Source organism: Lathyrus oleraceus, chromosome 5 (genome assembly GCF_024323335.1).
Source record: "Lathyrus oleraceus cultivar Zhongwan6 chromosome 5, CAAS_Psat_ZW6_1.0, whole genome shotgun sequence".
Classification (NCBI taxonomy): domain Eukaryota; kingdom Viridiplantae; phylum Streptophyta; class Magnoliopsida; order Fabales; family Fabaceae; genus Lathyrus; species Lathyrus oleraceus.
In genome coordinates, this window is record NC_066583.1 from 5,569,915 (window position 1) to 5,642,003 (window position 72,089).

The 72,089-nt window shown below is 37.2% G+C and overlaps 2 protein-coding genes and 3 long non-coding RNA genes across 5 annotated transcripts in view; 4 read left to right on the top strand and 1 right to left on the bottom strand.

The window, feature by feature from the left end:
* LOC127083758 (auxin-responsive protein SAUR50) overlaps positions 1-663 on the top strand; it is an 816-nt gene extending 153 nt beyond the window's left edge. The window contains exon 1 of the mRNA XM_051024091.1: positions 1-663. This exon is cut by the window's left edge and continues 153 nt beyond it. Coding sequence (XP_050880048.1) covers positions 1-327 — 327 coding nt within the window. The 3' untranslated portion in view covers positions 328-663.
* An 8,693-nt stretch (positions 664-9,356) lies between these two features.
* LOC127086784 (uncharacterized) lies at positions 9,357-11,214 on the bottom strand. The gene is made up of 4 exons (XR_007789634.1): positions 11,019-11,214; positions 10,778-10,860; positions 9,887-9,991; positions 9,357-9,438 (listed from the first exon to the last, which is right to left on the bottom strand). It is a non-coding gene; the product is annotated as an uncharacterized LOC127086784 (long non-coding RNA).
* Positions 11,215-23,190: 11,976 nt separating this feature from the next.
* On the top strand, positions 23,191-24,795 carry LOC127084780 (probable ribosome-binding factor A, chloroplastic). The gene is made up of 4 exons (XM_051025301.1): positions 23,191-23,661; positions 23,852-24,025; positions 24,217-24,420; positions 24,545-24,795. Exons 1-3 carry the CDS (start codon positions 23,311-23,313, stop codon positions 24,394-24,396), a joined length of 705 nt encoding a protein of 234 aa, XP_050881258.1. The 5' UTR covers positions 23,191-23,310; the 3' UTR covers positions 24,397-24,420; positions 24,545-24,795.
* A 26,675-nt stretch (positions 24,796-51,470) lies between these two features.
* On the top strand, positions 51,471-53,088 carry LOC127087243 (uncharacterized). The gene is made up of 2 exons (XR_007789815.1): positions 51,471-51,635; positions 52,798-53,088. It is a non-coding gene; the product is annotated as an uncharacterized LOC127087243 (long non-coding RNA).
* A 3,669-nt stretch (positions 53,089-56,757) lies between these two features.
* On the top strand, positions 56,758-58,343 carry LOC127087244 (uncharacterized). Its single transcript, XR_007789816.1, has 2 exons — positions 56,758-56,895; positions 58,058-58,343. It is a non-coding gene; the product is annotated as an uncharacterized LOC127087244 (long non-coding RNA).
* Positions 58,344-72,089: the final 13,746 nt, after the last annotated feature.

The following is a 72,089-nucleotide window of genomic DNA, read 5'->3' on the forward strand; positions in this document are numbered from 1 at the left end:
AAACCAAGCAAACTCTCTCAAAAAACAGTTCTCAAACAAATCCTAAGAAGATGTTCAAGCTTAACCAAGAAAAACGGCTATGATAATCAAGATGAAGATGATACTCAAGATCTTCCTCTTGATGTACCAAAAGGTCATTTCGCAGTTTATGTTGGAGAAAACAGAAGCAGATACATTGTGCCAATCTCATTCCTAACTCACCCTCAGTTTCAATCCCTCCTTCGACAAGCCGAAGAAGAATTCGGCTTCGATCATCACACGGGTCTCACAATTCCTTGCCATGAACTTGTTTTTCGCTCCTTAACATCAATTATGCTCAGATCATAAACACAAACAAACCTTGTTTCATTACATTGCCTCTACTAGAAGAAAAGGTGATCAAAGATGAAGCTGCATCTAGCTTTTGCTTCTCTTTTTTTTAACATCTTTTTTCAATGTAGTCATTGAATTAGTTTGCCTCCATTTGCAATCTAGTTTTTTTTCTTAATGTTAGTAAGTTCGTGGTTATGTTAGTTTTCGCGATCGAATCTGAAATCTACCCTTATATATTTGGGGTGATGGATCATAGTTTAATTTTGGTGAGCAATGTGATTGTAACTTTTGTCACCAGGAGCATTTCTTGGGGAAAATTTTGTATAAAATGTTTCAGATTTATTTTCCTCATGATTTGAAATCTGCAAGTTTTTAGCTATTTGCACCTCTCAGTAGTCTTTTTACACCCCACCTGCCACGTGAAATTAAGATTTTATGCTGAGACAGAAACTGGCAATGTAAGATTAATTTTTTAATATTAAATTCAATAATAGGATGCAAAAAAATTATTAAAATAAAGAGAGCAAAACATAACATGCATGGCTTGTCTGACAAATGTGTTTGTACTTAAGTGTACGGATCATCTGGGAAATACTATGTATGCTTTTTTAATTGAAGAAAGAATATGCTACAAACATTGATCCTAAGAAGGCTATATTAGGGAAGAGAATCAAAATAATATTAATAGATCATAATTTTTTATTAAATGATAAAAAGTAGAGCATGTTTGGAATTTTTTTTTAAATAACCATTTTTAAAAAAAAATCGAAAATAATTTTAATAATTCAAAAAAATATTAAAATAATCACTTTTAGAAGAGAATGTGTCAGATGAATTGGCGCATCCCCTAGGCAACCAAAGGAGACTCCAATAGCAATGGTTCTCATGAGGAGGCGTCAATGCTATTGGCGCATGCATTGGCCCTCATGAGGAGGCGTCAATGCTCCTGGCGCCTTAGTGTTTCATGGTGTATGCGTCAATTCATCTGGCGCATACACCCCTCTTGTATTTTATTTTTTTTTAATTTTTTTAATTTTGTTTATTTAATAAATAAAAAAGAATATTGGAAAAAAAAATTATTGATGTTCTAATAATTGGTTATATTGGACTGGCAATAAACTAATGACCGATCCGATTATAACATCCACATGTTCCACATCCAGGTGCGTTAGTTTGTCTCTGAGGTCTCCCACGATTTTCTTGAGGTGTTTGAGGTCTTTGTGTGCTGACCAGATCGAGCGATGGCTGGTGGGAAGGTTCGGCGGAAGTTCTAGTGGTATTTGAGAGATGTGTCATCATTTGTTCCCAATATCCGGAGGGGCTCTGGCCAACAGCGCTTCTGTAATGGAGTTCGATGCCCATGTCATCGTAGTTAGGTCGTTGGGGTTGGGTGGATTGGGGACGGTATAGTTGCCCAAATTGGACCATTGAGTCGTTTTGGAAACGAAGCAATGGTTCCTGGGGCGTACTATAGTTAAATAATGGTTGGGTGTTATATTGATGGGATGTTTGGGTGGTCATTGATGGGGGGCTACGATGAAGTGACCCATATGAATCATCTGGCATATAGACGATTGTGGTTGCGAGGTTTGATTCTTGGTTTTGTGTTTGGGTGGGTGGTATGAATGGATTGCGACGTTGGATGGTTGGTTGTTGGGTAGATGGCATGAAAGGGTTGCGAGGTTGGATGTTTGTTTGTTGTGTGTATGTGGTAGGTTGATGTTGTAAGGTTGGTTGTTCATTTTGGGTGGTTTGACATTGGTGTTGGGTGGAGAATTATTGTGGGGCGTACGATGACGAAGCAAGTTGGCGTGGATCCATCAAATACTACGGCTCAGATACAAATTGTTTAGTTGCTACCGACCTAAACCATGCCATATATTATTGAGTCGGTCTTGCACCATGGATGATTGGTTCGTTTAAGATGTGTTGTCGTCGATTCCTCCATTGACGATACATCTCTTTTGCAAAGTCTCTCCAGTCAGAATAATCTCATTGTGCATCAATCATTTTTTGATGTCAATTCCCCAAACACATCGGAGGTTCTGGAATTTGTTGTAGCATGCCGAACTGCAGTTTGACCCGGTCACTCTGGTGCATTTCCACCGTAGTGAATCGAATAATCGGTCTCTTCGTTGTCCAAAGTGCAACAACATCATGGTTCACATCATGATCAAGACCCAGATATGGCCTTCAGATAAACTGTAAAACAATACGAAACGATTAGATGAAAAATAATTTGATAAGTATTTTTAAATTAAAATATAGTTGTGTAGGAGTATTACATCGTCATGTCCAATGTGGTCCAATAGATTGCGATAAACTACAATAGCGTGCTTCAGACACCTATAGTAGTTCATCCCCCTTACTGACCACCTTAGATAAAAAAAGTGAAAATATTATTTACTATTAATTATAATATAAAATATAATTAACTAAATGGTAAAGTGTTAGACTTACTTAGTTGCAAACGGGAACACAAATGGGTTCTCGTTTATCGGGGCGAGCAACGGCATTCTTGACCAACCCCAAGCTTGTAGCAAATATGCACATGAAAAAAAAAGTACAGATATTCTTTTTTGCAGTTTTACACATTGCACTATATTGATGGGCCAACACATCTGAACCCCAACTATATGTGTTTACCTTATTAATGTTGCATAACAAAGGTAAATACATAATATTTACTGAATTACCTGTACTTTCTGGAAACAAAAAATTACCAAATAAAATCATAATATAACACAGAGCTTTAATTATTTTCTCGTACTCGATTGAATCTTCGGACAATACTGTACTGACATAATATTTTTTAAGGTATTTTAAATTTATACCTTGCCCCCTTGCTTGGCAGGATGTCTTTCCCTCAGTTTCGTCGTCTAACAAAGGGGCACCCAATAATTCATTGCAGATAGAGTTGTCTTGGTTATTTTTTAAAAAAATCAAGATAACCAGTTTTTTTAAATAAAAAACTTCGAAAATAACAAATAATTCAAAAAAAAATACCAAAATAACCACTTTTAGAAGAGGATGCGCCAGATGAACTGGCGCACCCCCTAAGCATGAAGAGGGGCGCTAATAGCATTGGCGCATGCATTGGACTCCTCGTGAGGAGACGCCAATGCTCCTAGCGCCTTAGTGTTATTTGTGGTGTGGGCGCCAATCCCTCTAGCGCTTGCATATCATGTCATGTGGACGCCAGCACTCTTGGCGCATATATTTTATGTTCACTCTATATAAATGTCACGCCTTGGATGCAATATTTTTCACACAAAATCATCTCCGAATAACATATTTTCTCTAGTTCAAAATCGACATATGCAGACCAACTTCATGTGATTTTAATACTGCACATTTCATGATGGATCCATGTCATTTAGTTGTGTCACTATTAGTGGTCATTGAAGGGTTTAATTATGATTAATAACGAAAATTACTTTGATTTTGTATACTGACATGACTAATGGACGAGATACTTTAGATATACTTAAAGAATATAATGACAAAATTTGAGCTCATAAAGTCTAACACATGTGTAAAGTTACATATGTGACAAGTGGGAGATTGTTAAAATTTTGGATCACAAATGTAATATTGCATGTGTTAGGGCCACTATTTTATTATTCAAAACTGTAGTGGTCTAATCAATATTAAGGTTGTGGATAAAAGCATAAATATCATGAAAAATATGTTATTCGGAGATGATTTTGTGTGAAAAATATTACATCCAAGGCGTGGCATTTATACATAGTGAACATAAAATGTATGCACCAAGAGTGTTGGCGCCCACATGACATGACATGCAGGCTCCAGATGAATTGGCGCCCACACCACAAATAGCACTAAAGTGTCAAGAGCATTGGCGCCTCCTCATGAGGGTCAATGCATGCGCCAATAGCATTGGCGCCTCCTCGTGAGGAGCCCAATGCATGCGTCATTGCTATTGGCGCCTCCTTTGGTTGCCTAAGGGATACGTCAATTCATCTGGCGCATCCTCTTCTAAAAGTGGTTATTTTTGTTTTTTTTAAATTATTGGTTTTTTCGATTTTTTTTGAAAAAAATGGTTATTTTAAAAAAAATCTTCGGATCTTATGTTAATTTTGTATGAATCATGAGTTAAGATAGAGAAAAAGAAAATTTATATTATTAAATTTGGTTGGATTTGGTATGGGATAAAGTACAATAGTTAAGAGAGAGAAAATTTATTGACATAGGCTGAATTTGATAAAACTAACTAATATTCCTTCCATTTCTTTTTAAATGTCATTTTCTTAAAAAAAGATATTTAATTGTCCCTTGTAAATTTCAATATTGTATTACTTGCACTTTTACCCCTAAATAATTATTATAGAGAGAGAAAAAAAAATGAATTTAATGAATAATTAAGGATAGTATAAGTAAAAGAATAATTATTGTTTGAAAAGTAACAATAATGATTAACTTTCTTGGTATGCGTAAAAAGTCAAAAAATGACACTTAAAAAGGAACGGAGGAAGTAGTTAATAACTGATTACTGATAGCTGGTAGTTGATGGTTGATAGTTGGTACCTAATTGTTGATAGTTGATAAGTTAATTTGAGTATTTAGTAAATTAGCTGTTACACTAGTTGATAGATACAAAATGATATTTTTAATTAAAAATTGGTGGTTTATTATTTTATTATATTATTAAACTAATTTTTATTTGATAGAAATAAATATATTAATAAAAATATGAACACAATTTTAATATATATGAAAAATTTAAGATAGCATCCAAATATATAAAATTTGTATATAAATTTTATAATGATATTTAACGAGATATAGAAATTAATACTATTGTAATTTTGAATTCGGTTAAATTAATCTAAAATAATAATAAAAATAAGTTTATTGTTTAATATTCTACAATGAAACTGCAATGATATCCTGAATTTTTTCGTCTGGATTGATCTCATCGATTCTCTTATGGCGTTCACTAACTTTAGAATTCTCAACACTATTTCAAAATTTATTATATAATTTAGATGTTACTTAAAAGCATTAAACATTGCATCATCTTTCATCTTGTAAATTGACGTGAATATATATATATATATATATATATATATAATATATATATATATATATATATATATATATATATATATATATATATATATATATATATATATATATATATAAAAAAGATAGTACATTGAAGAGTAAGAATAATTCTTTTTTAAATAATAAAGTCATAAATGAAAGAAAAAGTCACAATCTAAAAGCTATAAGTTCAAAAGCTACCTCAAATAGCTTTTGAGAAAAAAAAACTAAAAGCTAGTAAAAAAACTACAAACTAAAAGCTAAAAGTGCTGAAAAGTTAAAAGCTAAAAGCTCTTTTTTGGGGCTTACCAAACATACCCGTTAGAGATCCTTGTTGAAGAATAAAATTAAGTGTTTTGTGTATTGTATCATAGAAATTAGTGTGACATCTGTTTAACAATCTTATGGTTTTAAGAAAAATTATTTGAAAGATGTTTGTTTATAAAACTAAAGTAGAATGATGCTAAATGAAAATAAGTTTAATTGATAAGATGAGATTGTTGGGGTTATGTTTCTTTATCCTACTTTAATGTACCATCATGGTCAATTATACATATTCTAGTTAACATTTAATATCAATCATCTATTGAGCTTAATTGATAAGATGAGATTGTTGGAATTATGGTTCTTTAACCTATGTTTCTTTATGTTTAAACAATGTGATATCAATCATATTGCTTAACTGACAATTTTTTAGTCGTTTAAACAATACAATAACATTAAATGTCGATAGTGTATGTGAATGTTAAACCTAAAACCATCAATTGAGTTTAGTGTTTAACAAATGAAAATCATGTATCTAATCATGAAAAGAAATTCTCAAAAGCATTTCAAAACTATATATTAAGTTATAGTTAGTATGTTACAATAGACGTTAAAAATGAGGCTAACCGACAATACTAATGAATAACTAAAATATAGATAATGTCATGATCAAAATAGACACATGAGTGTTGGAATAAAAACATCTAACCCTAACAAAAGTGAATTTATATAATCTTACTCATAGTAGTCGTACATAAATGATAAAGAAAGAGATAAAAAAAGTATCAGCAATCAATCTCTCTAACCAGATGAAATATCCACCTATGATCTTTAATTCCTCCTTTGATTTCTCTCTCTCTCTCTCTCTCTCTCTCTCTCTCTCTCTCTCTCTCTCTCTCTCTCTCTCTCTCTCTCTCTCTCTCTCTCTCTCTCTCTCTCTCTCTCTCTATCTCTTCTCTCTCTCTCTCTTCTCTCTCTCTCTTCTCTCTCTCTCTCTCTCTCTCTCTCTCTCTCTCTCTCTCTCTCTCTCTCTTTCTCTCTCTCTCTCTCTCTCTCTCTCTCTCTCTCTCTCTCTCTCTCTCTCTCTCTCTCTCTCTCTCTCTCTCTCTCTCTCTCTCTCTCTCTCTCTCTCTCTCTCTTATATATGTTTTCTACTCTATCAAGTGTGAAATGAATAAAATTATAGAGGAATGTTGTGACCTCTATTTAGAGAGGTCTTTCGCGGCATTTTTGCCTAACGAGCATACCTTACACCAACAATAAGTTTTTGTCTAACTCATTCAAATGGGTTCTGAACCTCCTAAAATTTGCCCCATCGAGCTTGTATTTTCACCCAATGATAATGTGTTTGCTTCACGATGAAGTAATTTGGTCATGTGGGCTTTGAATGGTCTGAATTTTTCCTAGCGAGCATGCATCTTCGCCCAACAAGAATGTGTTTGCTTAACCATAAAGTAACTTAGCTAAGTGGTGCTTCTGAACCGCCTTCTTTCAAACAACGACATAGTAACCTCTCCCAACAAACAATTTATTTCTTCATCAAGAATTAATTTCCTAACTTTACCTAACGACCCAATAAACTCGTCCATCAAGCCTTCTTCTATTCAGCATCTCTGATTGTATACATAATTATAGTGTTCACAAAGATACTAACTTTCCAATTTATCCATTATTTAGACTGAATTGGGGGGTTTTCATAAACTTACTTGTTAGATAAGTTAATAAGTGCCCTTAAATGTATATGTAAACATATGTAATTTTGACATTTATCAACTCTCCCCAACTTAACATTTAGTTTTCCCTCAAACAAAAGTCATATAAAAATCAAACGATCATATATAATAAGTTCAACCATGCATAATTATTTCAAGATTTATAATCAATCAAAAACTTTGGAATAAATCATTTCAAGTTTTCATGATTCATGAAATGCAAAGTTAAAATTAACTTCACAATCATCCATAAATCAAAGTATCAAGGCCGACCCAATCAACCCGAAGGCCCCGTTATAATTGAAAAAATGAGCCCAATTTTTTTTAAAATGCAATTATAATCATTAAAAATGACACATCAAAAATATAATTATATATTAATAAAATATCAATTTAATTATAATTATTTTGAGTTTTCATCAATCTCATTTTTTTATGTATTGGATTTTTACCATAGCATTATTTTAAATAAATTGTTATTATAATATTTTTATGTCTATTAACATTACTAGAAAAAAATTAGACTTTTCAAATTTTGGGGCCTCACAAAATTTGGGGCCCTGTGTTATAGAGCTTGTTGCTCTTGCACAAGGTCGGCCCTGCAAAGTATGAATGTGAAAATATTACTTACTCAGAGTATGATTTCAATACAACTTTATATCAAACATTGTTTTTATTGGAAAAGGGTTATAACATGTAAGCTTAATTTGACCAAGTAGTTATCACTCAAAAAGAAGCATGACCATGATCATTTACATGAATTCATACATATTAAGTAATAGTAAGATTTATCAACACAGTTATATACATGTCTACTCTCAATATATGTAAAATATGGGTTTACACACAACTAATCAACTAGGCCGATAGTGATTATGATTTAAGTAACATGTTTTCAAAGAACAAGTGAAATCTAACTTTGTTCAAGCAATAATTTCATTTTCATGCTATCATTTATAAATAATCACAAAATGTAACTTTATTTAATAAAATAACCTTTCATCATGCAATTGAAAATGATTCATCACAAACCCGAATTTTCAAACCATATGCACGTGATTATTCAACCATTTAATCATTTGAGTCTTATTTGTATTTCCTCAGCTACTAGCACATGTTTTTGACCAAAATCACCAATTTAGAATTTATCCAATAAAAATGCTCATATATTCAAACTTGAACATGTTCAAGTTCATTTCACAAAATACAATATACACTTAAATGTTATGATAAAACATAATTAAAATAAAATGGATGAAAGTAATAAATAAGATCAAATTCACAAGTTTTGGCATGCTTTAGTCTTCATCTTCTTCACTCAAACATCACCACTCCCCCTTAGAGAATATGTCATGTCCATAGGCTACCGAATTTGGAAAATAAATCCCTCTTATGTAGACATCATGTGCATGCAACAACCCAAAACCGTGGCCAATATATAAAAACCATAGCAGTAGATGTTAGGCTACGGCTATCTAGGCATGGAATATGCCGCTGTTGCCTCTTCCCATAGACTACAGTTTTTATGCTTTCGCCATGAAAGTTAAAACGTGTCGCCTAAAGTATGTTAATAGGCGACGGTTTCTATACTAGTTTTAGACCGTGGTTTATATTAGAGCACACTATAAAACCGAGGTTTATTCAATAGACCACAGTTTTAAAACCGTAGTCTATTCAATTTCAAAAAACAAATTTTAGTTCATGTTTTCCGTTTAGCCTAGACATTATGTTCAAATATTGACAATTCAAATTTACAAATATTCTAAAATGCAAATACAAATTTTGACAATTGACATTCTAAAAGCATTTAGAATTTATTAAAAGCAATTACAAATTTATTAAAAGCAATTATGTTAAAGTAATAAGATTCAATTTTTCTATTTACAATAGAATTTGATTACAAATAATATTGTATATAAAACTAAAATCTATTTAAAATTAAATATACAATCATAAAATTCTAACAAAGTCTTTTTGCCAAAACTTCGTTATATTCTCTATTCCCATATACTTATAGATGCATTCCTCCAATATCATTTCTTCATTATTCCATTTTAAATTAAAAGTAATTCACATGCCCGTCCTGAAAATTTAAATCAAACACATAATATTAGAGTCAAAACAATGTGTAGTGAAAAAAAACTATGATATGTAATAAGACAACAAAAACATCATCTACACATCAATCAGAATGCAACAGTCAGAAGGTAATATTTTAAATAAATATCATTTAAAACAAAGAATCTAAATAGAGATGAATTAACTCAAAATAAAGATGAATTAGCATTGACTTGAATATTAGAAACAAAGTTATATATATATATATATATATATATATATATATATATATATATATATATATATATATATATATATATATTAACTTTTGTGCTCATTTGGGGATTTCCACTATATGTTAGGATTGGGTAGTATCCCTTTGCCTCTAATATATGTACAACCACAATATAGTATTGTAATCCAATGATAAACTTTTTTTCAAATATTACAAATTGAGATAACTAATCAAGTACCTTGGTTAGAACCTCCAATCAAAAAGGTCTTTCATGCTATAATTGGCTTTGTACCATCCATGGTCATAATCTCATTCATTAGAAGCATTTCCTCCCAATGAGACCCTAAAGTCATTTACAAAACTCAGATCGACCATATTTAGAGTCACTTAGAGCAATAATTGTCATTAATTTAATTTAATTATTTTAATTACTAAAACAAAAATGTAATCAAATAGATAGAAAGATGACAAAACTAATTTAATTTTACACATAAAAAGCTTATACTATTAAACTCACTTCATTTGAGCATATTTTTTTAAACAAGAATAAGTAATGTTACTACAAATATAGATGAATGAATAAGTAGTGACAATGTTACTACAAACAAGAGTGACAGCATACTAAAGATACAAAATCTAAATGTGTCACGTCCTCCCTCATATTCCGGTTTTACAGCAATAAAATTTCTAAAGAACGACTACCCAAAAAGTCACCAATTAGTAATTTGTTTAACTTTCTAAAGGGCTATGAAAGTATAAACATAGTAAACATAAAATTGAGAGTATGATGCATGTATTTTAAATACAAAACAAAGAAATTAAAGAGAAATAACATTCACTAGAGCAATTAAATATTAGTATCCAGCAATAGAATCTAGAATGTATAATTCCACCACTAAAGATAAAATTAATCATGTATCTCCTCCAAACAATTCATGTTTCATTCTAACGTATAAGAATAATCCAATGCACATATACACTAATTAAATTCATTGTACAAAGGACCACAAAAAAATAAATTCATCTAACCAAAATCCAAATTAAGGCATTGATAAGTAACAAGAACACAGTGAAATCGCAATAAAAAAAACTATCACAGTTGAAATTTTACTGTTGAGATTTTACAGACCTTGTATTCATAGAGGGAGATCCAAATATATTTCACTGACTGCAACATAGGTCGCCAAAGTTTGATATCACAATTAAGTAGGACTGTTTTAACATATAAAAGAAAATCACACCCCTATTCAGTAACAACTTCAAATATTAAACAACTTCAAAGAAATCTTGTCTATGAAATCAAAAACTAGAACAACTCAAAGGTTCTGAAACAAATAGTGTGAAAACAATGAAAGAATGTCATAACATACCTTTTGGTTTAGACTCGAGACAACAATGGAAATCGGTTGAGAAGAATGGAAAAACATTGTTGGCGGGGACTAAAGATGGCACGGCGAAAGAAAGAGAACTAGGGCATGCGAGATTGGGAGCGAAATGATTTTCTACGAGTTTTCTTTCTTCTAATTGGGATATGCAAGTGGACTCATACGGTGAGCTCATACTCGTTCAAATCATCAAATGGGCTCATACACGTTTCATTTTTTTTACAAGCTATCTTATTTTATATAACAAAATTAATTTAATTATATATTTAACATATTTGTATATTTAATATAACTAAAAGAGGGAGTGCAATGAACTAATTTTTTTAAAAAAAACTTTAACTATCTCATGTTGGGGGACTAGCTTTCGTTATCACACCACTTATTCGGTTTCCATTGTAGTGGAATCATCAAGTATATAAGTTATATTCTATGTTAAAGACAATGAAAGACTGTCATACTACGATGACCACTCAGTGACAGTGTAATCAAACCTCCCATGTATACATAAATGATTAATAGTTTTGTCAAATAATAATTGGTTGAAAAAACACTTGAACACAATTCAAAATAATCATAAATATAACTTTATCTACACTATTTAGAACATGTCTACCCATTTTCCTTATAGTGGGTGTATGTTTGTAAAGGGCATGGATTCTCGCCTCTAGTGTTTTAAGTGAAATCCTTATCACTAAAAATCAAATGATTGGATTTTTAAATATTGAAAAATGTAAGGCAAAGTATTTAGATGGCTAGAATTTCACTGGATAAAAAACTAGTGAAATCTTCAATGGAGAGAATCCAAATTCAAATTCGTTTATGAACCATATTAATTCATAGATTGCTGCTTAGACAATGTTTACCATTGAAATTCGATTTCGAAAATTATATCGTTAAATTAAGTTCATTAATTAAATAAATCAAATATGAGTAAAAAAATTAAGTTCGTTCATTAAATGTGTTGAACTTGAACTATACTTGAACTATACATAGTTCGACTCGTTTAGGTTTATGAGTCAATTGATTATATGTGAGAATAATTATATTATCTTTAAAAAATATATTTAAAGATGTACTCCAAATTTTAACCTTATATTTTCTTTTAATCTAACAGTTTTAATTGATAATTTATATTATCAAATGAGCAAAATATTTCTAAAAATAATTATGCAAATAAAATCAACATCATATAAAGTGTGCTTTTTAAAAAAAAAATCAACATATATTTTCTAGTTTAAAAATATCTGCTAAATTTTTTTAAAATTTTAGAAAATCAAATATATATTATATATTTCTTTTAATTTAAACAATATCATCTAAGAAAAATTTTCCATCATATAAAAAAATCTTTAAATTAAAGAAAAAATATATATCTTTAATTTATTTTAAACTATCTTTAAGAAAATAATGCTTTTAAAAAATTTGTAGCATATACCTTTTATATTATTTTTAGGATTTATTTTAATGAATTTAGATTCAATGATTTAAAATACAATATTTACTAATCTTATAAATTTTATTTTATTTCAATATTTTCTTTTTAAAAAAATATTAATTTAAAATATTAAATATAAATAAAAAATAGACTTTTAAAAAATGTCTTAAGTCCGTGAGACAAGCGAGATGAACCTAATGAGTTGAACTGAATTATTCGTGAACTTATAACAAGTCGAGTTTGAGCTTAAAAAAAGTTTGTGTCGAACTCGAACCGAGATTTGAGTTGAACCAATTCTTAACTAGCCGAGTCGAGCTGAGGCGAGTTCGACTCGACTCGACTCATTTTCAGCATTAAGTGTAGACAAAACCTTTTATGTGTAAGATACATCCCTTCATAAATGCAAGGTCAATCAATGCAATAATTTCCAAAACATTTAAGTCTATGTAAGTGTCTCCCACAGGGTGTTCAACTTTGTGTTGATATCAACAAATGACTTGTCCAACTGACTGTAGGGGTCAAACATCATATTCTTTTGTTGGGACATCATGAGGAACATTCACATTGGGTCGAGAGAAACACACAAGTGAGAGAGACACCACATATTCATCCAAAATCTTAAGTTGATAGGTGTATGAGTCCTCTCACGTATAAAGTGTCCAACCTCGACTTTTTAAGCAATGTGAGACTTCCAACTTACACTTGTACACAACAATCTCCCCTCAAATATGAGTCAGTCCACTATGTTCATCCTCAAGCAGAAGCTCTTTCATCCACATACAACTGTACCACCGCTGCATGCACTATAATGGAACACACTCCTGACCACTATATTGTCAGGAAAACTTTTGATATAAGGTGTATGAGTCCTCTCACGTATAAAGTGCTCAACCTCGACTTTCTAAGCAATGTGAGACTTCCAACTTACACTTGTACACAACAATCTCCCCTCAAATATGAGTCAGTCCACTATGTTCATCCTCAAGCAGAAGCTTTTTCATCCACATACAACTGTACCACCGCTGCATGCACTATAATGGAACACACTCCTGACCACTATATTGTCAGGAAAACTTTTGATATAAGGTGTATGAGTCCTCTCACGTATAAAGTGCTCAACCTCGACTTTCTAAGCAATGTGAGACTTCCAACTTACACTTGTACACAACAATCTCCCCTCAAATATGAGTCAATCCACTATGCTCATCCTCAAGCAGAAGCTCTTTCATCCACATACAATTGTACCACCGCTGCAGGCACTATAATGGAACACACTCTTGACCACTACATTGTCAGGAAAACTTTTGATATAAGGAGTCGGTTCCTAATCTGAACCATCGGATCCGATACCACTATTGAGACATCATGAGGAGCATCCACATTATGTAAAGAGTAACACACAAGTGACAGAGACACCATATATTCACCCAAAATCTTAAGGTGATAGGCATATGGATCCTTTCACTTATAAAATGTTCAACCTACACTTTTCTAAGCAATGTTGGACTTCCAACTCACACTTGTACACAATAGCTTCAACATGAGTGTATACTTGCATATATAAAGCCCTCACTATGGTCAACAAGTATGTGCCTTTAGAATGTAATTCCCAACAAAAGAATATATTTTATCACAATTCAAATAATTATTTTTAGGATGAGCCTCTTATATACAAGAAATGTGTTGACTAATTATTGAGAACATGTTTAGATATACTATAGGCATATCAGATCTTGTCATCTTGCCATTTGGAGAACTCAGAGTTACAACCAAGATTTTATGATCAGGTTATTTATGATTCTCATTGTTTAAATATGTCAATGAATTTATGAAGACTTATGATAGGTGTTAAAGAGTGAAAAACATCTCCATGAAACAAGAAATACCCCTTACAAATATTTTAAAAATTGAATTGTTTGATGTGTGGGGCATAGATTTCACAAGACAATTCCCCTAGTCTTTTGGCAATCTATAAATATATAATTGTGGTTATTGATTATGTGTCCAGGTGGATAGAGATAGTGACAACTCCAACTAATGATGTCAAAGTAGTGACCAAATTTTTAGTCAGAAACATTTTCACTAGATTTAGAGCATCTATGACTATCATTAGTGATGATTGATGAAACAACTTATTTCTCCAATAATGTAATTGCGGGTTTAATCGATAGATATGCAGTCAAACACAAAGTTGTCATGGCCTACTATCTACGAAATAGTGATCAGTGTGAATTTATGTATGTTTTAATGTTATTTCTATGCTTGTTCTAAAGATTAATACCTCAATTTAAAATTCTAGACATTTAAATTTTAGAGTATTATAATTATCATTATTATTATCAAGTATACATAGATATTTATTGTAGAAAGTTTTATAGAGTTGATACTTACTAATTTTTTTTATTATATATATATATATATATATATATATATATATATATATATATATATATTATATATATATATATATATATATATAATATATATATATATATATATATATATATATATATATATATATATACACACGAAAAGTTATGATATTCAAACTTTTATTCAAGAAAATAAAATTTATGCAAAACCTTTGAAAGATCGATTCTAAGATATTTGTTGTTTTGGGTCAACTAAAATATGACACACTCATATAATTGGTTAAACTTTAACAACAAATTTGAAGTGTTTAAGAATGTTGGAACCTAAGACTTCTAATTAAGGAGATTGAGATTTCTTATCATTTTATCTAAGTGTTTTTGAATAGATAAAACACAGTTAATAACTTAAATTTCAAATTCAATTTAGAATAATTGATAAATCACATGCAATTAATTTCTCACAATTCTCACAAGATAAGTATAAATATTTGAGTCATGTATATCACAAAAAATGACATCATTTACATGCATGACATCCTCAACATGTATACACATGTTTCTCATTCTTCATGTACTAAGTATAATTCTATTTCACCATTCTTCATATACTAAATATGATTTCTGAGTCGCATGTCATGTAAATTAAAAGAGATTGCTATACACATTATACATAGAAAATAATCGTAAACTTTAATTTTGCACGAGTTTAAGTAGAATACATATTTAATTGTTTTTTTATATGATTGAAAAATTATACTTTTGATAAATATAATTATAAAATTTAATAAATGAACATATTTTTTTTACTTAATGAATTAACATGTTTTAAATATTAATCATAATTATATTTAATCATTTGTAAATATGAGAATTAATATGAATTTAAAATTACAAGTTTAACAAATATTTAAGCAACAACTAGTTTAGTTGATAAGACAAATTCTAATAAATGTATGTTTTTTCACATACATGTTTTTTCTTATAAAAACAGGTATAAACCATATCAAACTTTTAGAAAAGACTACCTGATTTTTCTATTCCTACCCAATTTTGAACTTGCGCTACCAGATTTTACTTGCGCTACTTTTTTGGTCAAAATTTAAGAAGGATACCCTGAGTATTATGGAAAATCGTGGGAGTGTCAAATTTAAGTGGGGGTGGTAGAACAAAATCTCTATTATACGGGGCCTAAGAAAAAAACCAATTTGTTTTGGACCTTTTTGACATTTTGTCCAATTGATTTGGTGCGGTACTGTTAGTGCAACTGAATCTGATATTGAGAGGACAACAAGGATGAAGAAAGAATAGGATATAGTAGATTAGAGGGATGTTCAATTTCAATTTCAATTTCATTTCAAAATTATGATTATTAGAGCAATGAGCGTGACGCAAGTGTTTCACACGATGCTGCTACCGTCGCTCCGACCTTGTTGTCGGTGTTATAACAATGTCTGCACAACCGCCACTACGCAAGGATCCCTAGTTTTGACCAATTCATTTTCTCTGGTCAACCAACATGAACCAATTTGCAAACTTGAAGTTCTCTTGATCTTTGGGACCCATGGAGGATAATAGATGTATAAGATGATGTATAAAGAAGTATCCCTTGATATATTTGATCAAATGATGAAGAGACTTGTTGAGGAAGTTACACAAGATACCCAGATGAATTAGGGCTTCCAAGGCAAACAAGCTTCAAACTCTTGATGAACTCTTGATCAAAATGATAAATAAAGATCATGGGGATCTATATATGATGATTAGAACCAATGTGAACCATTCCTTGATTGATCTTTGTGCATGAAGGGTCTCAAACCCTAGATATGAGCTTGATGAGGCATTGATGGATGCACACATTACCTATAAAAGAAGTAAAACTATACATAGACATTTTTTTGGTGTTTTGGTTAGTAAATAAAGGAAAATAGAGTACGATACAATCAAATATGTTTGGTGATCTCTCCTAATGCAAACCCAATGAGTGAGGGGTGAAAAGGATGCCAAGGTGTGATCCCTAAAGCCAATTCATATGATGAGATATCATGAGGGATCTTAGGGTCAAAATTGGGGTCTTACATTCACATATGGTATCTCCTCCTTGCTTTCTCTTGATCTTGGTTGGTGAAGTAATTCTCCATCTCTTCAGTTGTTGCAAACCGGGCTCTTAAGCTTTTAGCTGACATGTGGTCTTCTTACTAATTATAGAAATCTTCGAACACAGGATCAAATCTCGGAGGTTTAGCATACAAATTAGGTAAAACATCAATTATCCACCTTGTAACCCCCATTGCGTGAGCTTTCATTCTTCTTTGAAACTCTAAAGCCCGATGACCTTGCATTTGCTCTGCTCTAGTTGGTTTTGCATTTGTGGTTGGTAGAATCCTTCATCATTTCCCGCTTGATTGTCCTCTTGATCATTTTGAACATCTTCTCCTTGATGCATGTTTTGCATCCTCCTTATAGCTGAAGCGTTAAGAGGTGTTTTCGGACTAATAATCTCATCTTCGGGGTAAGCGGGCACACACACTCTCCTACACAATTCATTTATAACACAGAAATGTCCACAAGCTCGTTGTGCAGCGTTAACCATATATTTGATATTCTCATAAATTAATCTCCCTAAATCAATAGGTCCTCCCCTTAAAAGAGCTAAAAGTCCTAAACACCGCTTCACAATAAATTGTGATTGGTTAGACGTGACTTCTAAAGATTACACAAAAATGAGGCCAAATCCCTTGGAATTTGGCGAAACTTAGCAGTTTTTAGTCGCAGCGCTAAGCCACGCTCAACCACCCATTATGCCCATGGCCTACAAAAAGTTTTTATCATTACTTGGGTCATTTCCTCATTTATTACTTTGTAATCGTGTTTATGGTTCCTAAGAGCACATGCAGGAGGAGGTTGCAAATTAAAAAGAGAATTTATAGCAAAAGGAGAATAGTCAATATACTTACCTCGCACATTAGAGGTGTATGGGCCTACCTCGCCAAATGTTGCGTTTGCATAAAATTCTAGGCCTATTTTTCTTTTACTTCATGAATCAAATTCTTGAAACTTACTCAACGCCTTTTTTGCAGAACCTCCGCCACCTCTCCAAATCCTTGCAAATCTTCATAAGTGAAAGCTCTCTCCCTCATAATATGGTAATCCATTAATTTGAGGTATTTGTCAGCATGAGCCTTGAAAAGAAATTTGAGATTGGGGAAGGTAAAAGCATTAGGAGTATGGGCAGCTCTTGAGGATGAACCTCTTGTCAATCTTCCTCTCTTTGAAGCCATTTGTACCCACAATAACAATAAAAAATACTTCACAGAGAAAAGAAAAAAACTATGCAGAGAGTATGACCAGATGAGTTTGTGAAAATCAGAAAGAGAAGAAAAAGAATTGTGGAGAAAGTGATTTGAAAAATAACTATTTATAAGTCAACTAGTTATTGCCCATCGCGCGCATTATACATCCATCGCGCGTGTGTGATGGAAACAGTCTTCCCTAATGTCTCTCTCTAATGTCCATATCGCATGTGTTATATCCTCATCATTCACGCGAGGCTAACGGTCCTCAGATTCTCCCCAACGTCTTTATCGTGCATGTTATGCATATATTGCATGCGCGACGAAGTTCAATCACATGTGTGATAGCCTATGTGATTATTCCAAGGGCTTCAACTTTTTCCTTCTTTTTTTCTTCTTCTTTTCTTACCTTTTTTTCTTTTCTCCTCTTCCATTACTTGTTTTCTTTTCTAGCAAAATAACGCACAAATGGTACATGCTTAAAATTAAAATTCAACATAAAAAAAAAATTCTTACCGATGGTTTGCCTCCCATCAAGCGCTTCTTTTCTGTCATTAGCTTGACGGCTCATGCCTCCAGCACGTCAGGCGCAAGGACTACCCTCACGTCGACCAATTCACTTGTTTCCTTTCCTTTGTCAACCTTACTACCTTTTTCCTCCAAATGGTAGCATGTATCCTAGTCCTCCACATACGGTGTTCAATCATACACATTGAAAACCACTTTTTCTTTCTTGAACTTTAAGACAAGTTCACAGTTTCTACAACTATCAAAGCCTTACCAGTTGCCAAGAATGGGCGTCCGAGAATAACCGACCCTCCTAAATATCATTTCATATCAAGTACCATAAAATCTTTAGGAAACATTAAACCATCTACATGTACTAACACGTCTCGTAAGATGCCAAGAAGGTGTGTAACAGATGAATCAGCTAAAGTGATAGACTGATAGTCATGTTACTCAGTATGACCTCACCCACTTTCAATTATTTAGCCTTGTTCAATGGCATGAAATTAATACTAGACCCTAAATCATATAAAGCGCGTGGGATGTTTACTCCACCAATATTACAAGAGATAGTAAAGTTATATGGATCCTTTAGCTTTGGTGGCAATGTTTGAGGCACTATCGTCTCATCCTTCTTAGTCGTGTCTACCTGTTCGCTGACCACTTTCTTCTTTGTACCCTTTAGTAATGTCTTCATAAATTTAGCAAAGTCATGCATTATTTCTAAAACCTCATGGAATGAAATGCTTACCCGAAGTGTAGTTAACATCTCCTTAAACTTTGCAAACATTCTTGTCTCATCGTCCTGAACTGGTTTCTTCTTAATTATAGGATAAGGCAGTTTAATGTAATCACGTAATTATGGATTGGGATCCTTAAGGATCTTCTTCTTGGTCCTTCTCCAAGGGGAGTTTTTATCTATTAATTGTTCAATGGTGACTCCTCTCTCCTCTTGGTCACCTTAATTTTCACTCTCTTATTTTTCAATCCTCACTTCTTCTTTTTCCATCAAATCCTCTTCGACTATGTCATCTTCACCCTTGTTGGTGATCACCTCAAAATCTATTTCTACAGCCATGCAAGACTCATTATTAGGATTATCTATAGTGTTACCTATAAATCCTCCACTCGAGCTAGGTAAAGCAGTTATTTGTCTAGATAACTGATCAATCTGCGTCTCCAAATTTTGTATAGATGCATCATGGTTCCTACTCATTGTCTCATAATTTTTGTTTACCTGGGCAAAGCTACTATGAGTTGCTTGAACGAAGTTTTGCAGAATCTCTTCAAGTTATGAAGTTTTCCTTTGGATTGGAGCTTGTTGACTTTATTGAATCCTTTGAATTGCACCTGAATTCTAGTTATTGCTCAATGTGAAATTTGGATGATCTTTCCATCCGGGATTGTAGGTGTTAGAATAAGGGTTATTTCTACGGAAATTAGCAAATTTTACCTCTTCACTTGATCCTTCAAAAGAGAATATTCCATTTTCATGTCCTTTACCATAGAAATCACACCTGAGTGCTTGTACCTGTCTCACGTTAGCCTTACCTAAGCTGCTTTCAGCTAGCTTTTTATTTAACAATTCAATTTGAGCTAAAAGTGAAATATGGATATTAACAACTAACATACCTTTTGGGTATTCCCATAGTTTCAATTTTTACTAACCTTCCGCTCTTTGAACGATATTCATTTAAGAACATCTTCTTAATCATGTCTTTAACTTGTGGTTTGGTCGATAAGTTGATTAAGCCTCCCGCATAAGCATCTAGCAACATGCGTGTTTGACTCATTAGACCTTTCATAAAATTCTGCATTTGCTCCTATTATTCATATTATAATTTGGGCATCTGCATAATAAAATTTTAAACCTTTCCCATGACTCATACAACGATTCAGTTTCTTGTTGCTCAAAATTTACAAATTCTGCTCTTCGCTCAGCAAATTGCATAATGGTAAAAAATATTTCTAAGAACTTTTCCTCCAACTCCTTCCATGTTCAAATTGTTCCATTTGGAAGACATAATAACCAATCCTTATCCCTTCCGATTAGTGAGAACCCCAACAACCTCAGCTTGATCTAGTCTTCAGTGACCTCCACTGGTTTGCACATCAAACTTGTTTCGTAGAAGCGTACAAGATGCTCCCACGAATCTCTAATCACGTTCCTGTCGAACGGATTGTCGCTTAAAACTAAAAGCACATAATTCTTAAAATCAAATTTAGCGGGGTTTACCGGTATAAACCCTCTAGAAACATGTCTTTCATCAGTTCTTTTGTAGCAATCCCCCATAGTTTGGGGTGGTACAGCTGCCATGGTGATTTCCTCTTCAGAGTTAGAAGAAATCAATGGTTGATCTTCTACTAAGATCTTTCGAGCTATATTTACTTCTCTAACTATTCTCCTGAGAGCACGTGCGGTTCTTTCAATTTCTGGATCAAACAGTGTCAATATTGATCCTGAGCTGCGCATACACAAACAAGATATACCTAAGTAGTACGGTAATAATAAAAAAATCAGAAACTAAAATCAAAACGTTGCACAAGCGTGCCTTGTTGAAATATCAACAGTCCCCGGCAACGGCGCCCAAAACTCGATGACTTATCGGCAAGTGTACCGATAATATTGCAGTAATAAATAAGATTGAATCCATAAGGACTGCTATTTAACAAGACAAATTTGTGCAATGTATAGAAAAATGTAAATTGGGGGGGAGGGGGGATTTCAGGTTTGAATGCGAAAATAAAATAAAGTTGTTTTACGAAAGCGGTCAGGTTGTGTATAGAATACCATATTTCTCTATTGTTGATGTTTGATGCATTACATGAATGAGATTGGCATTATAATCCCATGGAGAATTAAAAAACCCACTATAATCAATCCCTTGTGATATAGCTCACTAATCATTACTCAGAGTTTTTTATCCCTAGTCCACCAGCGTAAGAAGGATTAGACAATGCAACAGAACATTAATTTACTAGCCATTACTCAAGGTCTCTTATCCCTATTCAACCAGCATAAGCATAACAATTGTCCTAGGTCCAACACATAAACTTATGGTCATTACTCCATATGTGCCCAAAATCTGATTAAAAAAGTATCTCACTTAAAAAGCATTACGAATAAGAAGCAATTGAATAGAATTATAGGTCAAAATACTCATGCAATATCAAATCAAACATATGTCCAGACAATATTGAAACAGGTTCATCAAACACAACCTAACATAGAGAGACTTAGTTACTCATAATTCAAAATGCAATACCAAAAACAATTAAGAATGTTTGCATATAAATTCTCTTGAAGGATTGATCTCTAATGGCTTCCAATGCTCTCAAAAATCACTTATGATGTGTAAACTCGTACTCCTTGTGTAGAAATTCGTCTCCCTTGAAAAAATGCAGAAAATCCCCTTAAAAGCCTTCAATAATGGACCAGAACACGTCAGAAAAGCCCATAAAAAGGGGGCATCGCACGTGTGCTGACCAGCATCGCGCGTGATGCAACTGATACATCCTTATCGTGTGTGCGATGCTACGTGAGATTATTTAAGTGGCTGCATGCTTTTGCTCTTTTTTCACCCGATTTCTACTAAGTCCCTATTTCTTGACACTTAGCTCTTTTTCCTTATTCTTTGGTCTTTCTTCTTTATTGTTGCTCCTCTTTTACTTGTTTTGATCAGTTTCTTCGGTCGAAATCATGCAATGACGAGATGTCATCAATAACCTTTAAATTTTCATCAGTTTTCAACTCAATATTGTTGAATTTCACCTTTCCATCAGTATCAACTCATGGTGTACGAAACTCGATCTTACCCATATTTCTATTCTCGGTGCAAAGTAGCATATTTTCAATTTGGATATTAGAAGGGCAAGACAAGTGTTGTCCTTGGGGAGCTGAAAATCAACAGGAGATTTCACGTCGTTGAAGTACATAACTGCCATTTATGAATAATCAGACATTGTAAGATATTTTTTAACAACATATGATCCATACTTATACAAGTTTGGATTTATTATGGACCACACACAATTGTCGGTGCAATCACAACCATACAAAATTATCGACAAAATCTCAACCGTTGATATTTAACTCTCGGATATTTCGTATCAATACAAAATATTTGGCAAATGCATGTGTTTTTAAAAAAATAGGTGATTTTACACTTCCTATTATTTCTATATTTTGTGAAAAATTCAGTAATATATAGTGTTTTGTTTTTAAAAAAGGTATATTTTTTCACACACTCTTTTCTTTTTATATAAAAACAGGTATAAACCATTATCAAATTTTTAGAAAAGACTCATATTTTTCTATTCCTACCAAATTTTGAATTTACGCTACCAGATTTTACCTGCGCTATTTTTTTAAAAAAAAATTTAAGAAGAATACCCTGAATATTATGGAAAATTGTAGGGGTGTTAAGTTTAAGCAGAGGTGGTAGAACAAAATCTCTATAATACGGGGCCTAAGATAAAACCAACAATTTTGTTTTTGTTTTGGGCCTTTTTGACATTTTGTCCAATTGATTTGGTGCGGTACTGTTAGTGCAACTGAATCTGATATTGAGAGGACAACAAGGATGAAGAAAGAATAGGATAGACTAGATTAGAGGGATGTTCAATTTCAATTTCATTTCAAAATTATTATTATTATTAGAGCTATTAGAGCAATGAGCGCGACGCAACTGTTTCACACGGCGCTGCTACCGTCGCTCCGACCTTGTTGCCGGTGCTATAACAACGTCCGCACAACCTCCACCGCACAGGGGCTGAGACGCGGGTGGGTCCTCCCCAGCACAAACACGAAGAAAGCTGCTGTTGGTTCAAGAATAATAAAGTGTATGGCGAATCCAAGGAGAGTTAAAATGGTTGCTAAACAAATTAGAAGAGAACTTTCTGAAATGCTTATCACCGATAATGTCTTGCAGTTTGCCATTCTTCCAGAAGCTTCCTTCGGTGCCGATACTTATCTCTCGTCTGTCACCACCATCACCGACGTCGAAATCACCTCCGATTTGCAGGTTTCACTCCCGTTTCCTACTTTAATTGCTTCTTTATGGTTTTCTCATTTTCGGTAATTCATGAACAATTCTTGATTTAAGTGTTAGGAGCTGAATTGTTATCTATTCTAATTGGAGTGTTGTGAACTTGTATTGCTGTGGCTGTGGTATATTGCTATGTGATTTTTTGAACTCGATAAGTTTAGTGTAGGTAGTTAGGGTGTATGTATCGGTTTTCGGAGATGAAAGAGGGAAGCAAGTAGCCATGGAGGGGTTGAAATCAAAGGCTAAATATGTTCGAAGTGAGTTGGGGAAGCGTATGAAGTTGCGGTTAACTCCTGAGATACGCTTTTTCGAGGATGAATCTTTTGAAAGAGGATGCAGGGTAAGCATTTACCACTTTTCTTTACTATGTCTATATACAAGATACAATTGCAAGTTTGTATTGTTCAGCGACTTGTACAATCAGAGCATGTCTTCATGGCCAATGTTGCCGCTCACTTATGCACACCGTTCTTTTCTCTATTACAGCGACTTGTATGCCACTTTTTATTATTGTGCTGTGGGCTTTTTCAGGTCATTGCAATATTAGATAAAATTAAGAATGAGAAGAGTGGAACAGATCAAAACGTGGAAGAGTTGGATCCATCAGAGAACGAAGATGATGCTGAGCAGTTGCGTTCATCGCCAAATGAGGACGACTCTGATTGGGAGGATGAAGACCCTGATGACGAAGGTATCATTTATGTGGAATAGCTGTCCCCGAAAGCATCAGTGTTGGTAAGTATGTTTTGATGAGCTTATGTCATGAAGATTAGTTCAGTTATACTTTGTATATTTGAGTTTGGTTCGCTTTAGAATATCATGAAACAGAGTTTTGTAACTGTTTCATGATACAATGCAGGGAAACACTTCATTCCAATGCATATCAGTAAAGATGCTGTCCTTGCTAATTAGTTAAGTGACTAGACTCTATCCGAACACGAAACTCTGACATGTCGGCAGATTTTCCCCAACTAAGGTAAACCAGTGTTAGGGCATTATCTCCATAAATGGGAGCATATATTTCAACCTTGCTATACTTGATCTCTGGAAATTGAATTTCAATGTTTGCCTGTATGGAGAAAGCTATTCATATAAAAGTTTATTTTCAAAGATGTTTCGATTAATATCAAAAACAAATTTAACGGCATTTGGGGCAAAAACAATATTATTTGAAAAAAACCTGTGCATTACAATAGATTTTTAATCCAAACTGACTCTAAAGATGGTGTCAGGTGTGTTGGCAATAAAATTCTCTTTGAAGAAAATGATCTAATTTCAATTTTTGGGATCACTCATTTGAAGAAAAAGAAAAACTATCTGTGCCATCGTGGAGTTGAGAAATTGTTTTATACCAGACCTAAAAAATTAAAATTTTGAGGATACATTTAAACACCTACTGAAGATTAAATTTTTTTTTGGTACAAGAAGATTAAATATCTTAAGCATGGTGAGCTGTTATAATTTATATTTTGTAGATTGATTGTTTGAAGAGAATAATCACACGAGACTCGATTCTGACGTTATATCCCCATAAAATTTCAGTTACATCCCAATTTGACAAATGTATTTAAAATTTTCAACTATTACCTTCTCCTCTTTCTTTCTCTTCAATTTTTTTCTAAAATTTATAAGGTACGAATTGAGTTCTGGTTGGCACTGAAAGTTGTTGATGGTGTTGTTGATTGAAAATTGAATGAGGCCAATGTTCAAAAACATTGTAGCCTTTGAACGATCTTTGTGATTTTATTGATTTGGTAATGTGGTACATTATTTAAAGTTAAACACAACGAGTTCTCAGAAATAGATGGAGATTGAATGAAACATAGTTTCGATGTGGTGGATTCAGTTTTTAGTATAATTGAGGGGCGAACCTTTAAGATTAGCACTCTAACATGCAAGTTTGCGAATAAATGAGAAAGTAGTTTGAATGTGTGAGTGAGAGAATATTTGAAATGACATATGTTTTGTGTGAATCAACACCTTACACGAAGGACCGCTTGATTATCTGACAATAAGCGACCGTTTGAGGGCGAGGGTCGAGTGCATGACTCATAGTTGTGGATATCCAAAGTCTTAAATGTCTTGACATGCACGTTTTAAGACTGGGCGAGGATTAAGTCACTGAAATTCAATTCCCTTGTTCAAGTAAATAGACATCCCTATTATCCAAGAGCACATGGATGGGATGAAAGAGGTCTCTTCCAGCTTAACTAGAGGTCATGGATTCGAATCCAGTCCTGAGAACAAAGCAGTGTTAAATCTTTTGCGTGAGAGTTTCGTCGTCTATAATGGTCATACGCGGCTCAATGGATTAGTCTCTACAGTTGCGCGCATAGATATTTGATTTATACAAAAAAAAATAGACATCCTTATTCAGGAAACCCGATCATAGAAATTTCAACTCTAAACAACCCCATATTCCATAAGGAAATATTTCAACGATGCAATATGCTCACAAGGAACACCGAGTAATTTTATCCTCTTACTCAAACACTTGAATTTCAAACTTGAAGGGAAGAAGGACATTTTCCACTCTAAACCTTGCTTATGATACTTGCAGACAACGTATGTGTCATCAAACATTGTTTGTGCACAACGTGCGACCCTGTAAGTGCACGCCTTTTGAAGCATAGGTCATAAAAAAGATAATCTCCCTTGTGTAGATATCTACAATGAATTTCTTCAGATCTTGTATGGAAAACAAGTTCAGCGTGTGGTGATGAAAATTTTGCCTCGACTTTTTTGTACCTCATATAACTCATGGCACAAAAGAAATGTTGTAAAGACAGAAATTGCCTTTCATGTGGGATGCTACCCACATATTGTGTTTTACATACATGTCTAAAACTCAAATGTTTCCACTTCTGCTAAAACTCATCAATATCACAATCTCTGAATATACAATATTTGAACTTAGAAATAAACTGAGTTTTGCGAATATTAGTAGTAATATTGTGTAATAGGTGTCATGCACATAACATATGGTGGAAATTTGTAAGAACTATTTTAATTGAATTTCTCAGAGACTTATCTCCGTCAATTACAACCGACTTCAGAGTTTTACCTCTCATTTCTTCAACTAACATTTCTAATAGTCATACATATGTATCTTTCTTTTTTTTATTTTAAATTATGGCACTTGCAAGCACAATACTTTGATTATGGTGGTTTACACCGGTAAACACCACTAGAGGACATAAGTAGATGTTCTTTTTATATGGTGCATCAAATGCAAGTACATTTCCAAATATTTCATAGTCCATACGACACATGCCATCACACTAAAATAGATATTGAAATTTCTCTTTCTCGTCTCTAAAACAATATTTCATTTGAGTATTGTGTCCATATGAAAATTTTCATAATCAGACATCTTTTCGTGAGTTCGTAACATCTTCAAATATCAATCATCCATCAATTTATAAGTGTGACAATCATTCAAATATTTAATGTACCACATTTCAATAGTTATTTCAATATGAACTCGAAATTTACTTCACAACCACATATTGTCTGAGCCTTGAGTTCTCGCTTCCAACTATAACTTCCAAATTTGTCTTCTTTGTAGTCTTTTCTATAACACAAAAATGTTTGTTGTGTTGCTTCGTCATTTTTATTCCTCGATATATTTCTTTTTCTTTCTGCAAAACCATGTAAATCAACATACCAATTATAAAACATCTTTAATGCTCATATTTTTTAAGTTGATTTTCCAAATGCCCTCGACGCTATTAACAATAACATCAACATTGAAATATGTGGAACCATGTGCTTGCAGGTATAATCCGGAAAGTGATCAAAGTTCAATAAGATTTGTTTGGCCACGATAATATCATGGTTTTGATGATGACAACACCTAAAGATGTAACATCTTTTGAAGTATGTTTGATGATAACAACGCATTAAGACAAGATATTTTATCAAACCATCAAGCTAAAGAGTTAGGGTTTGATGATGATCCGTTTTATCCTCTGATGATGACATCTGACTTGAAGATATCTCAAGTCACATCCATAAGAAGATTCAAATAAAATGCTCATATGATTGGCATATCCGGATAAAAGGACTTGTAGCTTCAGAGTGTGAAAGAAAGGAAGTTCAAAAACTTGTATGATCGTGTTTGTTTGAGTTATCAATGTTTTGTAAAAATACAAGGACGTTTTTTGTAAAGTAATATGGCTAAATCACGCACACGCGCGCGCACACGCACGCGCGCAAACACACACACGCACGCGCGCACACGCTTACACACACACACACTAAAACTATCTTTGAAGCCTTTGCTTTTCAAATAAAATCACGTAAAATGTTTTAGAGCATGACCAGGTGACTTGGGAACTGTCAGATTGATTAGGGCAACTTTTTGAACAGTCTAATCGATTAAACCCAATGTCTAATCGATTAGATAAGGGAAAAATATGTCTATAATCGATTATGACCGTTTATTAATAAATGGTAATGACTCTCTATCAAAACACTTTAATTTGGACAATAATAATTGATTATTGCATGTTTCTAATCTATTAGGACATTAATTTTTTCCTCTGGAATGTTTCCTTTTTTGAACCGTCTCTTGGCCTAGAAATAGAGGGTTTCCCCTTCATTTCTTTTCATCCAAAAAACATGAGATATCTCACCTACCTCTCTCTCTCAATTATTTTTTGTTAGACGGTGTGGCTAGTGATCGAGAGGGGGGGTGAATAGATCACCTCTTTAAAATAAACGGATTTAAAAATTCTTATCAGAGTTATTGAAACTTAGCGGAAAATTACAGTCCCGAATCGACTTCCGTCTATTCTGAATCGCTACTAGAAAACCGGACACGCGAATTTATTGCTGGATTTGAATTAGAACGATAGAGATTGTTAACACCAGAATCTTATCAAATCAAATGCACTTATCACTAAATTCTACTTCCAATGAATAAAACTCAGCTGACAGTTTTGTCACACATTTGGTGTGTATGTGATCAATGATGAACAATGGTGGAGTTTAGATGAAGAAGTTTTCTTGCCACTATTGTATCACAAAATGTATGGCCACAATACACCAAATGAAATCACAAAACTGTTGAAAACGTAAAGAGAGATAAGGAAAGAATACGATACGCAGAGATTTGGTAAGGAAGTTCCCCATTGTCGTCCTCGCGTGTGGGTACGTCTCCCTCTCAATTTCAAATGAAATTGAGAACTGTGATTATCAATAATGCCGAATTCGTTGATACAAGGTTACTATACAAAGACAGAATTCTAAATCCCAAGATGTTCTTCTTGTATAAAACCTCCACTTGATCTGAGCTCGATCAAGAATTTCCTGCAAGAAATTGCAAACAATTCACCGGTTCCACGACCTGTTTGCGAAATTACCCAATTTCCAAACCCTACGCTACGGCTGAATCTGTTCTGCAAACGTGACTAACAAACCCGCAAGAACACTCCAGTTCTTGAAGGACAAACCATTTGGTTTTTCCTCGAAACCCCTTTCAACCTTCAACTCAGCTAGATCCTCGATCGTTCCACTGAACACCTCAGCTAGATCCTTGATCGTTCCACTGAACGTTATCTCGTTGATCCTTTAATCCAAAGAACAAGAATGCTTATTTGTTGATGTTCTTGAAGAAAAGAGATTGAGAAGATGAAGAAGATGAAGTCTCTTTCAGGTTTCTAACTGCTCAAACAATTGCTGCTACACACTCCTTTGATTGGTGTTATAACTGTTTTTCACTTGTGAATTCGTGCGCCTTCTTTTGCTGTCAAAATACTTCTTATATGTGAAAGACAGAAGTTGTTAGTAGACAAAACAGAATTATGTATTGATACAAAAGGTTATGCATCGATACATATTGTGGCTTTGATTAATTTTAGAGAATTCATGTAAGCATGTATCGATGCAAAGCTCGTATGTATCGATACATAGAGCATTTTAACTGAGCATGTATCGATACAAAGATCGTATGTATCGATACATAGAACATTTTAACTAGGCATGTATCGATACAAGACTCGTATGGATCGATACATACTGAAGCAAAAACGTTTTGTGATTTAAAACAAACTTATGGATCGATGCAACAGAACATGTATTGATACATACTGACACAAAACAGTTTTTATGAGTTCTTTTAAGAAATGTATCAATGTGGATCTTTATGTATAGACACGAAACAATAGTATATGCTAAAAACACAAATGAAACATGTAGAATAATGCACAACCAACAATTAGACAATGATCACACAATTTGCTATCATTCAAAACTTATTCAAAGTAAAGAATTTGCTCACAAACTCCCCCTTTTTGATGATGGCAAATTTTTAGCAAGATGTGTGATTCTCCCCCTGAGTTTGTGCATATCTGTCAATATCTGCATTTCTTCCCCTTTGTCAACATCAAAAAGAAAAAAAATTAGCTTTATCAAGGCAACATGTTGTAGCAGGACACAGCAAAAACGATAAAGAAGCTAACAATCACAAAGAAGGAAGCTTAAAAAGTAAAGAATCACTCACAAAGAATGACAAATAAGGGCAATAACACCAGAAGTAAGCAGAAGGAAATAAGCATTTAACTAGTAGAAAGTGTTTAAAAATTACATAAGTCAAGACATATAAGGTGCAACTAATCTGAGAAGAAAAAAAACAACTCAAGCAACATGCAATGAAATGCAGTGAAATGAAATGATGATGGTTTAATGTGGATTATAGCCACCACAGGACTCCTCGTCATCTCTATCAGGATCTCTGAAGCTTGGCGGAGGCGGAGGAGGAGGCATTGCATCTGGATTGTGGCCCATGAAGGTGTAGTGCCTGAACCGGTCCTGAACTTCAACACTTCTGAATCTGTCCATAATACCAGGGTTGGCACGACAGTCGTCCATAAAACCAGACATTTCGTTGTAGAAGACTTGGTGCCACTTAACCAAGTCCGTGTGCCAGGAGTGTTGGTTATGGTACATCCGTGTATGATCGTCATGCCACTCACGATGCTCCTTATGCCACTCACTTTGTTGTACATGCCAAGACCGTGCCTCTTCATGACGTTCTTGGTTGGCAAGCTCCATTTGTTGAAGCATTTGAGTTAGGTGCGCAGTAGGTGTTGAAGATGAAGTACCGTCGGAGAACGGAGGAACCGTTGGTTCAGGTACATAGTTGGTTGGAGACCACCTTTGTGGCACCCAATCACCCCAACCAGCATTGTCATCAGCTGCAGGCGCATCTGCTTCATTCACATCATGCATTTCTTCATCAGGTTGGTCTTCAACTACATGAATTCGTTCAGAAGGAATATCAAAATTATAGATCCTTGTTTTGGATTTCCGTTCAAAGAAATATAAACATTGACGTTCCTTGTCCCACCGATATCCCATATGAGATAAAGTGGAAGAGTCAAACTCTTGAGCAGCAGATGGTGATATGAGAGGAACTAGAGGGATTGCAACATTCCAGAACTTAAGAATTTTCATGATTTGAGACGCATAACCAAGAGCAACATTCTTGGCACTGTTACGCACGAAAAAGAGGCGCTTGACAAAGTAATTTTCCCAATTCAATGGAACCTTATTTTGAAGAATATACAAGAGATGAATGCTTGCCCTGTCTAACCTAGAATGTCCACTGTTTGCTGGACGCAGAATGTGCGAGATAATCCAATGAAGTATACGTGGAATTTTCTTAATCATATCAGACGTAACTTGTTCATCCTCACCTAGCGGTCTCTCCAATTTCAAGATAGACAGAGCAAACTCCTTCAGGTTAAAGTCAGTATCAAACTTCAAGTCATGCCAAGTCTTGAAATTATGCGACGGAAGCGGAATTTGAAATACTGTTTCCCAATCACCGGCCTCAAAGGTATAGGTTCTGACACCAATAGAACACTTAAACATATATCCTTTGCCAGATTGTAAGCCAGCATAAAATGCACGGATAAAATCCTCATGGTAATCATCCTTTGTAGACAAAAATGAACCAAGTTTTTGTGCATGAAGGAGTTCAACCACATCATTGAGATGCAGATGAATAGCATCATGTTTATCGAAGACATGGGGTTTCATAACTAACCTTGTCTTGAAAGAATCCTTAAACTCAGTAGCAATTGCAGGATGAAGCAAATCTAAGGCATTTGGAGGAATTTCTGGTAACTGCTGAGAAGTGCCAACCGGTTCCTTTCCTTTTCCTTTTCCCTTTGCCCTAGCTGGAATGGTTCTTGGAGGCATGGTGATGAAATATTGAAGAAAAGTGAGATGAATTTAGGGTTTTGGAAAGAATGATGATGAAGGAGATTAGGGTTAGCCGCAGGTTTTGAGAGGTTTTGTGAAAAGATGTGATAAGAATTGCTGATGTGTCGATCCATGAGTGAAATAAAGTGTATTTAATCCAAAAACAATCAGTATGTGTCGATGCATGTGGGAATGGATCGATCCATGTCACGCATTTTTGTTTTTAAAAGGGTCTATCTATCGATACAAACGACGGATGGATCGATACATACGGAACCAGTTTTGACAAATGTGAAATGAAGAAGACATGAATCGATACATGCATCTTTGTATAGATACATACTGATGTCAAACCAAATTTTAATTAATTTTTATGCAGTATGGTTATGCATTGTGAAGTATGTCATGATAATGATGCCCAAGTATAGTTCACAAATCAGATATTAATGTTCAAACAATATATGCAAAGAAATTCACATAAACGAAAATAAGGAATTTTGTTCTAACATACACAATCATATAGTTTTAAAAGAGATATAGAAAGGAGTGATATTACCTCTGTTGATGTAACCTTGTGAGGTATAAAAGAAATCTAAAACAAATCTCATCAACCAAGGTGAGGCATAATATAAATAAGAACAAACATGCTTAAGACAATAATGGAGAGAGATCTAAGATCCCTAATTCACGACGAATGTTGAAGAACGGTTCCGTTGCCAAAGGTTTAGTGAAAATGTCAGCAAGCTGATTTTTGGAATCAACATGCTCAAATACAACGTCTTCTTTTTCAACATGATCGCGAAGAAAGTGATGTCTAATCTCTATGTGTTTAGTGCGTGAGTGTAAAACAGGATTTTTAGTAAGGTTTATGGCACTAGTGTTGTCACATTTTATTGGAATACGTTTGAGTTGAATGTTAAAGTCTTGTAGTTGTTGCTTTAGCCACAAAATCTGAGCGCAACAACTACCGGCTGCAACGTACTCAGCCTCTGCAGTTGACAAAGCCAAAGATACCTGCTTTTTGCTATGCCAACTTACCAAGGAGTTTGAAAACAAGTGACATGTACCCCTCGTGCTTTTCCTATCTGATTTGCAGCCAGCAAAATCATAATCGGAGTAACCTACTAAGCTACAATCACTTCCTTTGGAATACCAAAGCCCATATTTAGATGTTTCATGAAGATATCTAAATATACGCTTAACAGCTTTCAGGTGTGATTCCTTAGGATTTGATTGATATCGTGCACACATACAAACACTAAACATGATGTCAGGTCTAGAAGCAGAAAGATACAGAAGAGACCCAATCATACCTCTAAACTTTTTGACATCTACACTCTTACCATGCTCATCTTTATCTAGATTTCCGTTGGTAGGCATAGGGGTGTCAATTGATTTTGAGTCGTTCATTCCAAAGCGCTTGAGTAGTTCTTTGCAGTACTTTGTTTGACATACTGCTGTACCCTCATCAAGTTGCTTTATCTGAAGACCTAGGAAGTAATTCAGCTCCCCCATAAGACTCATCTCAAATTCACCCTGCATAACCTTAGAAAATTCTTCGACCAAGTGTATGTTAGTTGAACCAAAAATTATATCGTCTACATAAAATTGAACTAAAAGAATGTGCTTTCCCTTGTGTTTAATAAAGAGAGTATTATCCACTTTACCTCTTGAATATCCATGATCAATTAGAAATTTGCTAAGCCTTTCATACCAAACCCGAGGGGCTTGTTTAAGACCATACAAAGCTCGTTTTAATTTGTAAACATAATCTGGATTTTCAGCATTCTCAAAACTAGGAGGTTGTGAGACATATACCTCTTCATTTATGACACCATTTAGAAACACACTCTTTACGTCCATTTGGTAAAGCTTAAAATCATTAGAACACGCATAAGCAAGCAAGAGACGTATAGCTTCAAGGCGAGCAACTGGATCATAAGTTTCCTCATAGTCTATGCCCTCCTCTTGGTTATACCCTTGTGCTACTAAACGTGCCTTGTTCCTAGTTATCACTCCGTTTTCATCAAGCTTATTTCTAAAAACCCATTTAGTACCTATGATGTGATGATCTCGTGGACGAGGGACAAGTTCCCAAACGTCATTTCTTTTAAATTGATTAAGCTGTTCTTGCATGGCCATTAGCCAACATTCATCAATCAAGGCCTCTTTGGCATTTTTAGGTTCTACTTGTCAAACAAACGCGAAGTGAGAACAAAAATTACTTATCTTAGAACGAGTCATTACTCCCTTTGAAATATCTCCCAAGATGTTGTCAATAGGATGGTCTTTTGAAGATTTCCAAGCTGGTGGAAGATCGTTCACTTCAGCTGTCCTTTCTTCCTCATCTTCTTCATGACCAGTATCTTCCTCCTTCTCAAGGGCAACTGTTCTGGACTGATCAGTTTCCATAACAGCTTCCTTGAGTATGTCTTCTATAGATACACCTGCGTCATCAAAAGAAATACCTTTTCCGACACTTTTCGGATAAGACTCATCAAAAGAAACATGGACAGATTCTTCAACAGTAAGTAAACGCTTATTATATACTCTGTATGCTTTACTTGATTGTGAGTATCCAAGAAAGATACCTTCATCCGCTTTTGCATCAAACTTCCCAATATTTTCCTTACCATTATTCAAAACAAAACACTTACAACCGAATACGTGAAGATGTGACAAGTTTGGCTTTCTTCCTTTTAAAAGCTCATAAGGGGTTTTATTTAAAATAGGACGAATTAAGATCCTGTTTAAAACATAACAAGCTGTGCTAACTGCATCAGCCCAAAAATATTTTGGTAGTCCGCCCTCATTTAGCATTGTTCTTGCCAACTCCTCTAAAACACGATTTTTACGCTCCACAACGCCATTTTGTTGTGGAGTTCGAGGAGGTGAAAAGTTATGCTCAATACCATACTTGTCACAGTACTTATCAAAGTGATAGTTTTGAAATTCACCACCATGATCGCTACGAATTGTAACTATTTTGGAATTCATTTTGTTTTGGGACAGATTTGCAAAATTCTTAAAAGCAGAAAAAGTTTCATCTTTGCTATGAAGGAATATAGTCCAAGTGAATCTAGAATAGTCATCAACGATTACAAAACCATAATAATTTCCACCTAAGCTCTTTGTCCTAGAAGGTCCAAAGAGATCCATATGGAGAAGCTCAAGGGGTCGTGAAGTTGAAATTACATTTTTAGATTTGAAAGAGACCCTTGTTTGCTTTCCCATTTGGCACGCGTCACATAGGTGGTCTTTTGAAAATTTTATTTTTGGAAGACCGACTACTAGATCCTTAGATACAACCTTATTAAGCAAATCGAAATTAACATGCGCTAAACGTCTATGCCAAAGCCAAGAATCATCATTCAAGGTAACTAGACATTTAGTACTTGTTAAAGATACATCAAAAAGGTCAAGCATATAGATCTTGTTTACTCTTACACCCTTAAACACAACGTTCTGTTCAACATGTTCAATTATGCAGCAAGTTTTTGTGAAAGAAACTTTATAACCCTTGTCACACAATTGACTTATGCTTAACAAATTGTGTTTAAGCCCCTCTACTAAATGGACATTAGAAATAGTAGTGGTAGAGGGATTACCTACACTACCTTTGCCGAGTATAGCTCCTTTGTTATTGTCTCCATAAGTAACATATCACTTCTTCTTAGCTTTGAAGTCTATAAAAAGCGATATGTCACCGGTCATGTGCCTTGAGCAACCGCTGTCAAGAAACCATCTCCTATCTACGGAAGCAAGGCACTCATCCTACAATATCAAAAGAGAGAAGTTGGTACCCAATTTTCATTGGGTCCAAGTGGGTAAGTGCTAACATGGTTGCCTTTTGGCTTCCATTGATAAATACCTTTAGGAACAAGAAATCTCCTAAACTTGCATTTCTCAATGGTATGGCCAGCATGACAACAATAATGACATAAACCATGATGATGTGTTTGTTTAATCTTGTTCATTAAATCCTTTGGAATAAAAGAGTATTTTGCATATGGTGGATTTAATGACTTCTTAAACAACCTAGAGTCAACGACATAAGTAACCTTAGGTTGTAAAGCTTTTTCCAATTTGACCTTGAGAGTGTTTACCTCTTTTTGCCAAATATGACAAGCTTCACAATACCTAACTTTACTACATCCATCAATGTCAATATTTTTTGAATTTTCTGCAATACTAGCTTTTAACCATTCTAAATCTTTTTCAGCTTTGTATACTTCACTTTCCAGAAATGAAAAAATTTGTTTATCGGAAGATAATCTTTTAAAAGCATCTACAGCTTCGTTATGCAGTTTTTCAAAAGCTATTTTCAGTTCAGAAAAAGTCATAGAAGAGTGTGAGAAAATTCTTTACTTTGAATAAATTTTGAATGATAGCAAATTGTGTGATCAGCATCCAAATGTTGGCTGTGCATTACCTTACATGATACATTTGTGTTTTTACTGTGTTTTTATCCCATTCTATTGTTGCATGACTGTACATAAAGACCTACATTGATACATCTCTTAAAAGAATTCATAAAATCCATTTTGTGTCAGTATGCATCAACACATAAGCCTATGCATCGATACATACAGCATGTTGCAAATCACAAAACTTTTTTTGTTCAGTATGCATCGATGCATACGAGTCATGTATCGATACATGGACATGCAAAATGCTCTATGGATCGATCCATACGTGCCTTGCATCGATCCATGATTAGTTGAAATGTCCTATGTATCAATGCATACGAATTATGCATCGATGCATGTTAGTTGAAATGTCATATGCATCAATACATACGAATTATGCATCGATCCATGCTTAATTCAATTCACCAAAAACTCACTTATCTTACAGTATGCATCGATGCATACTCTCATGTATCAATGCATAAGTCTGTTTTGTGCTCTAACAGTTTCTGTTTTTCAGCATATATTAGAGATGTTGTGACAACAGTGAAAAATACGAATTCTTAGAGGGAAAAACAATTGTACACAAGATCAAAGCAGTGTAGCAACAGTTGTTTGAGAGCAGATAGAAACCTGAGAGAGACTTCATCTTCTTCATCTTCTCAATCACTTTTCTTCAAGAACATCAACACATAATCATTCTTGTTCTTTGGATTAAAGGATCAACGAGATAACGTTCAGTGGTACGATCAATGATCTAGCTGAGGGTTTTCAGTGGAACGATCGAGGATCTAGCTGAGTTGAAGATTGAAGGGGGTTTCGAGGAAAAACCTACTGGTTTGTCCTTCAAGAACTGGAGTGTTCTTGCGGGTTTGTTAGTCACATTTGCAGAACAGATTCAGCCGCAGCGTTGCGTTTGGAGATCGGGGGATTTCGCAAGCAGGTCGTGGAACCGGTGAATTGTTTGCAATTTCGTGCAGGAATTCTTGATTGTGCTCAGATCAAGTGGAGGTTTCATACAAGAAGAAGTTCTTGGAATTTAGAATTCTGTCTTTGTATCATAACCTTGTATCAACGAATTCGGCAATAATTGATAATCAAAGTTCTCAATTTCATTTGAAATTGAGAGGGAGACGTACCCACACGCGAGGACGACGTGGGGAACTTCCTTACCAAATCTCTGCGTATTGTATTCTTACCTTACTCCTCTTTACGTTTCAAACAGTTTTCGCAATTTCAGTTAGTGTGTTGTGATTGTACCTTTTGCAAGACAGCACTGGTAAGAAAATCTCTTTAACTAAACTTCACTGCTGTTTATCATTGATCACATACACACCAACTGTTTGACAAAATTGTTAGCTAGGTTTAATTCATTGGAAATAGACTTTAATGATAAGTGCATTCAATTAGCTAAAATTCTGGTGTTAATAGTTTATGTCATTCTTATTCAAATCCAGCATTAAACTCGCGTGTCCGGTTTTCTAGTGGCGGTTCAGAATAGACGGAAGTCGATTCGGGACTGATATTTTCCGCCAACTTTAAAAACTCTGATAAAACTTTAAATCCGTTAAATTTTAAAGAGGTGATCTATTCACCCCCCCTCTCGATCACTAGCCACACCGTCTAACAAGTGGTATCAGAGCGCTGGTTCGCTGGTGCTCTGTGGCTGCCTGTAACAGTATGGATTCTGAACCAAAGGGGGCGTATAATAGAGCGCCTATTTTCAACGGTGAAAATTATGGCTACTGGAAAGACTGCATGCGAGTTCATATAAATTCCGTGGATAGGCTAGTATGGGCTGCCATTGAAAATGGTCTTTTTCAAATCACTATGACAAATGCGGCTGGCGCCATAGTTCCTAAACCAGAAGATGATTGGAATGAGAAAGATGAGAAAAGTGGTCGTGTGATTGGAGAGCTCGAAACATGCTAATTTCAGCACTTGGTGTTGATGAGTATTATCGGGTATCCCATTGCACGACAGCCAAAGAGATGTGGGATGCTTTAGAAGTTGCCCATGAGGGTACTACTGAAGTAAAACAGTCCCGCATTAACACACTCAATCAAGAGTTTGAGCTCTTTCGCATGAAACAAGGAGAATCTATCTCCGACATGCAAAAGAGATTCACTCATCTCACTAACCGATTGAATGCACTTGGAAAACCTATTTCCAATGAAATTGCTACTAATAAAATTCTCAGTTGTCTTAGCAGGGAATGGCAACCTAAAGTAACAGCAATTAAGGAAGCCAACGATCTAACGAGACTTACGATTACAACTTTGTTTGGAAAGCTGGAAGAACATCAGCAAGCATTGGAAAGTCTTGGAAAATATGAGAACAAAAGTAAGAAGGAAAAGGAGAAGAAAAGAGACAAAGAGGAAGAGAAGAAGCCAATAGCTCTTGTGGCCTCTAGCTCTAAGTCCTCATGAAAAGAGCAAAGTGAAAATGATTCTAGTAGTGACAAAGATTCGGATGATGAGGAAATGGGACTGTTTGTAAGGAGATATAATAGATTCATTCGAAAGAATGGAGTCAAGCATTCCGACAAAAATCTCATAAAGTTTCAAAGACAATCTACAGATTCGAAACAAGAAGAGAACAAGAAGAGTATAGGAAGAGGATCTTGTTTTAATTGTGGTAAATCTGGACATTATAAAACGGACTGCCCTATGAAGTATAAGGATCAAAGAAAAGCTTCACCAAAAGGGTACAGCAAACAAAGAAGAGCGTACATTGCATGGGAAAGTGATAGTGATTCATCAAGCACACAAAGCTCAAGTGATGGTGATGAAGCCGCAAATCTGTGCCTTATGGCTCACACAAGAAATCTGTCCTACCACAAGAAGAAAAACAATGACAAAAAGGTAAAACAAGCCTATTACAATAATTTCTCTTCTATGTCTTTTTCCGAACTAAAAATAGCTTTTGAAAAACTGCATAATGAAGCTGTAGATGCTTTTAAAAGACTATCTTCCGACAAACATATTTTTTCATTTTTGGAAGGTAAAGTAAACAAAGCCCAAATTGATTTAGAAGCATTGAAAGATAGTATTGCAGAAAATTCAAAAGATATTGACATTGATGGATGTAGTAGAGTTAGGTATTGTGACGCTTGTTATATTTGGCAAAAAGAGGTAAACACTCTTAAGGTCAAATTAGAAAAAGCGTTGCAACCTAAGGTCACTTATGCCGTTGACTCTAGGTTGTTTAAGAAGTCGTTAAATCCACCATATGCAAAATACTATTTCATTCCAAAGGATTTAATGAACAAGAATAAACAACCACATCATCATGGTTTATGTCATTATTGTTGTCGTGCTGGCCATACCATTGAGAAATGCAAGTTTAAAAGATTTCTTGTTCCTAAAGGTATTTATCAATGGAAGCCAAAAGGCAACCATGTTAGCACTTACCCACTCGGACCCAATGAAAATTGGTTACCAACTTCTCTCTTTTGATATTGTAGGATGAGTGCCTTGCTTCCGTAGATAGAAGATGGTTTCTTGACAGCGGCTGCTCAAGGCACATGACCGGTGACATATCGCTTTTCATAGACTTCAAAGCAAAGAAGAAGGGATATGTTACTTATGGAGACAATAACAAAGGAGCTATACTCGGCAAAGGTAGTGTAGGTAATCCCTCTACCACTACTATTTTTGATGTCCATTTAGTAGAGGGACTTAAACACAACGTGTTAAGCATAAGTCAATTGCGTGACAAGGGTTATAAAGTTTCTTTCACAAAAACTTGCTGCAAAATTGAACATGCTGAACAGCACATTGTGTTTAAGGGAGTAAGAGTAAATAATATAATAAGCGTTTACTTACTGTTGAAGAATCTGTCCATGTTTCTTTTGATGAGTCTTATCCGAAAAATGTCGGAAAAGGTATTTCTTTTGATGACGCAGGTGTATCTACAGAAGACATACTCAAGGAAGCTGTTGTGGAAACTGATCAGTCCAAAACAGCTGCCCATGAGAAGGAAGAAGATACTAGTCATGAAGAAAATGAGGAAGAAAAGACAGCTGAAGTGAATGATCTTCCAACAGCTTGGAAATCCTCAAAAGACCATCCTATTGACAACATCTTGGGAGACATTTCAAAGGGAGTAATGACTCGTTCTAAGATAAGTATTTTTTTTGTTCTCACTTCGCCTTTGTTTCACAAGTAGAACCTAAAAATTCCAAAGAGGCCTTGATTGATGAATTTTGGCTAATGGCCATGCAAGAAGAGCTTAATCAATTTAAAAGAAATGACGTTTGGGAACTTGTCCTTCGTCCGCGAGATCATCATATCATAGGTACTAAGTGGGTTTTTAGAAATAAGCTTGATGGAAACGGAGTGATTACTAGGAACAAAGCACGCTTAGTTGCACAAGGGTATAACCAAGAGGAGGGCATAGACTATGAGGAAACTTATGCTCCAGTTGCTCGCCTTGAAGCTATACGTCTCTTGCTTGCCTATGCGTGTTCTAATGATTTTAAGCTTTACCAAATGGACGTAAAGAGTGCTTTTCTTAATGGTGTCATAAATGAAGAGGTATATGTTTCACAACCTCCTGGTTTTGAGAATGCTGAAAATCCAGATCATGTTTACAAATTAAAACGAGCTTTGTATGGTCTTAAACAAGCCCATCGGGTTTGGTATGAAAGGCTTAGCAAATTTCTAATTGATCATGGATATTCAAGAGGTAAAGTGGATAATACTCTCTTTATTAAGCACAAAGGAAAGCACATCCTTTTAGTTCAAGTTTATGTAGACGATATAATTTTTGGTTCAACTAACATACACTTGGTCGAAGAAATTTCTAAGGTTATGCAGGGTGAATTTGAGATGAGTCTCATGGGGGAGCTGAATTACTTCCTAGGAATGCAGATAAAGCAACTTGATGAGGGTACAGCAGTATGTCAAACAAAATACTGCAGAGAACTACTCAAGCGCTTTGGAATGAATGACTCAAAATCAATTGACACCCCTATACCTACCAACGGAAATCTGGATAAGGATAAGCATGTTTCTTCTTATTTTTATTATGCCTCACCTTGGTTGATGAGATTTGTTTTAGATTACACTTATTCCTCATAAGGTTACACCAACAGAGGTAATATCACTCATATCTATATCTCATTTAGAATTATATGATTGTGTATGTTAGAACAAAAGTTTTTTGCTTATACTGTTTGAACAATTAAAAATTCTGATTTGTGAATCATACTTGGGCATAATTATCATGACATACTTCTGGGCATAATGCAAATCCATACTGCACAAAAATTCATTAAAATCTGGTTTGGCATCAGTATGTATCGATCCAAACATGTATGCATCGATTCATATCTTATGCATTTCAAGTTTCTCAAAACTGGTTCAGGATGTATCGATCCATCCGTCGTTTGTATCGATACATAGACCCTTTAAAAACAAAATTGCATGCTATGGATCGATTCATGGCCATATGCATCGACACATACTGACTGCTATTTGGATTAAATGCATTTTTTTTCATGTTGCTTAAGTTTTCTTAATTGTTGCACAATATATGGTTTAGCTTTTGTAATTCTTAAACTAGTTCATACTACTTAAGTGCTTATAACCTTCTGGTTACTTCTGATGTTATTGCCCTTATTTGTCATTCTTTGTGAGTGATTCTTTACTTTGTAAGCTTCATTCTGTGTGATTGTTAGCTTATCTATCAATTTTCCTGTGTTCTGCTACATGTTGCCTTGATAAACCTGTTTTTTTTCTTCTTTTTGATGTTGACAAAGGGGGAGAAATGCAGATGTTGACAGACATGCACAAACTCAGGGGGAGTATCACACATCTTGCCAAAAATTTGCCATCATCAAAAAGGGGGAGTTTGTGAGAAAATTCTTTACTTTGAATAAATTTTGAATGATAGCAAATTGTGTGATCATCATCCAAATGTTGGCTGTGCATTACCTTACATGATACATTTGTGTTTTTACTGTGTTTTTATCCCATTCTATTGTTGCATGACTGTACATAAAGACCTACATTGATACATCTCTTAAAAGAACTCATAAAATCCATTTTATGTCAGTATGCATCAACACATAAGCCTATGCATCGATACATACAGCATGTTGCAAATCACAAAACTTTTTTTGTTCAGTATGCATCGATGCATACGAGTCATGTATCGATACATGGACAGGCAAAATGCTCTATGGATCGATCCATACGTGCCTTGCATCGATCCATGATTAGTTGAAATGTCCTATGTATCAATGCATACGAATTATGCATCGATGCATGTTAGTTGAAATGTCATATGCATCAATACATACGAATTATGCATCGATCCATGCTTAATTCAATTCACCAAAAACTCACTTATCTTACAGTATGCATCGATGCATACTCTCATGTATCAATGCATAAGTCTGTTTTGTGCTCTAACAGTTTCTGTTTTTCAGCATATATAAGAGATGTTGTGACAGCAGTGAAAAATACGAATTCTTAGAGGGAAAAACAATTGTACACAAGATCAAAGCAGTGTAGCAGCAGTTGTTTGAGAGCAGATAGAAACCTGAGAGAGACTTCATCTTCTTCATCTTCTCAATCACTTTTCTTCAAGAACATCAACACATAATCATTCTTGTTCTTTGGATTAAAGGATCAACGAGATAACGTTCAGTGGTACGATCAAGGATCTAGCTGAGGGTTTTCAGTGGAACGATCGAGGATCTAGCTGAGTTGAAGATTGAAGGGGGTTTCGAGGAAAAACCTACTGGTTTATCCTTCAAGAACTGGAGTGTTCTTGAGGGTTTGTTAGTCACATTTGCAGAACAGATTCATCCGCAGCGTTGCGTTTGGAGATCGGGGGATTTCGCAAGCAGGTCGTGGAACCGGTGAATTGTTTGCAATTTCGTGCAGGAAATTCTTGATTGTGCTCAGATCAAGTGGAGGTTTCATACAAGAAGAAGTTCTTGGAATTTAGAATTCTGTCTTTGTATCATAACCTTGTATCAACGAATTCGGCAATAATTGATAATCAAAGTTCTCAATTTCATTTGAAATTGAGAGGGAGACGTACCCACACGCGAGGACGACGTGGGGAACTTCCTTACCAAATCTCTGCGTATTGTATTCTTACCTTACTCCTCTTTACGTTTCAAACAGTTTTCGCAATTTCAGTTAGTGTGTTGTGATTGTACCTTTTGCAAGACAGCAGTGGTAAGAAAATCTCTTTAACTAAACTTCACTGTTGTTTATCATTGATCACATACACACCAACTGTTTGACAAAATTGTTAGCTAGGTTTAATTTATTGGAAATATACTTTAATGATAAGTGCATTCAATTAGCTAAAATTCTGGTGTTAATAGTTTCTGTCATTCTTATTCAAATCCAGTATTAAACTCGCGTGTCCGGTTTTCTAGTGGCGGTTCAGAATAGACGGAAGTCGATTCGGGACTGATATTTTCCGCCAACTTTAAAAACTCTGATAAAACTTTAAATCCGTTAAATTTTAAAGAGGTGATCTATTCACCCCCCCCCCCCCTCTCGATCACTAGCCACACCGTCTAACAAAGAGAAATTATTATAGTAGGCTTGTTTTACCTTTCTATCATTGATTTTCTTCTTGTGGTAGGACAGATTTTTGGTGTGCGCCATAAGGCACAGATTTGCGGTTTCATCACTATCACTTGAACTTTGTGTGCTTGATGAATCACTATCACTTTCCCATGCAATGTAAGCTCTTCTTTGTTTGTTGTACCCTTTTGTTGGAGCTTTTCCTTGATCCTTATACTTCATAGGACAGTCTGTTTTATAATGTCCAGATATACCACAATTAAAGCAAGATCCTCTTCCTCTACTCTTCTTATTCTCTTCCTGTTTTGAATCTGTAGATTGTCTTCGAAACTTCATGAGGTTTTTGTCGGAATGCTTGACTCCGTTCTTTCGAATGAATCTATTATATCTCCTTACAAAAAGTCCCATTTCCTCATCATCCGAATCTTTGTCACTACTAGAATCATTGTCACTTTGCTCTTTTCGTGAGGACTTAGAGCTAGAGGCCACAAGAGCTATTGGCTTCTTCTCTCCCTCTTTGTCTCTCTTCTTCTCTTTTTCCTTCTTACTTTTGTTCTCAAATTTTTCAAGACTTTCTAATGCTTGCTGATGTTCTTCCAGCTTTCCAAACAGAGTTGTAATCGTAAGTGTCGTTAGATCATTGGCTTCCTTAATAGCTGTTACTTTAGGTTGTCATTCCCTGCTAAGACATCTTAGAATTTTATTCGTAGCTATTTCATTGGAAACAGGTTTTCCAAGTGCATTTAACCGATTAGTGAGATGAGTGAATCTCTTTTGCATGTCGGAGATAAATTCTCCTTGTTTCATGCGAAAGAGCTCAAACTCTTGATTGAGTGTGTTAATGCGGGACTGTTTTACTTCAGTGGTACCCTCATGGGCAACTTCTAAAGCATCCCACATTTCTTTAGCTGTCGTGCAATGGGATACCCGATAATACTCATCAACACCAAGTGCTGAAATTAGCATATTTCGAGCTCTCCAATCACACGACCACTTTTTCTCATCTTTCTCATTCCAATCAGCTTCTGGTTTAGGAACTATGGCGCCAGCCGCATTTGTCATAGTAATTTGAAAAGGACCATTTTCAATGGCAGCCCATACTAGCCTATCAACAGAATTTATATGAACTCGCATACAGTCTTTCCAGTAGCCGTAATTTTCACCGTTGAAAATCGGCGCTCTATTATACGCCCCCTTTGGTTCAGAATCCATATCGTTACAGGCAGCCACAAAGCACCAGCGAACCGGCGCTCTGATACCACTTGTTAGACGGTGTGGCTAGTGATCGAGAGGGGGGTGAATAGATCACCTCTTTAAAATAAACGGATTTAAAAATTCTTATCAGAGTTATTGAAACTTAGCGGAAAATTGCAGTCCCGAATCGACTTCCGTCTATTCTGAACCGCTACTAGAAAACCGGACACGCGAATTTATTGCTGGATTTGAATTAGAACGATAGAGATTATTAACACCAGAATCTTATCAAATCAAATGCACTTATCACTAAATTCTACTTCCAATGAATAAAACTCAGCTGACAGTTTTGTCACACATTTGGTGTGTATGTGATCAATGATGAACAATGGTGGAGTTTAGATGAAGAAGTTTTCTTGCCACTATTGTATCACAAAATGTATGGCCACAATACACCAAATGAAATCACAAAACTGTTGAAAACGTAAAGAGAGATAAGGAAAGAATACGATACGCAGAGATTTGGTAAGGAAGTTCCCCACTGTCGTCCTCGCGTGTGGGTACGTCTCCCTCTCAATTTCAAATGAAATTGAGAACTATCATTATCAATAATGCCGAATTCGTTGATACAAGGTTACTATACAAAGACAGAATTCTAAATCCCAAGATGTTCTTCTTGTATAAAACCTCCACTTGATCTGAGCTCGATCAAGAATTTCCTGCAAGAAATTGCAAACAATTCACCGGTTCCACGACCTGTTTGCGAAATTACCCAATTTCCAAACCCTACGCTACGGCTGAATCTGTTCTGCAAACGTGACTAACAAACCCGCAAGAACACTCCAGTTCTTGAAGGACAAACCATTTGGTTTTTCCTCGAAACCCCCTTCAACCTTCAACTCAGCTAGATCCTCGATCGTTCCACTGAACACCTCAGCTAGATCCTTGATCGTTCCACTGAACGTTATCTCGTTGATCCTTTAATCCAAAGAACAAGAATGATTATGTGTTGATGTTCTTGAAGAAAATAGATTGAGAAGATGAAGAAGATGAAGTCTCTTTCAGGTTTCTAACTGCTCAAACAATTGCTGCTACACACTCCTTTGATTGGTGTTACAACTTGTAGCACCTCAAATTTGCACCCTACCAGTGAATACATTCATTTCATATTAGGTCATAGCATAATCATGTCCACTGCATAACATTGCATTGTCCATTTGCCCAAGTGCAAGTTCAATTGATGAATCGGGTCAGACTGATCAGGAGAATCAGTCAATCAAGCAAGCAAGTGCCATTTTCATTGAGACAAAGCCCTAGGGTTGATTTTTCAAGCTCATATGGTCCAAGGATCATTTTGAAGTGGTTTGGCCAAAGATTGGATGCTCAGAAGTCACCAGTCATTGTTCAGTCAACCAGAAACCCTAGAAAGTCAACTGTGGTCAACTGTGCCCGATTTTACGGATTGGAAGGTGGGAAATGGTTTGAAAGGCCTCATTCATGTCCATATAAGTCTCATTTGACATGCCAAAGGCCAAGGTTGAAGATTTGGAGGTCAGACAGAAAGTTTCCAAAAATAGCAGGCGACCTGTAATTTCAGCCGCCCAAAATGGAAACTTTTTCTCCTCAAAATAACTGCATCATACAAGCTTCAAATGGAATTTTGTCCAACATGAAGGTTGAGGATCTTGCTCTCACCTTTCCAAAAAGTCCAAGAACTTGAAATTCTCATGTGTGGTTTGCAAGATATGGTCAGAGGAATTTCAAAAAAGACCCGTAATCAGGAGGCCATAATTTCCACATGGTTTGTCCAAATTGCAAGTTCTTTATATGCACAAACTCCATTTGACATGTACTTTCATGGTGCATCATTGGATTTTTCCAAAAGTGGCCAATGCAAAAAGTCACTTTTCAACTGGACTGTTAAATTGGATCAGGGGCAAAATTGTCCAAATGTCAAAATATTTGGAATTTTGAGATGGGACTTTTTGCAACACCTCAGGAATGGCATTTGGAATGTGTTTGAATCATCACTTTATGCATAGGCTTTGTAAATTGAGATTTGGTTTGAAAAATGCAATGGTTAAAATTGGACATTTTTCTACCATATGGTGAAATTGCAAAATACATGACCAATGGAAATGGGACTTGTTTCTACACATCACATGTGATATTTTGGACTTGCTTGAATCAAATTTGAGCTGATATATGGACTGATTTAGAGGAAGGGTGTTTTGGCCATTTTGAGTGAAAATGCAATTTGCTTAACATTCCAATTTGGTTAATTACCTTGATTAAGTATGGATTATGATATCATATAAAAGCTTAATCCTTCCATAAACATAACAGAATTTTCATTTTCACCAAAAATCAGATCAAAATCATCACAATTCTCTCAAATCATCCAAGAACACCAAAAACCAAAATCGAGCAAAACTCCACGAATCCTTGATCGTTCTGCAGAATTCTTGTTGCATCAATCTTGCATCAGCTTGTACTTCATCTGTTTGTGCTCAAGAACCTCCAAAGCCGCGCCAAAAGCTACTGCACTTTCAAGCTCCTTCCATGGTGAATCGCGGATTCGTGCGCTAGGAGTGGAATTGATGGAACCTGAGCATGGCATTCGATTTATTGAAGTTTGTTTCGCACCTGTTTGAAAGAAAAACACACGAAGAACACCGATTGCAGCACTGCCATTGCCGGTATGTCGAAAATTCGAATCTCCTGTTTTGTTCGATTGATAGGTGCTTTGTGTAGTGCGTCTCATGTAGAATCTAATAGTGCTTGTGGTTTATAGAATGGTGAATCGTAGGTTACGAAATCGTGATTTAAAGTTTAGATCTAAAACCCTAACGCGTTCGATTCTTGAGATTTAGGGACTATTAGGTTGGTTGGAGCTCATATTCGTGATCTACGTATTCATGCGGTTCTAACGAGTATTCGTTTGCTCGTTTTCGTGGTGGTTTGAGAATTCGTGTTCTTGAGATGTTCATGTGAAAACTGGGTTGAAGATGATGATGAAACGATGTTTGATCCAAAATTTGTTTTGAAAATTCAAATGGAGTGTTTCCCTCCCCCGCCATAATTAATTACCGTTTTGCCATTAATGAAATTCTAGTTAATTTATTTAATTCATCAAAAATTGCTAACACCTTTAAAAAATCATAGAAAAATATAGAAAAATCAGAAAAATGTGGGAGTTGTTGTGTTGACTTCCTTGACTTGTGTAGAATTTTTTGACCTATTGGTCAAAGTTGTGCTTGGTGTAAATAGTATTTGACCTAGGGTTCTTCCATACATGTCCATTTTTGCTACCTTTGACTAATTCCATTGTGAAATGCACATGATGTAAAATAAATTCTTGCCAATTTTTGTGATGATTCTTGACTGGATGAGGTTTATTTCCATGTAAATTTCATGCATTTTTGATTCCTGGCCATAGAGATATGAATTTTGGAACTTAGGTGTGACAATTTGTGTCACACCTCTTGATGTCAATTTGCTGGATTTAATTGAGTGGTCTATGCATGTTGAAATGAAATGAAATTTTGCATGGTGGTTGATTGACATGTTAGGAAGCTATGATAATTTTTGTGGAATTTTATATTGCATTTTCAATTTGATTGTGATTTTTCATTTCTGTTAGACAAATTTGCAAGCTCATATGACACATGTTGGTAGATTGATTGAGAAATGCTCATGTGGTATTGTATGATCATGAAATTTGATATGCTTGTAGAAGACACATGTTAGGACCTCCCTGTTTTGGTCTCATCCATTTCTTTTTTGTTTTCATTGAGTTATGAATTTTTGAAGTGGAAGCATGTGTTGATGTTGTGATTTGGAGCCTATAATTGTGTCTGTTTTTGTTGATTTTCATTGACATGGTTCCATTTGCCCAATTGAGCTCAAATTTGACATGGTAGACCTTGAATACCCCCTGTTTAGGTGTAATTTATTTGAGAATTTTTGGGATTGTGTTGATGTGGATATGAATGCAATAATTCTGTTTGTAGGCTTAGTGCTTCCTTTGAACTAGTTTGCCTTATTTTGTGCATAGAATGAGCATGATGAATGATATGACCATGAAATTTGGTAGAATAGTTCCTGACATGTGTAGCTTTCATTTGGCTTTGGTCCTACTAATTTCCCATGTAATGTCACTGTTTACCATTGAATTGAAGTTAATGTACATTTTGTAGCTTCATTTGATTGTGTTTTTGCATGCTTAGACATGTTGAATTAATTCCTATTGATCTACTAGTCCAAATGGCTCGAAAATTGACATGAAGCTTGTTGAATGTCCCCTGTTTATGATATGATTTTTGTGGATTTTATTGATCCTTTTGGCATTTATTTGTATGTGATCTTGCTGGCCATTCATATGTGACTTAACATTGCATCTTTTGCCTTATATGTTGCATAAATTGAAATGTGTGCATAGTTAGGGTGTGGGACCAATTGGGATCCCTTTGTAATTGAAATGGCTTGACTTTGATCATGAATTGGTTGCTGTTTTAAGATTTTTCCTTCTTTTTGACCCTAGGCTAGTCCTAGTGGTCATGTTACTTACATTTGAATGTGATTGTGGCTTTTCAGGTTAAGAGGTTAAGGCTTAAGGATATTGTTTCACATTTGGGATGTTTTGCTTGATACTTGTAAACTAATGTGGCTGTTTTGTAGGATGTTGGTCCACATGGACTTGTGCTATGCACACCATTGTTTGATTGGGATTGTTAATTGATCATTATATTGTTGTCTGTTTGTGAAAGCAGATGCTGATTCTGTTTGACTTTTGTACAGGTGCACTTAGTTGCTCAGTTCTCTTAAGAACTTGCATTGCTTTGCTTATAAGCAATTGGCATTGAGGTATAGAACTTTCTTCTTCATGTAGTCTGGAGACCCGGCTGTTATTTGGCCGGGCAAACTGTCTGAAGTCCTCCTTAAGAGGCAATGCTTGTGTATGTTTATATTTGTCCCAAGCAGGAAAAGTCCTCATTTGAGGCAATTGGTGGAAGGTAGGGGTATGCAGTCTACCCCCCACTATTCTGTGAGTCTTCTCCTTGCTCCCATTACATGGTTGTAGCATTGAGATCCAAGCCCAAGATCTTGTACATTGTACAGTCGAGTCTATGTCCTGAGCGTAGAAGGGTCCCCCCATTCTGGACCCACGCTCCCTTGTCTGATGCTCTCTCGGACCTGAGATAGAAGCAATGAGGCACACCCCTCATCACCTTTCATCTAGCTTCACCTTAGCCCCTCAATGGCAAGGTTAAGAGCTAACCTGACCCCGATACAGAGGCTTGTTTGTTGAGGTTGATATGACCCCTCGACTAAAGCCTAACCCTGATGTTTGAGCCCCTTGTTGGTGTGTTTATTTCATGCTGTATATGTTTGTGTGGTGTGATTGTATCCCCTAGGTTTGCTAGACTCCGCGTAGTCTCGTTTGCATGTCAATTAAGGTAGCACGGTTCCTTCGTATAGGACTTCCTTTCTTGCTTGAGCTTTCCTAAAACACAAACAAACACTATCCCCTCTTAAGGATACGTCAACTCCTTCTACTACAGGTGAGTAAGTCTCCAAAGGTCGAGCATCCGGTAGATTGCGTAGTGACGTTGTCCACCTAAAAAACACAAACCAACAGGAATAGTTTAGCCGAACTACGGCAACTCTGATTCTCACGTTCAGGTGAGATACGTAGGCACGAGACGCGATGTCTTGCCGAGTTTGACTAACCACTAACACTAATTCTCTTCTCTCGCCCTCGTTGCGATTGAGACCTCCCCTTTCTCTTGCCCTAGTTGCAATCGAGACCCTTCTTCTTGTGTGTGTTTTGGTTCGGATGCTGATGTAAGTCCAGTGATTGGCATTCAGGCTCCACGTTTGCCTCCTCGTGTGCGTTTTGGTTCGGATGCTGATGTAAGTCCAGTGATTGGCATTCAGGCTCCACGTTTGCCTTTGCCTGTGTTTGTTTGTGCGCGTGTTAGCCGAGCTACGAATGCTCTGATTCTCCTTCGTCCAAAGGAGATACGTATGCATAGGATGCGACATCCTAGCGAGCATGTGTCGTTTCCCCAGTCCGAACTACTTTGACTCTGATGTCTATGCTTGATAGACTAAGTAGGCCCAGGATGCGATATCCTGCCGAGTCAGTCTTGTCTGTTTTCTCGTGTCTCTTTCAGCCTGTGTGGATGATTATTTTGAGCAGTGTTTAGCAACCATTTTCCTTCCTATTGTGCGTGGATCCTGTAACACCCCGATTAAAATAAGAGAATTATTTAATTGAGTTAATAGTATTTTATTAATTTAATTAAATAAAGTTGAATTATTGGATTATTATTATTATTATTATTATTATTATAGATATTATTTATTTTAATAATAATTAAATAAATAATATAATTGGAATATGAAGAGTGGAAGGGTAAAAGTGGAATTGGGTAAAAGAGGCCAAAGGAGATAACTGAAGGTTTTCATTTTCACGTATTTTGCCTCAGAGTCAGAAAAGGGAGAAGCGCTGAAGAGAAAGAGAAGGAAGAGGAAAAGACCAAAGATTGCTCAGAGCTTCCTTCAATCCAAAGAGGTAAGGGGTCTGAACCTTATTAAACGATAATATGCGAGCAATTACATGATATAGGATTGGGTTGTTGATAAATTTGGGGAATTTAGGGAGATTGGGAAAGTTGTGGTTTTTGAGGGAAATTGTCCGATCTGTGAGTATGGTGGCGTTATATACATTGTAATCGAAGTATGTTGTGTATGTATGATTGTTAAATGTTGATATTGGGTTGTAGGCTTAGAAGCCGCGCGTCCACTGTTTCTGCGCTTAAAATCTTGTTTATGCACATAACAGCCAAATGACGTTCGCCATTATGCCTTTGGCGCTCGCCATTTGGGCCTTTTTCCAGAATAAGAGCGTTTAACGCTAATGGCGTTCACCATTAGCCTAACGGCGTTCGCCATATCAGTTTGACAGACAGTTTTCAGAATAAGAGCGTTTAACGCTAAATGGCGTTCACCATTAGCCTAACGGCGTTCGCCATATCAGTTTGACAGACAGTTTTCAGAATAAGAGCGTTTAACGCTAAATGGCGTTCACCATTAGCCTAACGGCGTTCGCCATATCAGTTTGATAGACAGTTTTCAGAATAGGAGCGTTTAACGCTAATGGCGTTCACCATTAGCCTAACGGCGTTCGCCATATCAGTTTGACGGACAGCTTTCGCGTTTTAAACTCCCAGATGTGATATCGTTGTAATGTTGTTGTTGTTTTGTTGAGTTGTATGTCATGCTATTAATGAAGATGATAACATGACTATATGATGTTGTTGTTGCTATGTTGATTATGATGCATGTTTGATGTGCATGCATTCATGAAAGGCCGATGCCTAGTGACGAACGGACTGAGTTCCAATGATGTTGTTGACTCCGGGCTTGTTGAGAGGCTTGGTTCCTTATGGGGAACTCGGATTCTATGGTGGTGAATCTGAGAGTAGTGATCCTGTAGTGGTCACAAAATGGGTATACCGAGTCGTGTTGAGTCATGCATGGGTGTGTGCATTGCAATTGATGTGTTGTTTTGTTGATATTCATGAGTTTGTGGATTATAATGATGATTGTGATGATCCGTGTTGACATATGTGCAAATTATTCATATTATATTCTGTCGTTATATTATTGTTTAATAATGTAATTCTCACCCCTTCTGCATGTGTTTATGTTCATCTATGATGAGCAATGTGCAGATAATGAGGAGTAGCTTTTGTTGAGGTGAAGAATAAGTGTAGAGTTATTCTACAGAGTCAAGTCAATGCTCTGGTCATGTGACACCGGGGTTATGGGATTCAATAGAGATTATATTATTATTTAAGTTGTGTATGAAGACTAAATTATTGATATGTTTTGTTGAAACATTTTTATAAATCGTTAATTGTGTTGTTGTCCGCTGCGAGGTTTTATTAAAATAAATGAAATATTTTTATGTTGTAAAGTGATGAGTGTTAAGTTGAATGAAATGTAAACTCTTCTACATGTTATACTCTGATAAATTCTTTAAATATGTCGTTTGGGTAGAAGGGTGTTACATTAGTGGTATCAGAGCATAGTCAGTCCAGTCGAGTCATAATGTGATGTTTTCCCTGTTGGTCGATTAGTGTAAATGACACTGGTGCTACTCATTCGTTTATTTCGTATGAGTGTGCGACCAGGATTGGTGTGATTATGTCGTCCCTAGGCGGAAGTATGGTGATAGATACTCCTGCTAATGGTTCTGTGAAGACTTCTGTTGTCTGTCGAGGTTGTCATTTGACGATCTTTGAGAGAGAGTTCGTGATTGATTTGGTGTGCTTACCCTTGCACCAAATTGATATTATTCTGGGAATGAATTGGCTAGGATTCTATGGCGTGTTTATCAACTGCTTTAGGAAGACGGTGCGGTTTTCTGAAGTTGGTGAGAATGATGAGGCAAGATTTCTATCTGCTAGGCAGGTGGGAGATTTTGTGAAAGATGAAGCTCAGATATTCGCTTTATTTGCGTCTCTGCAAGCGGATAAGAAAGTGGTGAGTGTAGATTTGCCTGTTGTCTGTGAATTTCAGGATGTGTTTCCGGAGGATGTAAGTGATTTACCTCCAGAACGTGAAGTCGAATTTGCCATTGACTTAGTACCAGGTACGAGTCCAGTGTCGATGTCTCCTTATAGAATGTCGGCAACTGAATTAGTTGAACTGAAGAAGCAACTTGAAGAATTGCTTGAGAAGAAGTTTGTGCGTCCAAGTGTTTCTCCTTGGGGTGCACCAGTATTGTTAGTGAAGAAGAAAGAAGGTACGATGAGGTTGTGTGTCGATTATCGGCAGTTGAATAAGGTGACTATCAAGAATCGGTATCCATTGCCGAGGATTGATGATTTGATGGACCAGTTGGTTGGAGCTCATGTGTTCAGTAAGATTGATTTGCGATCGGGTTATCATCAGATCCGAGTGAAGTCAGATGATATTGCGAAGACTGCTTTCCGTACGAGGTATGGTCATTATGAATACACTGTGATGCCGTTCGGTGTATCTAATGCTCCAGGTGTGTTTATGGAATATATGAATCGTATATTCCATCCGTACCTTGATGATTTTGTTGTGGTGTTCATAGATGATATATTGATATATTCTAAGACGGAAGAAGAGCATGCAGGACATCTGAGAATTGTTTTGCAGGTGTTAAGAGAAAAGAAATTATATGCAAAGTTATCTAAATGTGAGTTCTGGTTGAAGGAAGTGAGTTTCCTTGGCCATGTGATTTCGAGTGGTGGGATCTCTGTTGATCCTGCTAAAGTTGATGCTGTGTTACAGTGGGAGACTCCGAAGTCTGCTACTGAGATACGCAGTTTTCTGGGGTTAGCTGGTTATTATCGCAGATTTATTGAGGGCTTCTCTAAGTTGGCATTGCCGTTGACGCAGTTGACTAAGAAGGGTCAAGTGTATGTGTGGGATGCAGCTTGTGAAGCGAGTTTTGTTGAGTTGAAGAAGCGGTTGACCAGTGCTCCAGTGTTGATCTTGCCTAATCCTGGTGAGTCCTTCGTTGTTTATTGTGATGCTTCTTTGATGGGTCTTGGTGGTGTTTTGATGCAGAATGGTAAAGTTGTAGCTTATGCTTCTAGACAGTTGAGAGTTCATGAGAGGAATTATCCTACGCATGATCTAGAGCTTGCAGCTGTTGTATTTGTGTTGAAAATGTGGAGGCATTATCTGTATGGTTCCAGATTCGAAGTGTTCAGTGATCACAAGAGTCTGAAGTATCTGTTTGATCAGAAAGAGTTAAATATGAGGCAGAGAAGGTGGTTAGAATTACTGAAGGATTTTGACTTTGAATTGAGTTATCATCCCGGTAAGGCTAATGTAGTTGCAGATGCACTGAGTAGAAAGTCTCTACATATGTCTATGATGATGGTTCGGGAGCTTGAGTTAATTGAACAGTTCCGTGATATGAGTTTGGGTTGTGAAGTTTCCGCTGATAGCGTAAAGTTGGGTATGCTGAAGTTGACTAGTGGAATTCTGGAAGATATTCGGAATGGTCAGCAAGTTGATGTCGCTCTAGTTGATCATATTACTATGGTTAACCAGGGTAATGGTGGTAATTTTGAGATTGATGGGAATGGCATCCTGCGATTTAAAGGTAGAGTTTGTGTTCCTGAGGTGTCTGAATTGAAAAAGAGTATTCTTGAAGAGGGCCATAGGAGTGGATTGAGTATCCATCCAGGTGCAACTAAAATGTATCAAGATTTGAAGAAGTTGTTTTGGTGGGCTGGTATGAAAAGAGATGTTGCTAAGTTTGTGTATGCCTGTTTGACTTGTCAGAAGTCAAAGATTGAACATCAGAAACCGGCAGGTATGATGCAACCTTTGAAGATTCCTGAATGGAAGTGGGATAGCACTTCCATGGATTTTGTGACGGGACTGCCGAGGACGGTGAAAGGTAATGATTCTATTTGGGTGATTGTGGATCGATTGACTAAGTCGGCGCATTTCTTGCCGATGAAGATTAATCACTCTTTAGAGAAGTTGGCAGAGTTGTATATTGAGGAGATAGTGAGGCTGCATGGTATTCCATCCAGTATTGTGTCTGATAGAGATCCCAGATTTACTTCTAGATTTTGGGAAAGTTGCAGAAAGCGTTGGGGACTAAGTTGAGGTTGAGTTCAGCTTATCATCCTCAGACTGACGGTCAGACTGAAAGAACTATCCAATCCTTGGAGGATTTGTTGAGAGCTTGTGTGTTGGAGCAGAGTGGTTCTTGGGATAGTTATTTGCCGTTGGTGGAGTTTACTTATAATAATAGTTTTCATGCTAGTATCGGTATGGCTCCATATGAAGCATTGTATGGTAGGAGGTGTAGAACTCCATTGTGTTGGTATGAGTCAGGTGAGAGTGTTGTACTCGGACCTGAGATTGTGCAGCAGACGACTGAAAAGGTTAAGATGATTCAGGAGAAGATGAAGATTTCTCAGAGTCGTCAGAAGAGTTATCATGATAAGAGGAGAAAAGCACTTGAGTTCCAAGAGGGAGATCATGTGTTCTTGAGAGTTACTCCGACGACAGGTGTGGGTAGAGCTTTAAAGTCTAAAAAGCTTACTCCGAGGTTTGTGGGTCCGTATCAGATTTTGAAGAGGGTTGGGGAAGTGGCGTATCGGATAGCTTTACCGCCGTCGCTTTCTAATCTGCATGACGTGTTTCATGTATCTCATTTAAGAAAGTATATTGCGGATCCGTCGCATGTTGTTCAGTTGGATGATATCCAGGTGAGGGATAATTTGACCGTTAAGGTGTTGCCAATTCGGATAGATGACCGAGAAGAGAAGACCCTGAGAGGTAAGAAAATTGCTCTAGTGAAAGTTGTTTGGGGAGGTCCAGCTGGTGAGAGCTTGACTTGGGAGCGTGAAGATCAGATGAAGGAGTCGTATCCGGCTCTATTTGCTTGAGGTATGTTTTCGAGGACGAAAACTTCTAAAGTGGGGGAGAGTTGTAACACCCCGATTAAAATAAGAGAATTATTTAATTGAGTTAATAGTATTTTATTAATTTAATTAAATAAAGTTGAATTATTGGATTATTATTATTATTATTATTATTATTATAGATATTATTTATTTTAATAATAATTAAATAAATAATATAATTGGAATATGAAGAGTGGAAGGGTAAAAGTGGAATTGGGTAAAAGAGGCCAAAGGAGATAACTGAAGGTTTTCATTTTCACGTATTTTGCCTCAGAGTCAGAAAAGGGAGAAGCGCTGAAGAGAAAGAGAAGGAAGAGGAAAAGACCAAAGATTGCTCAGAGCTTCCTTCAATCCAAAGAGGTAAGGGGTCTGAACCTTATTAAACGATAATATGCGAGCAATTACATGATATAGGATTGGGTTGTTGATAAATTTGGGGAATTTAGGGAGATTGGGAAAGTTGTGGTTTTTGAGGGAAATTGTCCGATCTGTGAGTATGGTGGCGTTATATACATTGTAATCGAAGTATGTTGTGTATGTATGATTGTTAAATGTTGATATTGGGTTGTAGGCTTAGAAGCCGCGCGTCCACTGTTTCTGCGCTTAAAATCTTGTTTATGCACATAACAGCCAAATGACGTTCGCCATTATGCCTTTGGCGCTCGCCATTTGGGCCTTTTTCCAGAATAAGAGCGTTTAACGCTAATGGCGTTCACCATTAGCCTAACGGCGTTCGCCATATCAGTTTGACAGACAGTTTTCAGAATAAGAGCGTTTAACGCTAAATGGCGTTCACCATTAGCCTAACGGCGTTCGCCATATCAGTTTGACAGACAGTTTTCAGAATAAGAGCGTTTAACGCTAAATGGCGTTCACCATTAGCCTAACGGCGTTCGCCATATCAGTTTGATAGACAGTTTTCAGAATAGGAGCGTTTAACGCTAATGGCGTTCACCATTAGCCTAACGGCGTTCGCCATATCAGTTTGACGGACAGCTTTCGCGTTTTAAACTCCCAGATGTGATATCGTTGTAATGTTGTTGTTGTTTTGTTGAGTTGTATGTCATGCTATTAATGAAGATGATAACATGACTATATGATGTTGTTGTTGCTATGTTGATTATGATGCATGTTTGATGTGCATGCATTCATGAAAGGCCGATGCCTAGTGACGAACGGACTGAGTTCCAATGATGTTGTTGACTCCGGGCTTGTTGAGAGGCTTGGTTCCTTATGGGGAACTCGGATTCTATGGTGGTGAATCTGAGAGTAGTGATCCTGTAGTGGTCACAAAATGGGTATACCGAGTCGTGTTGAGTCATGCATGGGTGTGTGCATTGCAATTGATGTGTTGTTTTGTTGATATTCATGAGTTTGTGGATTATAATGATGATTGTGATGATCCGTGTTGACATATGTGCAAATTATTCATATTATATTCTGTCGTTATATTATTGTTTAATAATGTAATTCTCACCCCTTCTGCATGTGTTTATGTTCATCTATGATGAGCAATGTGCAGATAATGAGGAGTAGCTTTTGTTGAGGTGAAGAATAAGTGTAGAGTTATTCTACAGAGTCAAGTCAATGCTCTGGTCATGTGACACCGGGGTTATGGGATTCAATAGAGATTATATTATTATTTAAGTTGTGTATGAAGACTAAATTATTGATATGTTTTGTTGAAACATTTTTATAAATCGTTAATTGTGTTGTTGTCCGCTGCGAGGTTTTATTAAAATAAATGAAATATTTTTATGTTGTAAAGTGATGAGTGTTAAGTTGAATGAAATGTAAACTCTTCTACATGTTATACTCTGATAAATTCTTTAAATATGTCGTTTGGGTAGAAGGGTGTTACAGATCCCGTCGAGTACGACGGATGCGTAGGGGTGCTAATACCTTCCCTTCGCATAACCGACTCCCGATCCCATTCTCTTTGGTCGCGAGACCACGTCTTTTCCAGGTTTACTCTGAGCGTTTCCTTTCCCTCTTTTGGGATAAATAACGCACGGTGGCGGCTCTGTTGTTCTTGTTTTCCCGCCGGTTTTTCGCGTAATGCGACAGCTGGCGACTCTGCTGGGGAATATTAGAGAAGTTGACCTATGCTGGTCCTTCTTCCCTAAGCGAGTCTCTCCTAGCGCTCTCTAGGTTAGGGCTTTGGTTGCTTGTATTGTTTATTTATTGCATTTATTATACTAACCATTGTTTATATTTGCATTAAATACTTGCATGCATCATTCTGTCATGTTGCCATCTTCTTCTGCAGGTGGTTCTGTTGTTTTGGGGTGGGTGTTCTAAGTGGGGCTAAAACCCAGGCCCGAGTGTACACCTAGGATTAGTGTGGTCTCACGTCCCTCACATGTCGGTTGGGCATGCTGTTGCGACGTGACATACCACAAGCCGGACGAGGTTCATTTGAGAGAGTCCTTCCGTTTGGAGTTATTCCACTCAGGTTGGATGATCTCATCTGAGCTATTGACTTCGGTGACCGTTCTTTCCCGGATTCCTGGTTGAGACGATCTTAAGGGAGCTACAATGGCACACCCGAAAGGGCAAACCCATTGAGTATCTTTGCCCGATTGTCGAGACTAGTATCCGCCTTAGGATAACCTGATTAGAATTTACCTGTGAGGGGAGGGCGATTCTTACAGATGCATGTTCTGATGGTGACTTTGATGGTGACTTTTGGTTTCGTTGATCAGAGTCATATTTATAAGTCGGATTTATGGATCTCTATTTTTGGACGCCGGAGGTTTGACCTTGGCCAGTATCAGAGGGTTCCGTTTATTTCGGATCCCTGGGCTGAGTTTGAGGTTGCACAGATGTAGGTTTGGTTCTTCAGATTGGGCTCAGATGACAGTTGACCAGTTGACTTTGGGGTTTCAGATGGTTGTGATCAGAGTTCGAGCCGAAGCTTCGATCCTGTGTTCAGAGATTGCACAGCTTGCCGGTCGTGTCTGCATCATGTGCATCATAGCATGTTTATTTTTCAAAAGAAATGCAATAAAAAATGAAAAAAGAAAAAAAAACTAATCCCTGCATGCATATCCTTTCTCAGGTACATTCCAGAGCCTGTTCATTGATGGATCTGGGTGCTCATTTACAGATGAAATTATTGGTTTCACTCGGTACTCATTGCTCTTGTATACTGTGCCGTTGCTGCAGATTGCTTTTTTTTCGAAGATGAATCAGGCTCTTTGAAGGCCTGAGAAATGATCATTATCATGTGCATCATAGGCATTAGCATCATAATCATAACATGTTGCATAACAGGTGTTCTAGTTCGGACTTCTCACTCTGGCTCCTGTCTGAGACAGGATTGTTGATCATCGTCCGCACAGCAACCAGATCGAATCATCAGAGGGGTATGGATCAGGTTCAGACTGAGTTGGCTGAGATAAGGGCAAACATGGCCCAGTTCATGACCATGATGCAAGGGGTCGTTCAGGGGCAAGAGGAGCTACGAGCCTTAGCCCAGAGACAGGAAGCCATGATTCTGCCACCCAATCGTGCTTCACCAGAGGGGGTCCCCGTTAATGATCAAATTGCTGCTGTCACTATTCCCGTCAGCAACTACGACGTGGATGATGATTTGAGGGGTATCATAATCAATGGACAGCCTCTTGCTACATAGACTGTTAATGTCAGAGCAACCCGTACTCCGGTTCGCCATCGTGGCTCTTCAAGTTCGTTGAATTCTAAGAAGCCATTCTCTGGGGCACCCAAAAGGGGAGAGAGTGAAACAAATGTGCGCCGGCGAGGGAGTGCGAACAGAGGACAATATCGTCAAGCTGCCGCTGTGACTATTCCAGCAACCCAACAGCAACAGGGAAGGCCAATTCAGCGGTATCAACATCAGCAACATCGTCCGCAACAGCAGGCTTACCAGCCTCCCTATGATAATCAAGCTGGTACAAGTAATAAGAGGAAGAGGGTCATTTTTGGTCCGATCCCTATGTCTTACGCAGAGCTGTATCCCTCGTTGATAGAGCGGAACTTGATTACTCCCAGAGACCCGCCGGCTATACCCGTCAACCCTCGGTGGTGGTATAGGCCTGAGCAGCATTGTGTGTATCATTCGGGTGCTCCTGGTCATGATGTGGATAGTTGCTTTCAGTTGAAAATGAAGGTTCAAGACCTCGGGCAGTCAGGTATTCTGAACTTTGAAGGCTTAGGTCCCCGTGTTAATCAAGCTTGAAGATAACAAGTCGCGGGTTGGCGTTGGCTTTTCTCCTGAGGTCTTCAACAAAGAGGGTTGATCAAAAGCAGAAGCTACTAATGCAAGAGATTCTGACAGTTGTTATCCCTGGTGGGATCTATCACAATTGGGTCACTGTGGGCGTTCCTACAGTTGTTCATAAGTCAGAGTAATAATCACTTTGTTTGAAAACCCTTCTCCCATGCCAAAAGGAGAAGTGATGACATTGTTGGCAACATTTTGTGCAATGATATTTTCATTCAAGTAAATGCATGTTAAACATTTGTTTTTCCAATTGTTTTCCCTTTTCGCTTTTTGCATGAAATTGGTGATCACAAAAAACCCTAAAAACAGGAATAAGAGCAATCTTTTCATCTGCATAACGATTGTCTTGTTTGTTTTCCAAAAAGTTTTTCATATCGAAATCATTATGCAGGTTGTTTCTCAAACCCATTGAACATAGTGATCGGACGTCATCTCCCAATTTTGAATTCCCTGTATTCGAAGTAGAAGAAGATGATGTTGAAGGGATTCCTGACGAGATTTCCCGACTTCTTGAGCAAGAAAAGAAGATCACTCAGCTGCATCTCGAGAATCAGCAGAACAGCCAACTGGGGCATCAAGAAAAAATCAATCAAAAAAAAAAACAAAGAAAGAAAGGGTGCAAAAGAAATCAAAAGAAATCAAAAGCAAAATCAAAAGAAAAAACAAAGGAAAAATAGCACCCTCAAAGTCCCAAGTTGACTGATGCTGAATTCGATCGAAAAGAAGAGATTAACTGCCAGGTGTCATGGTCAGTTATATCAGCAGAGAGTGACGAAAGCATTCGACTAGAAGGTCGAGTCTCGAGTTCTGATAAAATGACCTTGTGCTCAAGAAAGTCTTGTCTTTCGTGCCCGATTCCAGGGGCAAGTGGACTCCAAGCTATGAACGTCCATATGTTTTCAAGAGAGCCTTTTCAGGCGGTGCTTTGACACTTACAGCAATGGATGAAGAAGTTCACTCGTCCTGTGAATCCAGATGCAGTCAAGAAATACTTAGCCTAAACAAACAAAAAAAGCAAAACAGCTCGCTAAGTTGAACACCCCAAAGGGTAACTTAGGCAAAAAGGAGCGTCTCGGTGGATTGAAAACCCGAAAGGGCGATCCAGGCAAAAGTTAGAGACATTGAAAAAAAGAATTTGCATCTCGCTAGATTGAGCACCTCACACCGGGGCAATCTAGGCAAAAATTAGGGATTTGGCAAGTAACTGCATCTTGACAAGACCGTGTTCTATATCTGTCATCCGCCAGGAATTCTCTATGCGTCGTCGACCGAAGCTCCGAATACATCGAAATTCAGAATGGTAGAGGAAAGGTCATTATGTTCAATGTAGCCCTCTCCAATATATATCACCGATTTCAAACTTGTACGGATCTATGGAGTCTCGCCCTTTGCAGACTACCATTCCATCACATCGATTTGAGCTTTTATCCAATTATTTGCACTCTTATTTGTTTCAACTCAACAAATGTTTTGCATGCTTTTAATTGATAAAGTATCATTGTTTTCAAAATAACAAATTTTTCACAAAATTGTTCTTAAACAAAGTGAACATTCACAATGATGAAAGGATACCTAGGAGACCCGCAGTGCTCTCCCAAGGGTGGTATGATTACCGACGGGTAAGACAGTCGTTCGTATCTCGAGCATAACTGTATCTTTGTCCTGTAGAACCTTTTCATGGTCTCTCCTCAGCGAGGTTGCTCAGTGCAGTGTTGGTTGAAGTTGTTCATCTTCACGTCCCCGACAGTGCAACATGTTTTCTCCAAGTCTCTGTTAGCCCTATGGTGGGGCATCCCTAATAGAGTGCTGTTTGAGCCCTATCGTGGGGCATCCCCAGCAAGGTTGTTGTTTTGGACATTATCGTGGGCCAGTTCTCGAGCAGTAGGTGTACTGAAGACTTCAATTTTCGTCTCTCCAGCAGAGCAGTCTTCTCCTCTCCCTGGCACGAATGCTTTTCTGCAATGATTCGGTATTTGGAGGATTGACGTCTCAGTATTCCGTCATTTTTTCAGGTAGGTCCTCAGCAGAGTGGTTGACATGAGGAACTTCATCGATGCCTATCTATTTTCACCAGAGATCTGGCTGATTCTTGGTATCTCTGTTCTCCAGCATGAGTGAGAAGTCAGTGCTCTCCCTACGGAGTTTTCATCAAGCAGATTTCCTCAGCAGAGTCTCCCCACAGAGTGGAGTATTTGATCAGTGGGCTCCCTAGCGGGGTTTTCATTCATTTTGCATTTTGCATGTAGTGATCATTGCATCCTCAAATCGCGTAGCATTTCCATTCATAATGGAGCATTACGCCATAGAAAAATTCAAACATATGCTTTCATGTGTTAACCCGATCAGACCGTCTCCCCGGCAGAGGCAGCTTCTTGTTCGACGTCTGTACAGCGCTTTCGCTACAGTTGCTCCTGACGGCACTCAGGATTGGTACCCCCAGAGAGGTTTATTTCCTCATCCGTTGGTGAAAGGGAAACCTGGTTCTACCGAGTGATTCCCTAGCAGATGTGGGTGTGTCTGATCTCTCCATGTAGAGTCTACCCCTTAAGCAGAAAAGTGTCTACCATTTCTTTCTGCGCTCCCCACTGAGTTAGATCCTCGTGGATGACGGTTGCTTCCGTTCCCTCCCTCACGGGACGGGTTTCCCTATCGAGTTTTTTCCTCGTTAGGATGAGTCTTGATTCAGTCTGCCTTTTTGGATCGATCCTAAATTGGCTCCCCGTTGACTGTTTCTTGTACTTCCCTGGGGCATAAATGAATAGTTGCTCACTAACCGGCACTCATTCATCTTATCCTCAGCGGAATTTGTTGGCCTCTACCTACAAACCGGTAGTTGTAAGTCCTATCTTTGTGGTTTTCTACCCAACCGGTAGTTGTAAAATCCCACTTTCATCCCCTCACAGAGGTAACCTTTGTGGTTCATTCTGTCGGTTGGCTTCTACCTACAACCCGGTAGTTGTAAGTCCTATCTTTGTGGTTTTCTACCTATTAGCTGGTAGTTGTAAAATCCCACTTCATCCCCTTGGTGGAGTTAACCCTGTGTGCTCATCTTATCGATGACTGGTTACTTTTCCGTGGTTTTCTGCCTACTAACCGGTAGATGTAATCCCCTCTTTGCAGTTATCAGTACCCAGTTTGCGGTATTGATATTCTTTTCCCCTCTGGATACTCGCCTTGATCAAGCAGTATTGTCCCCAGTGGGTCTCTCCTTCCTTTAGGATATTTGCTCCAAGTTAGCAACTTTATCCTCTTTTGATTGGTCATCTTTTGCATACCTGGTCCTGGTACCCGATGCCTTTCTTTTCGGTCGTTTATCCATTTAACAACCTGCAATCCGGTTATGGGTAATCTGCCATGCGAGTGTATTATCTACGTTTCGACGGCTATAGATGATATATCTCATGCACTCTCTGGTCAGTCTCTTGATTGCTTTCTCCAGCAGAGTAAGATTCGTATTCCTCGTGGAATCGAATGTCCATCCTTTAACAAGTTTGCCTTTGCTCTCTTCAGGATGATGTCGGTTGATTTATCCATTTAACAACCAATCCGGTTATGGATAATCTTCCATGCGAGTATGTAATCTACGTTTTGACGGCTATAGGTGATATGTCTCATGCGCTCTTGGGTCGAAGTCGTCCTCCCCAGTCGAGTAAGATTCGTATTCCTTGTGGAATTGAATGTCCATCCTCTAACAAGACTGCTTTTCTAGCCCTTTTCAGGATGTTGAGTGTTTTGGAATACATACCAATTCACGCTTTGGTCGGTCACCCGTTTCGTACCTACAACCCGGTATCCTTGGTGTTCCTTCCTGTTGGCTCGCTGTCGTGACCTTGTTCCCCGGTGAGATCCCCTGCAAGTGTTCAGCCTTTCCCTGTCATCTTGTAGATGTCAGTATCCCGTTAGCACCCGCGTGTGTTATTTCTTTGGTGTCGGTAAACACCATCTTTCGGTGATTTCCCAGTCATGCGTAGTGTCTGGTCTTCTTTGGTGTCGGTAAACACCATCTTTCGGTGCTTTCCCAGTCATGCGTAGTGTCTGGTCTTCTTTGATGTCAGTAAACATCATCTTTCGATGTTCGTAACGTCGTCCCTTCCCTTGAAGGTTCCTCCTCTCCGTTGGTGTCGATAAACGTCGAGCTTTTCCCAATTATTCGATGATAATTTGGTTGTGTTCTCACTCTCCCTAGAAGAGTTTCCTCCTCTCCGTTGGTGTCGATAAACGTCGAGTTTTTCCCTATCATCCGTTGATGATTTGGTTGCGTCCTCCTCTTCCCTAGTGAAGTTTCCTCCTCTCCGTTGGTGTCGATAAACGTCGAGTTTTTCCTATGCGTCCGTTGGCGTATAGTTGATATCTTTCCCCACAGGGTCGTCCCCAGAAGATTTCTCCTCTCCGTTGGTGTCGATAAACGTCGAGTTTTTCCTATGCGTCCGATGACGTCTAGTTGCTTATTCCCCGCAGATCATTTGGTAAGGCCAGATGATTCCCCTCAGAGTCTCCTCATCTCCGTTGGTGTCGATAAACGTCGAGTTTTTCCTATTCGTCCTATGGCGTATAGTTGTACCCTTCCCCAAGTGGATCTACCTCCCCGTTGGTTTCGATAAACGTTGTGTTTTTCTCATTCGTCCACGAACGTCTGATTGTGTACCCTATTCCCATTCATTCATTAATGTCTGGTTGATTTCCCAACCCGAATTCCCAGTAGACGTCCTATTCGGTTTCCGGTTGTGGTGCCTTTCCCTCGTGAAGTGGCTTTCTCCTTCTCCCTTTCGTCCTATGACGTCTGGCTGAGTTTTCTCCTTCTCCCTTTCGTCCGATGACGTCTGGTTGAGTCTCCCTTTCGTCCTATGACGTCTGGCTGAGTTTTCTCCTTCTCCCTTTCGTCCTATGACGTCTGGCTGAGTTTTCTCCTTCTCCCTTTCGTCCTATGACGTCTGGCTGAGTTTTCTCCTTCTCCCTTTCGTCCTATGACGTCTGGCTGAGTTTTCTCCTTCTCCCTTTCGTCCGATGACGTCTGGTTGAGTCTCCCTTTCGTCCTATGACGTCTGGCTGAGTTTTCTCCTTCTCCCTTTCGTCCTATGACGTCTGGCTGAGTTTTCTCCTTCTCCCTTTCGTCCGATGATGTCTGGTTGAGTCTCCCTTTCGTCCTATGACGTCTGGCTGAGTTTTCTCCTTCTCCGTTGGTGTCGATAAACGTTGAGTCTCCCTGTCGTCCTATGACGTCTGGTCGAGTCTTCCCATTCATCCTATGATGTCTGGCTACCTCTCCGTTGGTCTTGGTAAACGTTGAGTTTTTCCCCATTACGTCCGCTGACGTATGGTTGTATCTCTCTTCCCATTCATCCTATGATGTCTGGTTACCTCTCCGTTGGTCTTGGTAAACGTTGAGTTTTTCCCCATTACGTCCGCTGACGTATGGTTGTATCTCTCTTCCCATTCATCCTATGATGTCTGGTTACCTCTCCGTTGGTCTTGGTAAACGTTGAGTTTTTCCCCGTTACGTCCGCTGACGTATGGTTGTATCTCTCCTTCCATTCATTCATTAATGTCTGGCTACCTCTCCGTTGGTCTTGGTAAACGTTGAGTTTTTTCCCATTCCGTCCGCTGACGTATGGTTGTATATCTCTTTCCATTCATCCGATGATGATTGGTTACCTCTCCGTTGGTTTCGGTAAACGTTGAGTTTTTCCCATTGCGTCCGCTGACGTATGGTTGTATCCTTTCCTGGTTATCCCCAGTAGAGTTGATTTACCTCTCCGTTGGTCTTGGTAAACGTTGAGTTTTTCCTAGTTGTCCGTTGGCATCTAGTTGAGATGATTTCTGTTCCCATTCATCGTGTGTCGATGATTGGATGTGCTTGTACCTCTGAAAAAAAAAAACAAAACAACAAAAACAAGAAAGACAAATCCCAGCAGTGTGCAAATTCTACGGTTCTTGGTATTCAATCCCTGTTTACCCTGAAAGTCTGACAGCCGTTGCTCTCATCCATTCGGGTTCCCAGTTGATTGAATAGGGGCAGCTGTAGCACCTCAAATTTGCACCCTACCAGTGAATACATTCATTTCATATTAGGTCATAGCATAATCATGTCCACTGCATAACATTGCATTGTCCATTTGCCCAAGTGCAAGTTCAATTGATGAATCGGGTCAGACTGATCAGGAGAATCAGTCAATCAAGCAAGCAAGTGCCATTTTCATTGAGACAAAGCCCTAGGGTTGATTTTTCAAGCTCATATGGTCCAAGGATCATTTTGAAGTGGTTTGGCCAAAGATTGGATGCTCAGAAGTCACCAGTCATTGTTCAGTCAACCAGAAACCCTAGAAAGTCAACTGTGGTCAACTGTGGTCAACTGTGCCCGATTTTACGGATTGGAAGGTGGGAAATGGTTTGAAAGGCCTCATTCATGTCCATATAAGTCTCATTTGACATGCCAAAGACCAAGGTTGAAGATTTGGAGGTCAGACAGAAAGTTTCCAAAAATAGCAGGCGACCTGTAATTTCAGCCGCCCAAAATGGAAACTTTTTCTCCTCAAAATAACTGCATCATACAAGCTTCAAATGGAATTTTGTCCAACATGAAGGTTGAGGATCTTGCTCTCACCTTTCCAAAAAGTCCAAGAACTTGAAATTCTCATGTGTGGTTTGCAAGATATGGTCAGAGGAATTTCAAAAAAGACCCGTAATCAGGAGGCCATAATTTCCACATGGTTTGTCCAAATTGCAAGTTCTTTATATGCACAAACTCCATTTGACATGTACTTTCATGGTGCATCATTGGATTTTTCCAAAAGTGGCCAATGCAAAAAGTCACTTTTCAACTGGACTGTTAAATTGGATCAGGGGCAAAATTGTCCAAATGTCAAAATATTTGGAATTTTGAGATGGGACTTTTTGCAACACCTCAGGAATGGCATTTGGAATGTGTTTGAATCATCACTTTATGCATAGGCTTTGTAAATTGAGATTTGGTTTGAAAAATGCAATGGTTAAAATTGGACATTTTTCTACCATATGGTGAAATTGCAAAATACATGACCAATGGAAATGGGACTTGTTTCTACACATCACATGTGATATTTTGGACTTGCTTGAATCAAATTTGAGCTGATATATGGACTGATTTAGAGGAAGGGTGTTTTGGCCATTTTGAGTGAAAATGCAATTTGCTTAACATTCCAATTTGGTTAATTACCTTGATTAAGTATGGATTATGATATCATATAAAAGCTTAATCCTTCCATAAACATAACAGAATTTTCATTTTCACCAAAAATCAGATCAAAATCATCACAATTCTCTCAAATCATCCAAGAACACCAAAAACCAAAATCGAGCAAAACTCCACGAATCCTTGATCGTTCTGCAGAATTCTTGTTGCATCAATCTTGCATCAGCTTGTACTTCATCTGTTTGTGCTCAAGAACCTCCAAAGCCGCGCCAAAAGCTACTGCACTTTCAAGCTCCTTCCATGGTGAATCGCGGATTCGTGCGCTAGGAGTGGAATTGATGGAACCTGAGCATGGCATTCGATTTATTGAAGTTTGTTTCGCACCTGTTTGAAAGAAAAACACACGAAGAACACCGATTGCAGCACTGCCATTGCCGGTATGTCGAAAATTCGAATCTCCTGTTTTGTTCGATTGATAGGTGCTTTGTGTAGTGCGTCTCATGTAGAATCTAATAGTGCTTGTGGTTTATAGAATGGTGAATCGTAGGTTACGAAATCGTGATTTAAAGTTTAGATCTAAAACCCTAACGCGTTCGATTCTTGAGATTTAGGGACTATTAGGTTGGTTGGAGCTCATATTCGTGATCTACGTATTCATGCGGTTCTAACGAGTATTCGTTTGCTCGTTTTCGTGGTGGTTTGAGAATTCGTGTTCTTGAGATGTTCATGTGAAAACTGGGTTGAAGATGATGATGAAACGATGTTTGATCCAAAATTTGTTTTGAAAATTCAAATGGAGTGTTTCCCTCCCCCGCCATAATTAATTACCGTTTTGCCATTAATGAAATTCTAGTTAATTTATTTAATTCATCAAAAATTGCTAACACCTTTAAAAAATCATAGAAAAATATAGAAAAATCAGAAAAATGTGGGAGTTGTTGTGTTGACTTCCTTGACTTGTGTAGAATTTTTTTGACCTATTGGTCAAAGTTGTGCTTGGTGTAAATAGTATTTGACCTAGGGTTCTTCCATACATGTCCATTTTTGCTACCTTTGACTAATTCCATTGTGAAATGCACATGATGTAAAATAAATTCTTGCCAATTTTTGTGATGATTCTTGACTGGATGAGGTTTATTTCCATGTAAATTTCATGCATTTTTGATTCCTGACCATAGAGATATGAATTTTGGAACTTAGGTGTGACAATTTGTGTCACACCTCTTGATGTCAATTTGCTGGATTTAATTGAGTGGTCTATGCATGTTGAAATGAAATGAAATTTTGCATGGTGGTTGATTGACATGTTAGGAAGCTATGATAATTTTTGTGGAATTTTACATTGCATTTTCAATTTGATTGTGATTTTTCATTTCTGTTAGACAAATTTGCAAGCTCATATGACACATGTTGGTAGATTGATTGAGAAATGCTCATGTGGTATTGTATGATCATGAAATTTGATATGCTTGTAGAAGACACATGTTAGGACCTCCCTGTTTTGGTCTCATCCATTTCTTTTTTGTTTTCATTGAGTTATGAATTTTTGAAGTGGAAGCATGTGTTGATGTTGTGATTTGGAGCCTATAATTGTGTCTGTTTTTGTTGATTTTCATTGACATGGTTCCATTTGCCCAATTGAGCTCAAATTTGACATGGTAGACCTTGAATACCCCCTGTTTAGGTGTAATTTATTTGAGAATTTTTGGGATTGTGTTGATGTGGATATGAATGCAATAATTCTGTTTGTAGGCTTAGTGCTTCCTTTGAACTAGTTTGCCTTATTTTGTGCATAGAATGAGCATGATGAATGATATGACCATGAAATTTGGTAGAATAGTTCCTGACATGTGTAGCTTTCATTTGGCTTTGGTCCTACTAATTTCCCATGTAATGTCACTGTTTACCATTGAATTGAAGTTAATGTACATTTTGTAGCTTCATTTGATTGTGTTTTTGCATGCTTAGACATGTTGAATTAATTCCTATTGATCTACTAGTCCAAATGGCTCGAAAATTGACATGAAGCTTGTTGAATGTCCCCTGTTTATGATATGATTTTTGTGGATTTTATTGATCCTTTTTGGCATTTATTTGTATGTGATCTTGCTGGCCATTCATATGTGACTTAACATTGCATCTTTTGCCTTATATGTTGCATAAATTGAAATGTGTGCATAGTTAGGGTGTGGGACCAATTGGGATCCCTTTGTAATTGAAATGGCTTGACTTTGATCATGAATTGGTTGCTGTTTTAAGATTTTTCCTTCTTTTTGACCCTAGGCTAGTCCTAGTGGTCATGTTACTTACATTTGAATGTGATTGTGGCTTTTCAGGTTAAGAGGTTAAGGCTTAAGGATATTGTTTCACATTTGGGATGTTTTGCTTGATACTTGTAAACTAATGTGGCTGTTTTGTAGGATGTTGGTCCACATGGACTTGTGCTATGCACACCATTGTTTGATTGGGATTGTTAATTGATCATTATATTGTTGTCTGTTTGTGAAAGCAGATGCTGATTCTGTTTGACTTTTGTACAGGTACACTTAGTTGCTCAGTTCTCTTAAGAACTTGCATTGCTTTGCTTATAAGCAATTGGCATTGAGGTATAGAACTTTCTTCTTCATGTAGTCTGGAGACCCGGCTGTTATTTGGCCGGGCAAACTGTCTGAAGTCCTCCTTAAGAGGCAATGCTTGTGTATGTTTATATTTGTCCCAAGCAGGAAAAGTCCTCATTTGAGGCAATTGGTGGAAGGTAGGGGTATGCAGTCTACCCCCCACTATTCTGTGAGTCTTCTCCTTGCTCCCATTACATGGTTGTAGCATTGAGATCCAAGCCCAAGATCTTGTACATTGTACAGTCGAGTCTATGTCCTGAGCGTAGAAGGGTCCCCCCATTCTGGACCCACGCTCCCTTGTCTGATGCTCTCTCGGACCTGAGATAGAAGCAATGAGGCACACCCCTCATCACCTTTCATCTAGCTTCACCTTAGCCCCTCAATGGCAAGGTTAAGAGCTAACCTGACCCCGATACAGAGGCTTGTTTGTTGAGGTTGATATGACCCCTCGACTAAAGCCTAACCCTGATGTTTGAGCCCCTTGTTGGTGTGTTTATTTCATGCTGTATATGTTTGTGTGGTGTGATTGTATCCCCTAGGTTTGCTAGACTCCGCGTAGTCTCGTTTGCATGTCAATTAAGGTAGCACGGTTCCTTCGTATAGGACTTCCTTTCTTGCTTGAGCTTTCCTAAAACACAAACAAACACTATCCCCTCTTAAGGATACGTCAACTCCTTCTACTACAGGTGAGTAAGTCTCCAAAGGTCGAGCATCCGGTAGATTGCGTAGTGACGTTGTCCACCTAAAAAACACAAACCAACAGGAATAGTTTAGCCGAACTACGGCAACTCTGATTCTCACGTTCAGGTGAGATACGTAGGCACGAGACGCGATGTCTTGCCGAGTTTGACTAACCACTAACACTAATTCTCTTCTCTCGCCCTCGTTGCGATTGAGACCTCCCCTTTCTCTTGCCCTAGTTGCAATCGAGACCCTTCTTCTTGTGTGTGTTTTGGTTCGGATGCTGATGTAAGTCCAGTGATTGGCATTCAGGCTCCACGTTTGCCTCCTCGTGTGCGTTTTGGTTCGGATGCTGATGTAAGTCCAGTGATTGGCATTCAGGCTCCACGTTTGCCTTTGCCTGTGTTTGTTTGTGCGCGTGTTAGCCGAGCTACGAATGCTCTGATTCTCCTTCGTCCAAAGGAGATACGTATGCATAGGATGCGACATCCTAGCGAGCATGTGTCGTTTCCCCAGTCCGAACTACTTTGACTCTGATGTCTATGCTTGATAGACTAAGTAGGCCCAGGATGCGATATCCTGCCGAGTCAGTCTTGTCTGTTTTCTCGTGTCTCTTTCAGCCTGTGTGGATGATTATTTTGAGCAGTGTTTAGCAATCATTTTCCTTCCTATTGTGCGTGGATCCCGTCGAGTACGACGGATGCGTAGGGGTGCTAATACCTTCCCTTCGCATAACCGACTCCCGATCCCATTCTCTTTGGTCGCGAGACCACGTCTTTTCCAGGTTTACTCTGAGCGTTTCCTTTCCCTCTTTTGGGATAAATAACGCACGGTGGCGGCT

What these genes read in the sequence shown, in the direction of transcription:
- LOC127084780 (XM_051025301.1), top strand. Translation starts at nt 23,311, where the DNA reads ATGAGCGCGACGCAACTGTTTCACACGGCGCTGCTACCGTCGCTCCGA. An exon ending in AAATCACCTCCGATTTGCAG is followed by an intron (nt 23,662 to 23,851) that starts GTTTCACTCCCG and finishes AGTTTAGTGTAG; the next exon opens with GTAGTTAGGGTGTATGTATC. An exon ending in CTTTTGAAAGAGGATGCAGG is followed by an intron (nt 24,026 to 24,216) that starts GTAAGCATTTAC and finishes GGGCTTTTTCAG; the next exon opens with GTCATTGCAATATTAGATAA.